This window comes from Lytechinus pictus, chromosome 18 (assembly GCF_037042905.1).
Source record: "Lytechinus pictus isolate F3 Inbred chromosome 18, Lp3.0, whole genome shotgun sequence".
In the NCBI taxonomy this organism is placed as follows: domain Eukaryota; kingdom Metazoa; phylum Echinodermata; class Echinoidea; order Temnopleuroida; family Toxopneustidae; genus Lytechinus; species Lytechinus pictus.
The window spans coordinates 5640741-5712829 of NC_087262.1; the positions used below are offsets into that span (position 1 = coordinate 5640741).

Consider the following 72089-nt stretch of genomic DNA (forward strand, 5'->3'; position numbering starts at 1 on the left):
ATATTTGTTACTTGTTTATAGACTAGAGGACTTTCGCTGGATTAGCACCACAAGCATCTTTTTACAGTGTTGTGGTCTCTATATAAATCCACACCATTGTCATTATTGTTCATTAATTAATGTTATTTCACCCTTCTAATTCAATACTCAATGAACCAAACCGTGCTATTGTCTTATAATCCAAACCTCACATCAGGAACATGTTCGATCGCAATTGTATGCAATTACAGAAACTTATTTTGTGAAAGTGGGACCCCGAGTGTTTTTTTCCCTCCCGGCCCAACACTTCTATTATCTGCATCCCCTCCGTAATATTGATCTCCATTGCTATTCATGGAATAGAAAATGGCAAGGGACATTGTAATGCTTACTGTTATTATCCCAAACTTGAATTTGTGCACATTCATTATGTTTGGGCAGGGGTGGGGGATGGGGGCGGGGTGGGGAGGTAGCTTAAGGGGGAGGGGCGGATAACTTGGATGAGATAACTCAATGTTGTTCAGTCTCATTTGTTATGATGATGATGGTTTGATATTCAGGGCACGACTTGATTGAGGTATCTTGTACACAAGTTCATTCTTTACATCGTGTGTAATCAAAGTGCCCCTTGTTCTGTGCCCCCCTCCTTTCGATAAATATTTAGTCTGCAGTAGAATTCAAAGGCACGCTTGCAACCGAGCAGGATGCAACGTTAGAATAGAAAATGAATACATGGGATGTGGGATGAATGTTTGATGGGTGAAGCCACTCCTGATCTTTGAAAAATTGCTATAAGGCATTTTTAATGATTCCTTGTTGTGTAATGTAAGTACCGATGAAAGCACTTGATATATATGTGAAAATTACTTCAGAATCAAAACAGCATAATCAAAAAAGAAAAGGAAGAAGGGGGTGAAGATGAATATGTGAGAGGAGCAGGAGGAGGAGGAAGAACAGAGGAGTAAAAATTTAAGAAGATTTGAAGACTTGAAAACTTGTGGAAGCGTCGTGGTGTAGTGGTTCTGACTCTCGACTCGTAATCAAAGAGTCGTGTGTTCGAATCCCACCGCGGCCTAGCGTCCTTTGGCAAGGCGTCCATCCACACTTTGCCACCCTCCACCCAAGTGTTGAATGGGTACCCGGTAGGATGCGAAAGCCTATGAAGTATGCCTAGCAATTGAGTCTTGTAACTCTTGTTGGAATGCTCCCCAGGGAGTGGAGAAAGTGAATACATTGTGTGTGGGCATGTCAGAATCCGATGACCAGGATTATAATATTCACGTAAAGCGCTTCTACCGTTTAGATGTATTACGTGACATATGAAAGCGGAATATGTTATTATTATTGTTATTATTAAAGATGAAGGAGAAGGTGGAAGTGAAGCAGGAAAAGGGAGAGTGAGGAAGGGGGAAGAAAGGGGAGAAGGGTGCAAGAGAAAGGGAATAAAAGTTAAAACCAAGCAGAGGACGATTGGACAAAAGTAGAACACTTTGTTGCTATGCTAGGAAAACATAATGCAATCTACTCTAATCACAGAGGGAAAATTTGTAACTGTTTCCAGATCTCTGTGAAACATGGCACATGATCCGTCTGAACACGGAAATCCAATTCCCGACTTGTAGCTCGATCCCCTATCTAATCCGGTCATCTCCCGACACGTCAGCACTTCGATTCAGGTGCATCAGTGCACATGATAGGGAAATACTATATCCTATCCTCATCTTCATTGAAATGATGTGGGTATATATAGCAACTACTCACATACAACTTGCCCTGAAATGACGTGGAAAAGAGGAGTTGTTGGTTGGCTTTGGAAACCTTGACTGCAAAAACACCGGTGTTAATTCAACACCAGCCTGGTATCTATATTGGAAAAACACCAGGGAAATGTTAAAACAACACCAGTTGAGAATCAAACCGATATTGGTTTAACACTTTTTAGTGTTGTTTAAATGCCTACCTGGTGTTAGTCTAACACCTCTCTTGTGTTTTCCGATATAGTTACCGAGCTGATGTTAATTAACACAGGTATTTCTGCAGTTTCGTAGCTCAAATTTTAACAATTTGGAGAACAGCTCAGAATATGCTAGTGAAGTCTTTACAGCTATGGTAGTGACCTCATTTTGTCTGAAAACAATCTCCTTATTCCTGTATGCAAAAGAATGTTTCCACTTCATGCTATAACTCTGATATAGAGCCGTTTCTGAGCCATCTTTAAAATTACAAAATTTTGAGATATGAGGATTTAACCACTGACTGAGTGTGCGTAAAGAGATTAAATGATTACTGGTTATGCTATTAGCTTCTCTGTAAATTTTGAATTTCTGTTAAAAAAAAAAATTTCCTGGGCAAACCAGCCAAAGTTCTAGACAAACTATACCTTTTAACAATGTATTTTCTTTCATTTTATTAGTTCTTCTTGTGTATTCAAGATCAGCAGACATTTTGATAACAAATAACATGTGTTTAACTTTTGTTTTCATAGAAATATATATATTTGGGGGGTTTTGAATGAGTACTGCATTTTAGTGCAAATGAAGTAATAAGCATGGTCACTTATTAAAGTAGTAAAAAGTGTATTTCATGTACATGTATAGGACCACATTGGCTCTTTGTACTGACTGATATTGAATGAGTAGTAGAGGCTGAAATATAATATTGTATGCCTCAAAATTGATTGTTTGACATAAATTTCATGGACATTAAATTGTATGTTATAATACATGACATTACTTTGGCGTATGCCCAAATAGAAAGTGCACCTATACCCGTAAATCTATCCCTCTCAGAACACACCAGTGATTAGGTTTCAGGTCTAAGCATGGCATGGACACACAAAAAATTAGAATTTGTCCCCGGTTTTCAATTTCATAAGAAAAGTAACGTACTGAGCCTTTGGTTACATGGAGAGTCAGATCCCAAGTAATTCTTTCCAAGCGGATAGTTTACCCCCCAAATAATTTGTGTGAGGTAATGGGTGTGGGTGCGCTACCCATGCGTCATGTTTTTCAATAGCAATGCAAACCTTGACTCGAACACAGTCAAAAGCAACAGGAATACATGGGATATCATAGGAATCATGCCATGCTCTATGTTTTTCTTTGTCTTGATTGATTAGTAAGTATAATTTTATTCATTTAATCATTTTATTTACCACTTGGTAAGTTTATTTTAAAGTATCAACTAAGTTCTATGTTCGGAAGTAAGCAAGTTATTCTTGCAACAAATATGGACCTTTTATTGCGAACCTATGCCCTGTCGAACAATCAAAGTGTTATAAATCTCTTGTACCTGTACGGTATACTTAGTTCCCCTTAGACTTATGATTGATATCGATCGTTAATCATAATGTTGATCGCATGTTTATGGTGATAGGACGACACTTGACTTGCGATTGCATGCAGCCTTCTTCAAGATGCTAATGCATTGACACTTCGGTGTGAATTCAGCATTCATGTTTTCACTGTTGCATGAAGTTTTCCAAGAGGCTACATTTTGTTGAATATTTGACCTCCATGTAGGCTCTTGAATGCTTCTAATCTCACAATATTTCTGAGTCTTTTATGATCTCACTGATTTCCTTAGATAGTGAACTATCAGAGTATCAAAACTTAATTCAATCACATACTTTTCAGACACAAAACAAAAATGTGTTTATTTGTTTAAAGATTTCTGTCGACTCTAACCCTCTTGAGGATTTTTAAAAATGGTGACAATATGATATAACCATAGCATTGACTGGAATAGAAATCCCTAACATTAAGAAGCAAATATCTTTCGTAATTTAATGCATATAGCGTGGGATGGAAAACTCTCCTGACGTACAAAAGTTCAAGTGGCGTCGGAGTCCATGCAACAAGAACAAATGCGTGTTAACCTACCAGTAAATTGTTAGAAGAAAGTATCAAATTCATGATTGATTTGAAGAGAGTTCACAGTTTCTTAGTATCAAGGATAAACCGTGCTTATAGAAAACACACATTCCGATTACTTGCTGTCAGTTCGTTTTCATGGGAGGTTATCGCTAATTTTCTTTTTGACAGTACAGTTGAAGTTTCTGTCAATATGTTCATATATAACAAACTGGGCCATAAATTTTGATATTTTGGGGCAAGGTCCCTTTTTGGTAGGGCACATTCTTTCTTTCAGCACTGACATAAAAAAGGGGCCTAGTAAACATCCATGGCCAATGGGGGGGTAAATTTAATGCCTGATATAGGGCCGATAGATTTGCTATGTTGACTAATACCCCTTTCATAAACCCAATAAAACCTATCCTCCAATTAGCCACCTAAGAGTAATGCGGATAATTCATTAAAAATTGCGTTCACAAACTCCGAAAATTATCCGCATTATTTTTACTAGCGCCCGTCCTGAAAAAGGCGGATAATCGTCATGACAACTGGACTCGCCCCCTCCGATGCGGTTGTGTTGGAAAAGGGTGACCTTGTGACCGCACCATGGCAATTATCCGCATTATTTGGAAATACGTTCATAAACTCAAAATCTTGTCTCGATGCCGCTATTATGCGGATAATAGCAGCATCAGAATAATGCGGATAACTCTTGTCCTCCTCTGATTTTACGACCAAATTATGCTGCTATTAGCCGCATAATTGGGTTTTATTGGGTTTATGAAAGGGGTATTGTTTATTGCCACTGACCTCAGACATTGGGACTGGCATTTTATAAGTTGATCTCTGCATTGTTTTTCAAATTTGCATCGATTATGTCATTCTATTTATAAGGGAGTCTGAATGAATGTAATGCTATGAAGTTGTTGTTGTTATTTTAAATAGGCTAACTCATCAGTTTTGACTATTGTTGCCTTGCTAATTTGCTTTCCCTTTTGACTATAATATATTTGTTGGTACAATGGGTCTATAAAGTTTTAGTAACAAAGTTTGAAGTTTCTCAGAAATCGTGCAAGACCACCTCTCCTGCCCTATTTTAAATCATTATCTTGACGAGCCTGCTCGGGGTGCATTTCAAGGGTGTCTTCGGAATACAAGTATTCCCTATGTCTCTCAAACATGAGCGGAGGCGCTGTATCCGATACCTCTTAGAACCTCATTAGAAATTACAAAAGTTAATATATATATAAAATCACATCAAATATAATTTTTTTTTCTTTATCCACTTATATTTTTCCATTTATAGTAGAGTAAATTACTGACAAACTTATGAATCTCAAAGAACTTCATTATATATTATAAGTTGATTTTTTTCTAATTCTGATGAGAAAGTACATATTTTCACCTCTTTATGAAGATGTTCACATTTTACTCCTTTCTGTGTTAGATTCCAAAGATTTTTTAAGTGTGTTACACTAAACCTCATTTTTTAATGATCTTAATGAAAGTTGATATTGGAGAAAAAAAAATCTTTCTTCGACAGGAAAGGACAATGGAGAAGTGTGTAGTGAACCTTCTTACTTTTTGTTAATGACTTTTCTTGGCCGTTTCCTTCCTTATTCGTAGTTCCTCTTCACGTTTGAAATTAATTGGTCTTCATTCTTCTATTAGTATAAACTTGTAGTTAATTAAATAGTTTGTGTGTGATCAATTTGTGGGTTTATTCCTTCCTCATGTTTATTATTAGGCCTAAAATGATTCTAAGGAATCGACATGCATTTTGAAATTCTTGCTGCATTTTTCAAGGAACTTGTATGTGATAAGTCATGTGTGAAGATGAGAGATGAAAGGACCTCTATATCAATATGGGAATTTTAGAAATATGGATAAGCAAATGTGGGGGGGGGGGGGGGGTTCTGTAAATTATATCTTAATTTTTTGCAAAGGCAGAGTGCCTTGACTTGCTTATTAGGTATATTGCTTTGATAGCAATCACTCATTTTCTACCTGAACTGTGTGGCACATGATATAAATAAATACATTGAATTGCTGATATTTTCATTTGAAAAAGTAAAAAAAGTGATTGCTTTCTCATTTGGAATCTACAATATTCATAGAACTATATAAGTTTAAGTACATAATAGACAGTACTTATACTAATAATAGGCACATTATATTCTTAATTTTTTAGTGGTCTAGCATTTTCCGTTCCATGCACGGGTGTGATATTGTGTGGGGAATGTTGTGGTTTTCAGCAATATATAATATCGTATTGATTTCTCATTGCTTGGTGTTTTTTATGTGTTATGAATATATTAAAAGTGTTTTCTTTTAATGCATTAGAAGAATTGATTCATTTCTAAAAATTGTTGAATGTGAATAAAGGAGAACAAATTTGTTGTTATCCAGTTTCCCTTCATCAATGATATTCTCTCGTAGAAAAAAAATACTTGTCGGATTGAAACTTGGATATAGTAATATTGTCACTCCATTCGGATGATTAAATGTTGGTAAACCACTCTGTTTTGTTGAATGACCATATAGTCTTTATTGGAGAATTTTATAATCATGATTTTGCAGTTAATAGTAAAGACTCTTTTTGTGTGTAAAGTTGTAGGGATTTCCCATGCCCTTTTCTGCTTGTGACCCTATTTCAGGTGCGGAGAATATCTTTATTTCCCATTTTTAGGAAGAAGAGGGGGAAACTTGACGTTCCAGAGATGGTATATGAAATTTGTCATTGGTGTTCTCCCCACGGTTTCCAGTATTTTTGTATTCATTTCCGTAGATTTCAAATAGACCTAGATGTAGACTAATTTATTTTTGCGTGGTGTCTTGACCTGTATGAGTGGAAGTTGCTTGCCTTGGATCATTTTTAGAGCATTTGCTGTGGATTTTCTTTTTTCAGTGATATGTTGGAGCTTATTCAACCAAAGAAAATTTGATCAAATTGACAAAGTACAAAAAATACAGGAGTTCAGCATCGTGAGTTCTGAAATACCTTTCCAAATATTACATAGGATTTCGTTAGGACCACTTGTTTTGATTATATTCTTCATTCCAATTAAAGGAGGAATAGATGTTATACTTCTTTGATTTAATCAAATAGCAAAAGCCTGGCACACGCTACATGACAATTTGAACAAAGAAAATACTGCTTTGAAATTTTAAAGCAAACATTATCCTTTATATCATGATATCTTAAACCTTTTTTTAAATAGTAGGCTAAATGTCAAGATTACCTAGTACCTGACTACAATGTTCTGTTAGGTATACAAGTGTATAGAAAGCTAGAGAAAAGAAAAGACAATTTGAAAAATGTATTTAATCTTTATGAAAGCCTGCATTGGCTGTACTACAGTACTCCTAAATTAGGCCTTAGATTGGTTATGCTGTACTAGTATAGAGACTAGATGATTATCTTCTTTGAAATATACATATGTGTACATGAACCTTGAATAGCTGTGTAATATTTTCAAGTATGTATGTATGAATGTATGGTGTATTTTACAAGTTGAATTGTCTCGATAGAGGGATATAGATCTCTGCATACGCGTCTTGTTATAAGATGGAAACTTGATACAAGGAAATATGAATTGAAACTACCAGCAGAGAGAGAGGGCCTCTTTTATACCAACAATCTAGAGTTTCAGATCTTAAAGGTATATTGCCATTCTGTTTACAGACTTCACTTTGTTATGATATCAACGATTTGATGAGATGATAAATCTAGATTACACATTACACAGTTTTAGTCTACATATTAGCCATCAAGGCACATGCAAAAGATTAGGATGAAGAAAATTTAAGGGAGTGCCTAAATTTTCGTTGAAATTGATGGTAATTTTTACATTAATATTTTAGGGTAATCTTCATAGTTATTGCATTAGAAATTAGATCTTTAATGGTTCTCTCACAACCGACCTAATGGTCAAGTGTTGGTAATGATGGTTAAGCAATATCTTGACCACTGAGGACCGTAATACTGATATACTGTTTGAAGGTTTGAAGGTTTTATTAGAATATCCACATATCGCAGCCATTTAGACTGAATTGCATTGGATTTACAAAATATAACAATAAAATGATAACATAATAGAAACCAGGTAGACCACAATATAGCTTTTAAGTTTTATAGATCAAACAAGAACTGTTTATTTATCTCAACTTGCATCTAACCAGCATTTTATTATGAGAGCTCCTTTTTTTTTTTTTATGAATGTTTTGTATTCACAAGGCCTGATGGCATTTTTTTTCTTAAACAAAATTCAATATCACTCACTTGTCCCTTAAAATCACTGTAGAAAATAACTGGGCAGACAGGCTGTAGACATATCACAAAACAGATACTTTAAAAACATATTTTCATATTGTAAGTGAATAAGAAAAACGAACACCACTTGTCTGTCATGATTATTATCCAAACAGATTTCCTTTCATAGCAATAGATGTTAATAAATGAGTAATGTCCAGGTACCAGTAAATGGATTCATATTGCAAACAAATTTATATTCACACACACACACACAGAGTAGGATTTATTTTTCATAGGATGATTATGTTTTTGATGTGTTTGAAACCGATTCTTATCTTGTGCTTGATGGGTTGAAGTGTTTTTTTTTTTGGAGAATGTTTCATGTGCTATCATGTTTCCAAGGTTTTTCAGTCATGTGATGTATTAGCTAAGAAGAGTGAGTGTTAGATTATGGTAAACATGAAATGCCTGATTCTTGTCTGAGAGGCTGATACAAGGCTGATACACTTAAATAGATTTTGTTGATGATATATGCAAAATTTATCTCGCAGTTCATGAAAAAGCGGATCTTTCCGATGCTGCGCCTTCAAGGATCACCTGCAAATAAAGACCCATTTTGTCTCTCCTCAAAGTATATTAATGACAGCCATTTTTTTTTAAAACTCTTGAATATGCATTATGCTAATTCAAGAGAGAATAGTGCATTGTGGGTTCACACCGTGACGCCATCTTCATTGCGACTTACGGAACGCACTTCTTGATAGTGTTATGATGCTTAAAAGCAATATATGCTACTATGCACTTACTAGGATTTGAAATGGGATCACCCCGTTCCAATATAGTACTTAAAAAATGGTACGTTATTGATACGTAACCAGTTATTGGGAGGAATACCTTACTAATATTAAATAACAAATTTTATACTAAGTCATGGCCGGGGCTGGCCATGGCGTAAAAATTATTTGTACAAATTTTCTGAAATACAAAATTCATGCATGCTCTAAATATAAATATGATAATTAAGTGGTATTAGGTTTATTTGTGATAGTGGAGTAAGACATTCTCATTTGTATATATGGCATCGGAAGGTGGCATTCTGTCTTTTTTACCTCCATGGTCATGGTTTTTATACGTCTGTTCTCCTTGGGTTTTTAAAGGTTAAGAGTTGTTTTTTTCTCTTCAAACAAATGCAATCATTTGCATCAGACATTGCTTCACACAAACTCAAAACTAAGAATCTTTATTTTTTGGGAGGGGGGATGTGCCCTGATTTCCCATCTCTATATTTTTTCACTGATAACTACTATAAGCCTTCTCCCCAATACATATTGCATATAAGTCATTATGTTCTATCAATTTACAGAAAAAAAACCTTTCTGAAATACACCTTCCTTCCTGAACTAATAGCTAGCATTTATACCCTAGGGCTCATACTTATTATAAAGCACCCTTAAAATCTTGACAGGTCACTATAAGCACTATACTGCTTATGTAATTATTTGACAAGTTTCTTGGTGAGGTTTTATGAATGTGGACCCCGCTATCAAGAAATTCAGTTTAATTGAGAATTGTCCAGAACAACGCACATTTTGTTGTAGTTCATTGCACATTCTAGTTCAAAATTCATAGCACATTTAAATATAACTGCACATTACATTTCATTTACATCACAAATTAAGTTTCTTTCTGCTAAATTTAGATTTTATTTAAAAGAAATGTCTTGTCTTTATTGAATCATTCTTGCATGTTGAATTTCATTCAAACCGTTGACCTGTTTGTTTAATGACAATCTTGCTTTTCTTGTTGTTTCCTTTTTTTTCTCTCTCTCTCTCGATACACGCCGTGTATCTGTGCTTTCGACGCGATATGATTTAAATTTTTTGATGCACGCTTCCTGACCCGTCTATAAATTTGTCGAATCTGAACGCGTATTAAATGTGAGTATGCATGGCCCGAGAAAACTCAAGCATTCTTGCACTCCGTTTGCCCCTTGTGTTTATTTTTTTTACAAAATGAAAGTGAATGCGCACACAGAAATGATGTATAAATGTGCACCATCTTTTGACGTGTTTCATTTTTTTTATTCATGTATGCTGTGTCGGTAAAGGCCGGGTTAATCATATGCACTGTATGTCTATGACTGCCGTGATCCTATAACTTCATCATTATGTGATACTTACGTTACAGTTACTCATTATAAAAAAGAAGACTCCCCCCCCCACATATATTTCTCTTTCCCCTTTTATATATATATATCCCTAAAGTCCATTATCCAAAACCTATTCAGTTATACCACACTCCCTATTATTAGAAATAGAAGTAAATGGTGAGAGTGAAAGATTATTTAAAAATATGCACACATACAGTACTCTAAACAAGAAACATGATAGAGGTATACTCACTGATGCATGCACTATTGAAAGTGAAAAATGCAAAGATGATGAAGGTTTTGGTTTCCTAGCAATATATTCTATTATTAGCAATACAATCTAATATTAGATTCATTTAAAAGGCGTACTTCATATTTTTTTAGTGTAATTGGGCATAACTGTATTAGTGTTACCGGTGAACTGGCATATTTTTATGAACAGCATATTTTGCTTCATGAGGTCTCTTCTTTACCCAAAATTTAAATCCTCATTATTGAAGGTTTGCTGATACAGAACTACGCTCAAGAATCAGCATTTGCATTTTTTTTTACTTGTCTCAGTCACTGGATTGCTCTAGACTGTAAAATTAGGAGTGAACTTGTTAGTTGATAATAAGTAACAAAAAAAAATCAGGTCTAAGACTTATCATCAAGAGATATGAATGACTGGAAAATTGAATGATCAAGACAATATTTAGTACTATACAATTTCCTTAATTACTTTTCTAGTTTTAAATAAGAGTAATGCAGATATATCCCAATGTATAATCAGTCTTGTAATTGTATTATGATTAATTGAAATTAATCGTATAAGACTAACGAAGGCTAACTTGTATCACAAACCGTTTAACACAATAAAACAATGTTCTCTATCATTCTGTATTTCTCTAACAATTTCAATCTGTCTCTCTGTGTGTCTCTCTCTCTCTCTGTCTGTCTCTCACTGAAACTCTTTCTTTTTCATCATACATGATTGCATAATTTCATCTTTTCATTCATTATCAATGCTTCTCTAAGCATGCTCATGAAATGTTATCAAAGAATGCATTCACTTTATTTTTATCATCTTCCTCATGTCAACGTAACATGATCTAACTTCAATTAACCTAATCAAATAAACTTAAGAGATGTGTCAAAAAATATACATATCCTCAGCTACTTCTTGGCCCTGTCTTGTTAAAGATACAATAACTCTTACAATCGTTTTTAACAAAATGGTAAAGTCAAACCACACACTGAAAATTGAAATCAGTTTCATTGCAAATTTTATAATGCTGTGGGACCCTGATCTAAATGCAACTTAAAATGATGATAATAAGAAAATCAAAATAAATTTGGTATAAAAACATATATTTATTTATTTATGTAAAAACATATAACACTCTTTTTATACCAAGTTCTCAATATAAGCTGCCTTTCTGGCAAAATGATATCTGTTTTTAGGTAAAAGGATGTTTACTACATCGTCTTGCAAACGCTCTTGTGAGAGAACACCCATTAAGCATTATACCTTAGAAGGACTCATTCCTCAAAACCAACTCTTATATAAAATATGTATAAAAAATAACACACCTTTCTGTAGGATGTCCATCAATTCGCCTGATGACAGTTTGTGAAACACATCCTAGAAACCTTGGGGATGGTTGTGTGCATAATAATAATAATAATAAATTTGTACTTATATAGCGCATAATCAATTAAAATTGCTCTATGCGCTTTATACAAATTGCTCTCGCAATGATTGCATGATTCGCCAAAGCTACTACCTTTATTGAAGATACATTTTAGGCCCTGTAGCACAGATCTTAGTTATCAATCACAACTCATCATATGACTGATTTTTGCAAGTGATTGTATTTGTCATAGTGTGTGCAATCAGTTGTGAAAATCAACTGTTAAGAGTGATCACCAAGCTTTGTGCAACAGTCTACCTCCAATCTCCTTTTCAATGACAATCACACATCTGCCTTGACATTCAACAAAAATATACAGAGGAGGTTTCACTAAAGTATCACATTTCATTGAATGAATATTACTAGTTTCTGAGTGGATCTTTCCCCCATTGGGACTTTGCAGAAGACTTGCAACTCAAAATCAAGCGCAAGTCCCTAATACACCATCTGATTGGTTGAAAATCAAGTTGCGATTGATTTCTTTTAGTTGCGATTGATCGCGTGTCTTCCTGCACCAGCCCCCTTATCTATTTTTTGTTACTAATCTGTGTGCATCCCTTAACATAGAGTGCCAATTGATCATGGGGTTGATTTTACGATTGATTGCATTGAGTGTTGTGTACGATAAATAAAAAAAATCAACCTCAGCAATCAGTTGCTAAGTTTTTTGTAACAGGGCCCTGACCAACCTTCACCTTCGCTTTTATTTTCAACATTGTGCATTCGAATTCTTTGAAATTCATACGCTTGCTTTGTATTTTTATTTAACCCCTTTGATCCTAAATTCCCAGTGATTCATCTAACCTAATATGCTTTTCTGATTTTGTCTTGCCCTCAATTTTCGACTAATCAATTCACTTCTAAACATCTAATTGTGCTATCATGTGAAGAGAAATTTGATTGTTTTGTGTGTGAAATTTAAGTGATATCATCTCTCTTTTGCTTCAAAGTCAGTGAATGATGAATGACTTAACATATTTGAAAAAAAAAATTCTTTTACTAATGCATCTTTTGATATAATTTCTCTATATGAACTATTTTGTATGTCAGTGAATTCGACAGAAAAGACTAAAAAATTGAACAGGCTTAAAAATATTATGAAATTGTCTTTCTCACTATGTGGGTTTAGAGAAAAAACAAGACGAACTGAAAACCATCCTGGCTAATGACAAATGCATGTGTTTTAACCTTCATAATTTATACCTCAAATTTGAACTGTAACATGAGTTTATATTTTTCATCCATAAACTTAAGTATAAAGCACACCATTAAATTCAATTATCAGGGAAAATATTAATTGTAAACATCTCAAGCACAATTTGAATACATTTGCTTCCAACTTTACGCGTGAACTGACCACTCTTTTCATAATCGTATGGATTTTTAATTTCTTCTAGAAATACAACAAAAAGGACCTCGACGATGTCCAGATTATCATGGATAACCACCCCGAGTCCCATCCTCGACACTTGTTGGCGCTCTCCGCCCACAACACCCCGACACATACCGTTAGCAGTGGTGACCGTAGTTCCATACATAGTAGTATGAGTAGTAGTTACTCAGACATTTATTCTGCAGCAGAAAACCAAGATTTGGATCTGAGTGGCCTTGTGGAAAGCACTGTGGATTCAGATGAAGAAGAATCTAGTGAATCAGGGGTAAACAAAAATGTTTAATAACTCATTTTCGTAATGATGATATTTAATGATAATTCTATGAATTTTAGGTGAAAATATTTTTTCAAAATTTTAAGTTATATGAAAGAAATCTATTGATTAATTGAATTCATATTCTTCATTTGCTTTGAACATGTCGATATGACCAGCTCAAGTTTGTAATTGATTGATGTTCATTATTGGGGTTCCTCAGTGTTGTGTGCTTGTACCTTAATTGTTTAGGGCCAGACAGTCAAGGGTTCCTGGTTCTAGGCATATGAATGCATGCTAAGTTGCCTTTTGAATTTAGGGTGTACACAAACACTGCACTCTGCAGAGTAACATAATTCCACACAAATAGATTATAAGTACATCAATGAAACATGCCAGATGTCGTATGTCTTGAACAGACATTTGAATTCTATTGACATCGCCAATTGCATGGTACACATAAATTGAGCATTTTGAATACTACAAACAACCAACGGTCATCTATCTGGATTAAATATTGCTCTTTAAAAGCCTCATGAAATCTATTTCAACGTACAAGAATAATCCTTAATCCCAATCTTTATCGATTTGAAATTTCCTTTCAGTCTCTTCTTGTCAGGGATCTTGTCCGAGATTGTTTGGAGAAAGACCCGATGCATCGGACGGAGGATGAAATAGGTAAGAATATTATTTCACCTGGCTCCCGTAAAAAGCTTAGCTGATTTAGATTTTTTTCTTCAGAATAGACAAGTTAAAAGAGTCTATTCAACAATGAAAAGGGAATTTCCTAGAAAGCCAGTGAACACTTTTTGCGAGAGTGATCACGAATTTCCTTGTTGACCATAGTAGATTGCGAGACAAATGAATACCCTCTAGCGATTATGAAAAGGGGAGTTGAATAGACTGCTTCAACTTGTTGCAATGAATGTAATATTCAAATGGTCGCACGATTGACAAAACATTGTTTTATTTCTTTTGATTTGTAGACAAAGTCCAATGTAGGCCATTCTTTAGCCTTTTATTTTGCTGAATTTATACCAGCGCCAGACTCGACTGCACGTGGTGTATGCAGTGCAATAATGCAGATACGTGCTTGCAGTTAGGCGCAGACCATGGTGCGCACGTTTGGTTTGCAATCTATTGCACTGCCGGCTCCCTTGCTCGTGCGTCAGTAATAGACTATTGCACGGGTGTCAAGTGTTAGCATGCTATAGCTGATTCCTCTGAATGTCATGTGACGCGCATTCATCCAATCAGCTGTCAAGGCTCTGTGTATGCATTGTATAAATAACAATATTTCTTATTTTATTGTTCAAAATTATCATAAGGAGGTTGGAAATATTACTTTTGAATGGTTTCATGGTTTCTAGATTGCTTTAATACCTTCTGAGAGCAATCAGAACATATCTTTCGAGGGAGTGTTTTCATGAAGCATCTTGGCAGTGATTTTTCACTGGCTAATTTGCCCTTAGCCAATCAGATTGAAGGATTTCAGTAGCTTCTAACAAAATCACTGACAATTTATTTTGTGAATACCCCCCTGATCAAGTCTGAGCAGGATGTGACTGTATTCTTCCAAGAACTTCTGGAGAACCTCTGGGAAACCGTTACGACTCTTATTCTCCAGATAAGATTTGCTTCCAACAAAGTCGGCTTTAAAGTAGTAATCGTAAAGGGTGTTGCAAGAAAATATTTGCAGTCAGTTACAAATGACTATTGGAATTTTAGAATGGATTTAATTAATTTTAGCTGTAGCGAATCAGTTTAATCATAGTACCAACATGCTTATATAGCGCATATCACTGCCAAATGCATCCCTATGTGCCATTTGAAGATGGAAAAAGTAAAGAAAAGGGAGAAATTGGCTGGCAATAGTGACACTAACTCATTCAAAGGCCTTTTTAAATAAGTATGTTTCAAAGTGGATTTAAACTTGGGTGGAGTTACATATGATGGGGTGGTATTCCAACAGTGAAGGGTCAGCATGGGCAAAGGATCACTCTCCATAAAACTTGGTCTGAACACTCGGACAATTTAAAAGATCCTTCTGAGCTGATCTGAGATTGCGGGATAGTACATACTTAAATAAACATTCAATAGGATATTTTGGAGCCATTGAATGGAGACACTGATAAGTTAAAAGCAGTATTTAAACATTACACACGACTGGACTGGGAGCCAATGTAGTAATTTTAAGACAGGTGTGATGTGGGAATGTTTTTTAGTACAGGTAAATACTAGTCGTGCTGCAGAGTTTACACCCCTCATTGCAAGAACCAGAGTAGCAATCTGTTAAACATTTGATATTGAGAGACATATGATTGATTTGGGATGTTTGAATAGATTTGCAATTGATCACAAGTTTCATGCAACTTCACATTAGACCATCATTTCAAATTGTTACATTGATGTTCTGCGCTAGGTAGCCAAAGACTGAATATTCAAAAGCTGGGTCCATTTTATGAAAGGAAACAAAGAAGCATGTCTTTTTGTTGAGGTCATTGTTTTAGGGGACTGTTTTGTGCAGTCTTGCAGTCAACTTTTTATTGCATTGCAGAAAATAAATGAAATTGAATTGAAGTAATTAAGCTATGAAATGCTCAGACTATGAAAAGTTCAAATTCTTCATTCTACACATATTCAAATGTTTATGTAATATTTATTTTTAGGTATCATTTGAAATATAAAGGCTTTAGTATCATTCCATGAGCATTGACAAAACATTAGTGATTCTGAAAGTTTTATTTTCCTCTTATGCTTACGATACTTCCATATAGATATTACCCATGCTCTAGACAACATGAATTTGCAGAAAAAAATGGGTTGTCAAATTGTGTTTGATTCCTATGCTGTTGCCAATTTGCTGTTAACAATTATTACGGAAGACAGGCTTCCTCTCGAGACGGTACCCCGAAGTAGAATATGTGTCAGTGAAACTGCGTACCCTTGGAGTATTGCGTGACTGCAATCGTCGTGAGAGATTAAAGCAATGCCTCATTAAACTGAAGTAATTGGAGTGGATTCTAGTCTAAACTAACCAGTGACGTGCCGTGTCTGAAGGCTGGTGGAAAGTAGAGCAGATAATGCGGTTTGAGATTTCAAAGGCCAATAACCGGCATCCCTTCTCTTTTTTCGCAAGAGGCTCTGTAACCAATATTGAAAACCCGAAGCTCGCAACCTGTAGAGAGAGGGTTCTTCTTCTTTTTTTCTTCAAATCGACTTGGCACTTTTGTAACAGTTTTATCTACATGAAAAATATGATTAGAAATGAAGGAGTGTGAAAAGATACTCGGTCCGATCTGCTTCAGTGACAATCAGTATAGAAGGTCCACTTGTCCATAATGACTACTATATAAACGTTTCCTTTAAATAATTTTCCCCGTAGAAATATGTTTACGAAGGAAATATGCCCATAAAGACACCTGCTCATAATAGCCTCTTTTCTTGTCTCCCTTTTTCTTTAAAAAAAAAAATCTACTCAGAAATTTTTTTAATTTTGCGTGAGACAACAATATTATAGAAATATGATAGAATAGGACTTGTATATAAAGGTTCTTTTTAAATAATTTTCCTCTTAGAAATATTTATAAAAGGAATATGTCAATAAAGACACCTGCTCATAACCTGCTCAACATGACAATGAGTGACAGATAACAGTTATAGAAATATGATGGAAATTACACTTTGGTATTTGAAACTGATTGTAATCATTTTTATTCAATTTACCTTTTGATTTTCAGAGTTGCTCTTAGACTTCATGCGCCACCTTCCTGCGTTTGCCAACATGACGATGTCGGTGCGGAGAGCGTTGTGCTCCGTCATGGTGTTTGCGGTTGTCAGTAAAGCTGGAACGGTAGTCATGAAAGACGGGGAAGAGGTAAGAATGCAGTTTATGCTTTCGCAGGTTGGGGGTGGGGGTACTTTCTACCATTATTTACAATTTTGTAAATTATTTATCATCAACGATAAATGTGGTTCATAGGTTCCCTGAAGAGATTCAGAGATCATATTGGTTGGTTAAATGAGAGATAACATGTCTACATGTACTTTAGAAAATCACGTACAGTGCACCACGAATTTGGCTTACTACTTGCCATAGGCTACTTTAGAAGGCCATTCACAGCAATTGCTTTAAAAAAAAAAAGCTAGATGGAGTCTTGCAAGGTTTTTTTTAACCCAATTTTCTTGATCATGCAATGAAGAAAGTTCGTCTTTTTATTTGAAAATTTGATCAAATTCGAATAACAAATAACAAAGTTATTGAATTTTAAAGATTTGCATTATTCTGTTGAAACAGTTCTAGTCATGTATTTATGAATATTCATTAGGTGGGCTGATGATGTCATATCCCCACTTGTTCTCTTGTTTTTTATTATATGACATTAGGTTTATTCACAATTTTTCTACCAAGAACTAAAACAATTGGATTGACAACTGATTAAGTGCATTAGTTATTTATTGCTGCAACTTATTTCACCATAACGGAGACACATCATTTACACATGTATGAAAAAATGAAACATTTATGATTTCATGTAATAACATAAGAAAAGTGGGGATGTGACATCATCAGCCCACCTAATGAATGTTCATGACGATGTGCATATAACTGTTTTCACTAAATATTGATAAACTTTATAACTTCGTTATCTGATTTTGATAAAATTTTCAGCATTTTGCTCTGTGAATTTTACTCTATTTATTTAGATACAAATATTTTCAGCCTGGACCATCCCTTTAAAGGGGAAGACCACCCTGATGTCTCAATTGTTTTTTATAAAAGCAAATAAATGAGAAAAAGAATCATAGTGATGGTCTGGTGATAGATAACCCATGTCAACCACCATCTTTAATTCTAGATTATATTTGATGGTACTTTCAATGGTCTGGCTAGGGTCGGGCAGTACATCCTGTGGTTTTATAATACATGTATATTTAACTGGTCGTCAATATCGAAGGGTTCTATTGAACTTATTGATATACCATGGGATACTGACCTAATTTGAAAAATGAACAGCTCGGCTGAAAAGAAAACGTTCATTTATGTGATATTATTTCAATCATTGAATAGGAAAGCTGCAAAAAAATGTTCAATTTCATAAATTGTTTCAAATATGTAAGAGGCAGGATGAATGAAAATGTTCAATTCAATTACAGGTCATTCATACTCACATCAGCATAATGTCAATGTTAAACAATGAATATATAATGTAAATATCATGTAAAAGGATGATTTGGAAATAAACAGGCAAGCCTGAATTTCACAATGGCAAGAGATTAGATTTTTCCAAGATTTGACCAAAGCATCAACAATATATACTTTTCAAATCTTTCTGCACTTTTTGCCCCATAATAAATATTTCTGGGGGGGGGGGGGTTCACAAAGAGTTAAGTGTGACTAAAGGTCATGATTAAGTGTCATCATGTACATTATATTTAATGTGTAATCTCATTGAATGAACCCCCCCCCCCCAAGCATGATGTGACCAATGCAGTGATGCATTCTAATTCAACCCCATCCACCTGGGAATTTAAGTGCAACTCTTATGGAGCGTTGCAAGAAACTTGCGATCAATTGCAAGTCTATTTTCGGTCCCTAAATCAATCAGTCTTACAATTAACTACAAAGTTTTTATTGATTGCTAATCTGCTCCTTAAAACAAGGAGGGTAATCTGATTTGCTACAGCTAAAATTGATCTATCAATTGTAAATTTGCAACAGAATATTTACAATTGATCCCCAAAGATTGTAATCAGGTACGTTGTCATACTTATCCATTTCATTATATAGTTGGATTCCTGGTCCGTTATACTGAATGGTCACGTAGAAGTTTCTAAACCAGATGGAAGTGTCGATGAACTGCACTTAGGAGATAGGTAAGTGGCCCTTTTGCCATCGTCCTTGGCATCATAACAACTTCTTTGTTGTTGTTGATAAAGTGTATCACTTTTGAATGGCCATTCAATGACTTCCTTCATTTTCCCCCATTTGGTTTGGATTATGACAGAATTGGATGAGGCATTTTTGTTGTTTCATTTCCCTCTTGTAGTTGGTTTTTGCTATTCTCTGGTGAGAGAAAATTTGTTTGTCTTTTTCTTTCTCTTTATATTTTCTCTCTTCCTTTCGTTCTTCCTCTTTCTATCTCTCTCTCTCTCTCTCTTTCTCTTTCTGCCCCTCTTGCCTTCTCTCTCTATCTCTTCCTTTTTTTTTCTTTTCAAGATTTTTTTATTTCTCAACTCATTCCATGAATAAGTATCACATGCACAGATACATCATAATTGAAAAAATAGCATACATTTCAAACAAATTCAAATAAATGGTTCATTATCTCTTTCTTTCCATCTGTTCCCTCCATCTTCTTATTTGGCTGGCTTCCTTTATCTTTTACATTATCTGTTACATAAAATTTACTGATTTTTTTCTCTTGCTTATAATTTGAAATTTTCCAGTCTTTCCAAGCAAAGAAAAATAGAAATTATATATTCTTCCGTCTGAATACACTGGTTGAAAATAGTGTGGCATTGCAATGAATCACTATGGCTGAATTGTTTCAATTTGGTGTTGGGTAGGGAGGAGGGGATGGGGGTACATGTATTTGTTTAGATGTAGTCATGATGGAGGTCCCCAAGTCTGCGCACCCAACGATTTGGGTTAAGATTAAATTAATTTCTTTTTATTTCACAAAATCTTTCAATTGATAATGTTCCTTATATTATTATGAGTAAGTGTGCCAAATATCTCATAAAAATAAGAAAGGAATATATGATTTTCTTGGAAAAACCCTCGGGCAGTCATTTTCAGATTTAAAAAAAAAAAATGGTACCCCATGTCTGCGCACCCATTCATTTTGCACGCGATTCAGGGATTTTGATGAGAAAGGCTGCATTTTGAGGCCGTCACATGAAATGTCAGAATTCATGATTTCTCCACCATTTTGAGTCGATTTATTAAATGAATATCTGTCTTTGCATTGCATGTGTAAAGTTTGTGGTCATTGCGTATCCTCCTTTATAAGAATCGCGCAGATATGCGTATGCGGAGACAAGGGGTACTGCACAGACTTGGGGTAACTTACCATACTGTATTCTACAATATGTCTTTTGATTCAGTTTTGGAGTAAAACCCACGGAGGAGAAACAGCATCATGCCGGTGTCATGAGAACAACGGTAGACGACTGTCAGTTTGTCTGTATAGAACAAGGTCAATATTTTAGGATCTTAACACAGGGTGAGTACATATTACACGATTACCTAATTATAGGTATTTATTATTTTTGTTGATTTTAGTTTGCAGGACTCTCCTTGATAATTTGGAGGCATTTTATCATCACTGACTTTCATCAAATGTCACAAGTTTCCGCATACAAGGCGATGCTGATTGAACATACCTGTAAATTTATCATTGATGCCTACAAATTTAAGAAAATCAAATTACAAACTAGAAAAATGAATTTGTTTTTGATCTTGCTACATATCCAGTTTAAATCAAGCCTCATGGCTAAAGGCAGGTTGAATCGCTCAGTTATCAAGGAGATATTAGATATACAGTAACAGAATGCATGTATTGAGTAGTTAATGAGTATGTTATCATTCAAGTGGGTCTACTTGTATATTAACAAGACTACACTGCTCAGTACATTGCATTATGGGTTATGAACGGGGCCAGATATGAGTAGTGAAAGACTTTGAGGTGGAACCATACATTTCTTCTGATTTGTATCGGCTTTAAAAGTTAGAGCAAGTGGGTCCCGGTTTCATAGAATTTGTTATGAATAACAAGTGTTTGAATTACATGATGGAATTTAGCTCTCAATCAATGAAACATCACAATTTCCAGCAGCTTATAAATGTAGCTAGTAACATACAAGTTCAATGAAATAAGTCATTATTACATAAACTTATTATCAGTTCAAAATGCTAGAAATACATGACGAAATTCAGCTATCAACTACTAAAAAGGATGAATTCAGTAGTTGATCACAAAACTTGTATCTCACGAGTTCAATGAACAGGGCCCATGTGCTTTCATTCTCTCCCCGTTGTTTTATTTTTTATTCAGGTGAAGAAAATATCAGGAGAATATCCGACGACGGGGAGCTGGTGATGGTTACAGAGCACAGAGTCTTGGATGAGAGACGATACGGACATGTTGTAATTAAGGTGAAGAAAACAATCTCGCAAAAGAAATCGCTTTCCTATCTTTGCTTTTCAAGTTCATCAAGAGCTTTTGTCTGCTTCTTAAGTATTCACACTCAATTTAAATACAAAGAAAAGAATAATGTTTTTCCCCAAATATCTTTGATACTCAGATTTTATGTAAATAAAATTCAGAAAAAATATACAGGGCATTTGAATATATGTACAAGAATGAAGAAATATATGAAAGAATACATCAGCAAGAGTAATTGATAGTGAATATAAACGTCATAAATGGCTTCTGAATCATACACAATTTCATAATATCAATATCAAAACAATTTGGGAAAAACTGAAATAGAAATGCACTAAATAGGGAAAAGATTCTCAAAATATATAACATTTTTTAAAATCAATTAATTAGTTATGCAGTAAGTGTTATATGAATATCACATATTGTTGTTGTTATTATTATTAATGTTATTATTATTATCATCATCATCAACATTATCATCATGATTATTTTTATTATTGCTATTATTATTGATTATTATTACTATTATTATCATTAATTATATTCAACATTATAATTAGTATTATATTAATATCATAATAATAATTATTATTATTATTATCATTATTATTATTATTACTATTATTATTATTAACCACATTGTATTTTTGTCTCCCCCCCTAACAGGCCACACCACATAAACTTGTGGGTCATTTAGTCGCCAACCATTCTCCCATTGACCCTACGTATGTAGAAGATTTCCTGATGACGTACAGGACGTACATGGACACCCCGCACCAGATATGCAGGTGTCTTCTTATCTGGTTCCAAGATGTAGCGATGAGGGATAAGGTATGCGAGTTTAACCTGTTGAAAGCAACTTGATGTTTTCCATATAATTCAGTTCGAGTAACCTCAAGCATTGTTAAGCCAGGGTTACAAAACCGAATTCTCCCGAATGAATTCGGACCGATTCTGCCAGAATATGGCCAGACTTGGATGGGTTCTGTGGATTCGGAATATATTTGCATATGATTCGGAGAGCTCCCCGAATCAGAGTACACGTATTCGGGAGGACTTAGGAGTATTCTGTTTTCCCTCCCCGAATGTGATAAAATGCAGGAGGGATTCGGGACCATTCGTGCAGGGATTCTTCTGGTTTTGAAATGTTCAAAACTGGCCGAACACCCTCCAAAATACTCCCAAATGTGGATATGACAAATTTCATTCAACCACTTTCGGGATGTATTGGAAAGGAACTCAGTTGGATTCTGGGATGCATTTGAGTTATTCTGGGTGGTCAATTCTTGGCGATTCTGCTCTGATTTGGGACCTATTCCGGACCTATTCGTCCTCCGATTGGGGGAGCTGATTCTGTTCCGGTGTAACCCTAGCTTTAAACACCAAACCTTGTCCCGGTAACTCCCCATAAAACTGGTCCAATTTTGGAACCTGTGGCACGGTGCTTGTTTGATGTGAACTGTCCCTTTGGAATAGCTAAGTGATCAGTTAATTTTCATTGTTTTTCAATACCCTTATTGTGTAGGTAGCGGATGTAGTCCATTTTGTCTACCTTCCATCACATCTCATCCCACATGGTCTAATCCTACTAGTCTACAACTTGGGCCTGTCTTACAAAGAGTTACGATTGATCCAATCATTCTCAACTGTATGGAAATCCATCCATACCATAATTTTTCCGACAGGAAATTTGCACAATCTCCTTAGTAAACAAAGAGAATCACACAGAAACTTCAAGAGAATGATGGATGTATGCATATACATCATATCTAGAAAATACTTTGAACAAACATGTATTTTCGATGTTGATGTGGCTGGCCGTCCATAGATGTGGTTGATTAGATCAATCGCAACTCTTTGTCAGATGGGACCCTGGTATATTTACTAAACCAATTGGTCTAATTGCCCATTTACCACTATATCTAACTTCCAGTAGGGCCATGCCCATTTAAGCTTATTTCCTCTTTGTCCAAAAGGACTTCGCCTATATGGTGATATTAGGTGTTTTATCAACCAAATTTTCATTTGACAAGTAGACGTAGTGTAAATCAGACATGCTTGGCAATAGAAGAAGTGAAAGTTAGATGTGATTGGCGAAATGAATATTAGACTAAGTGGTTATTAGACCAAGCGTCGCATGGACTAAATGGAAATTAGACCAGGGGCCCGTTTCATAAAGAGTTACAACTGTTATAACTTTGCCATTATGGCAACTACCATGGAAACAGGGCACAGCAGCCAATTGAAATCAAGGTTACCATGGTAGTTGCCATAATGGCAAAGTTACAACAGTTGCAACTCTTTATGAAACGGGCCCCCCGATGTTTTATAGCCCTTGTGTATTAGCATGTCTGAGAAGCAGACCGCTTGTTGACCCAGTGAATGTAACCTGTCTTTGACACAGAACCTGCCTGCCCCCGTTGTCAGATTTTAGAAGGAGTGACATTTTTGCACTTTCCCTTTATTTCTGTAGCTACGCCACTGATCTTATGTCAGAGATTGGTCAATTGAGATTTGTCAATTGGAGTCTAAATAATTTTTATGAAATTCATTTGGAACAGGTGACGCGCGTGGTGCTGCTTTGGGTCAACAATTACTACAATGATTTTGAGAGTAATATTGACATGATCGAGTTCCTGGAAGAGTTTGAGGACAACTTAGAAAAAGAGGTAAGAATATTTTTTTGTAACTCTTTTCCTACATTCTGTGAAAATTACAAAATATGTTTAAGGTGTAAGGTTCTTCTCATTCTATTCTTCTGTCTTGTCATTATTTACAAGAGGAGCATCAAACGGCATGTTTCTACAGAGAATTGTTAAACGGTATTACCCGCGTAAGTATCCAAAATTCCGGAAAACTTCCCTGTAGAAACAGACGCGATGCGGTGTATTGATAAACCGCATCACGCAAAATACGGTTTCTCATAGCCACCTCTTGGAGGTGTATTGGCGTGTTAATGCATTTATTTGCGACGCGGAATGTGAGTTAATCAGATTATTCGCTCTGTAGAAACAGGTTGGTTTAAGGGCGAAAGACAATACCTAGAACAGTTCTTCTGTGTCCTTAATTAGGTCTGAGGTTATTTTGAAAGTTAACTTTTATCGTCTTTTTATTTGCGTTTGCAGAATATGACAGGCCAACTCAGGTTATTACATATAGCAGGAGCAGCCAAGGCTAAACCAAGGACCGTTATTCTGGTGAGTTTGTTAAGAACATGTCTTATTTCAATTTGACACATATTGAATTATCTCTCTGCTTTTTAACAATCATTGATATGTTACATGATTAATCAAAACATTTATTAAGAATAAATGTAGCATAGCAGAAACTCTATATTGATTAGATGATAAAAAAATGACTGCAGGTGACTATGCCTAAGTTGAATCTACTGGAACCACAAAAATTACTTTAACTTGAGAGAAATTTGACTTAAAAGAGGTATATAGCATGTTTTGCATATTCTGGCGTAAATTTGCTTTGAATTGGAAGATTGTTCAACTTATGAATGGTTGACTTTGCAAGTTTACCTGTATTTTATCAATAATATTTATATATATTTTATCAATAATTATATAAACAAGAATAATTATTATAATTAATGTTTTTTAAATGTTTTTCATTGTGTTTGCAGGCCCGATCAGATAGGGAATCATCATTAGCATTCAGTATTGTAGGAGGTTGGGAGAAGAAGATGGGGATCTTCATCTCAAAGGTGGACAAAGGATCCAAGGCCCAGGAAGTGGGTCTACGCAAAGGAGATCAGGTGAGTCTATGGTGGTAATCCAATCCTATCCGATCCAATAGACATTTGATTTACGGCCTTTTCCTTTCAGTTATAAAGTGCTGCTTACACTACTCCATGTTTGGGCCACTAAAACAATAATTCAAAACCTCATAATGATCAGCTTAGTCCATGCAATTTATTGTCCTAGCAAAACAGATGGAATTTAATGGCATTCGTGAACTGGTCAACAGAGAAGGCCATCTTCACTGCAGCAGGTAGATGATTTCACAGGGGGAGGGGGGAGAGGAAGGGTTCAGGGAGGTAGATATGTAGATAGATAGGGAGATAAAGGGGAAGAGTAGAGGGAGAGAACAGTTGGAAAGAGATGGGTTAGCGGTTGATTGGTTGGGGAAAAGGAAAAGAGAAAGAAGGGATAACGTGAGAGAGAGAGAGGGTGGGGGTGAAGGATTGGAGAAAAATGAAGTAGGCGAAAGAGAGTAATAGGGGAAGAGTTAAAGGGAGAAATAGAGAGAGAGAGAGAGAGGAAGAGTACAGAGTAATTATAATGATGAGGAGGATGATGATGAGAATGAGGACAGGAAGGAGGAGGAAGGTGATGGTGATGATTATGATAAGGAGGAGGATGATTAGAATGAGGGTGATGATGAGAGTAATGATGAGGATGACTCTGATGATGCTGATGATGACAATGACAGTGACAACAATACACATCATGCTGGTGATAATATCGAGATAATCAACAAGCTAAGTTGCTTTGATGGGCAGCATATGCATATCCAATACCTCCTTCAATCCTTCTGCTAGTTATGCAACATTAAACAGTACTTAACTTAACAAATGCTTCTTCTTCATCTACTATCTGTAGATCCTCGAAGTTAACGGACACAACTTTGAGCATGTGACCAATGAGAAGGCAGAGAAGATCTTAAAAGGAACAACACATCTCAGTATCATAGTTAAATACAACACCCTAGGTGAGTTGCAAAGACATTTAGGCCCGTATTGTGAACTTGAGTTTAAATTAAACCCTGGTTTAAAGTTGTGGTTTAACTATGGAGAGCCAATTGGAACACAAATCCCTTACAGTACACATTCAATTTATTAACTCATCCAAATTGTTCATAATCGTCTGGGAGTGGTAACTGAAGTATTTTTCTTCGTTCTGAAATCAAAATGAAACAAAATAGTAAACATAAGAAATATACAATATAAGCAGAATTTTTGGCTCCCCATAATTTTAGCACAGAGTTAGACCCTGGTTTAAGTTAAACCTGACTTCAGAATATGGGCCTAAGTATTTTTCTCAACTAAGGTTCCACTTAAACCATCGTCTGATTACATGGATTGCCAGCTGTGGCCAAATTTTAGTCCACCTTTTTATGGAATGCTAGGTTTCTTGACAACATATTGGCACCCCATACTTCTGCCTTTATAAAGTCATGTGGGTAACTTACTAAACGGCTTTGTTAAGCAGCCCGAAGGAAAAATAACTCATCCTACCATTCACAAGATCCCTCTTTTTTTTTCAGCATTCTCAAAAGTTGAAGCATAGTCCTACTTTTTATTAAAAAAAAAAAAAAAAAAAAAAAAACTTTGACTTTAATAAAATTATGCATTACTTTAAAGAATACATGTATGAGACTTTCCCTAGTAAGAACAACTCATTCCACAATACCTGACTCAATGCACAGAAAGGTGAATTGAAATTTGGTTTTAGGCAGGGATTATTTAATTATATGCACTTGTCACTTGAAAAGCAGCTTGTGCTGAAGCTGGGTAGTAACCATAGCGCACATCGTGATAGCACATTTTGGTAGATGGCATTATATAAATGTGTATCATTCTTAAAGTGTTATTTTGATTTTACTACTAAAATTCACAAATGAAGTTTTCCTGGTAGATGCTGGTATATAAATGCATATCATTATTATTATTACTATTACAATCCACATATGTTCTTTTTCAGCATTCCGTGACCTGCTGGCTTCTCAGGACAGTCGTCCTGGTACGGGCCGCCGGGCCAGCCAAGAGATAGCCCTCCTCCAGAGCGACCCACTGGCCAGGCTAGCCCTGCCGGACATGGGCCTCTCGCTTGCCGGTGGACCTCCGGAAATCAAGGATAAGTCCAAGTTGGACAAGAAAACAGCATTCGGCAAGAACAAGACCAAGCTCATGAGAACAATGGCCAAATTGAACATATTACCCAACAAGCCAAATGCCAAGTAAGTCAATAATCTTACATGTCATAATTATAATGATATTGGATGTTTTCATAGTTCCATCCTGAGTAGTGTTGTGGCCCAGTGGATTAGTCTCCAGACTTTGAAACACTGGGTCGTGGATTCAAATCCCACCGATGGCATAATTTCCTTCAGAAAGAAATCAATCCACATTCTGCTGCACTCTACCCAAATAGGTACCCAATAGCAACCAATATGTTGAAATGCTTGTGCGTTGTAAAAGGGTGTGTTAAGTGTTAATCCAAATCACTGCACTTAATTGACCCAAATGGGGTTGTAAAAAGTTTATATTTATATTTCATTTGCTAACAATTCATTCCCAAGTAGACCCTGTATGTGTTGATTCAATGTCTAGTAAGGTTTATAGATCAACTAAACCTGTCATCCCATTCTGTTTTTTTCCATGACAGAGATGACAATGTAGCAGCTGGCTTGATGCGCAGCGGCCGTGCAAACAGCCTTGCCAGTAGCAACCCGTACCTGAGTAATAGTAACCCAGACCTGTCCTCATTGCCGAGTATTTCCTACTTCGATGGAGGAGGTGGGGGAGGGTACGGCTACAACGACTTCCCTGAACATGTGCTGAAGATTTACAAGGCGGACCAGTCTTGCAAATATTTCCTTGTTCATAAGGTAAGTGAAATTCTATTCTAAAACCTGTATTAACCACATTGCTTAACATTAAAAAGGTCTTCTTTTTTTAATCCAGAACTTTGATTTGTGTTCATGCAGACCCTTTCAAGATATCTGGGAATTAAAAATCACCATTTAATTCAACTTCTGGAAATGGGATGGTCGCTATAAAATACTTACCTGATTCTAGAGGAGTGTTACCATAGTAACCATGGTTACCATAGTAACAGTAAGACACCTTTGCCTTTCAGCCAAGTAGAATCAGGAAAAGTTGTCAGATCTGAAAACATGTTAGAATAGTACATTTTGATGAAATTATCCCCTCGAATTCAGTGATCAATAGGGAGACATGGAGACACTCTCTACATCGCATCGATTTCTTTGAAAATGCAATTAAAATCACAATGGACAGCTGAGAGGCTTTCAATTTGTCGAAAGTTGATGGACTGGGAGAGCAGATCATCCGAAGATTCGCACCAGACGAGCAATTGCAAATGTGTTGTTTTCCAGTGTCAAGAGATTCCGATGTTGTCCCGGTCCACCAACTTTCAATAAAAGCATCTCAGCTCTCCATTGTGATTTGAATTTCATTTTCAAAGGATTTGGTGAGTTGTAGAAAGTTTCTCTGTAGTAAATGCGACAAGTCCGAAATAATAATCACCGTTCACCATTGGGTTTCTCTGTTGTTTCTCTCGCAGGAGACCACAGCCAATGAGGTGACCATGCTCTCCATGCGCGAATTCAACGTGTCCGAACCGGCCTGTACGGGTAAATATTCCCTCTGTGAGGTGACCGTCGGTCAAGGTGGACTGGTCAAGCAGAAGAGACTTCCCGATCATCAAGCCAACATTGCATCCAAGCTCAGTCTCAACGGGAGACTCTTCCTCAAAAACAACATGGCTTCTGAGACGCTCATGCCCGATGAAGTGGCAGTGGTAAGTTACAAATTTCTGTCTGTTCTTAACATGGTCCCAGTTGAGTTATTAGGAAGTTAGAAAATAATCAGTTAGATTTCATGTAATCGTTTTTGCCTTACTAGGAGTTTTCGAATGCCAAAGAAAAACAGTTCTCTGCAGACGATCTTTGTTCATGTGCCCTGATGTTGGAATTATAACAAATATATCGAGTTAGATCTACTAGTATCTTTCATGTCAAATCTGTGTGTGGTCCCATGTACTTGTTTCTGTGTTTGCAGTGCAACTTTCATCAAACATTTTGATTAAATACATCGATTCAATAAATATGATCCACAAATCTTGCTACAAAGTCAGGTTATGTCTATATCCAATTGATATAACTTTCCCATTGCCATGAAACGATTTTGTGTTCATGAAAACTCCATGATCAAAACTCCACATTACCTGGTAGGGCAAGAGTCAACTCAAGCCATCGTATTTGTTATTGTTTTTTTTATACTTTTAGTCAATTCAAGCTATCGCATTCTCTATTTTTTGTCTTTACTGTAGGAACTGCTGAAAGAGAGTCAAGTGAATTTCCTGCAGCTCGACAGTGTGGAGGTCGCCGTCCAGTTCTCTTTGCGTGACTACGCCATTTTCCAAGCGATAGAGCCAACTGACTACATAGAGGATCTCTTCAATCTAGAACCCCAAGGCAAGAAGGAGGTGGACAGACTCAAAGCGTATGAAGAGGTTAGAGTCTACCTTACAATTCTGTTCTGAAACTTACCTACTTTCCTTTTCTTCAAATTTCAGATATTCTAATTTGCATTGTTTTCATTAACATTCATGTATTTTTTTTCATTTCCAACAGATTTGCACAGACATAATATATACAGAAAAGATTAATAACACCCATGATAGGTTGAGGACTTAGTTCTCTAATTCTCACTGTCATAATGTAGGGCCACGTGGCTCTGTAGGCAATGGATTAAAATGCAACATAACTTATTGTTGCAATAGGTTGGGTATCGGGTCCTGTCATTGGGATGGTCGTTCCATAACCAGGCTATTAAACTGGGACTCATATTGTAAAAGCTGTTTTGTAAAGATAGAATGGGTACCCGGTAGGAAGAAATTCCTCGAATGCTCGAGCGCCCGATCAAGGTAGCCGTGCTAAAGCCGGGGTATTAATAGCAGGGCCCGCTGGGAGAACAGTTTTCGGAACTGAAGTGGCTACCCTGGGTAAATGTGCCGCTATTATTATTAAAGTTACCCGTGACTTTGCGAATGGTGGGACTATATTTTTTTACCCAACAAGCTTCCCCAAATTATCAATGCTGTTCGAAGAAAATGGGACCGAATTATTTTGACAAGCTTTGCATTCTGCATGTTGTCCTCTCCCGTTTTCCAATTTTCTCCCGAATATAGACTTGGTTCCCCTTAGCGTCACCTAAATGTTGACGGATTAAAGCTATGGTTTTCGCGAGCTCCTCCCTTATGTATATTCTCCATATCCTAGCTTTTAGGTAGGTGTTGGGGCGTCTTTGCCTAGTGGTTACGACTCTCGTCTTTCAATCAGAGGGACGTGGGTTTCGAATCCCAGCCATGCCATGTTTTCCTTCAGCAAGAAGGCAGCTCGAGATAAAGCCGGGGTAATAATAATAATAACAATGCGCCTTGGAATAGATAATATCCAGATAGATGGCACAATATTAATGCCTATTATTATTATTATAATAATAATAATTACAATTACAAAAATAGTAGTAGTATTACAGACCTGGGCATATAGACTTCAATTTTATTTTGCCTTTGGCCAGCTCACATTAGATGCCTCACGATTGATTTTATTTTTTTCTTTGTATCTCTTTCTGAAGTTGGTAAACCTTGAGATGTTCTGGGTTGTTTCTGAGGTTGTGAGCGAGCCTAACGTCGTGAAGAGAGCCAAGATACTCAAACAGTTCATCAAGATAGCAAGTAAGTAGTAAATACCTATTCCTGGGTCCTGTAACACAAAGGTTAGCGAATAATCTTACGTTTGATTTTCATGATTGACTGTACATTGTAGTCAATGCAATCAATTGTAGAAAAATGATCTACGATTGATTGCTAAGCTTTGTGTTACGGGCCCCTAGTCATATTGCTTCTCTTTCTTATGCCTCTGCACTCTGTCTAATATTGGATTATTTATTTATTTAAGGTTTTATTAAAAATATTCACATATCGTAGCCAATAGGCTGAATTGCATTGGATTTACAAAGTATGACAATGAGAAAATGATATAGCAAATGATATAGCAATAGCAATTCAAACATTACAAAATGTACTATTTACAAATAAAATAAATAAAACGTGGGTAGCCTGGCGGATTAAGGAAAAGATGTCCAGTGTATAGAGAAGAGGGGAAAAGAAGATTCCACAGATAGGGGATGAGGTAGATGAGGAAGGGTGGGGAAGGTATGAAGAAGGACAGAAAAGAATGGCAGTAATACACAGCAGATAACATATTGATTTAAACCAAGGGGAAACTGAAGAGCGAGAAACATAGCTCATTAAATTAAGAAAGGTGTATAAAAATATAAACATACGGTGATGATGTGTAAATTAAATTTGCTATTTGTTTTTCTAAACTTAAGACAATTTATACAGGTCTAAAGTCTATAATGTAGACAAGAAATGACAGAGTATAAAAAGCAAAGCAGGTGGGTGTTTCATAAAGCTGTTCGTAAGATAAGAGCGACTTTAAGAACGACTGTTGATAATTTCTTTTGGTAAATGGTACACCATTGGCGATGGTTTAGTGCGTAAGAAAGGTTCACCAGTCGTTCTTAAAGTCGCTCTTAACTTACGAACAGCTTTATGAAACGGCCCCCAGGTGAGGTACAATATCTAGAAAGTAAATATGATGATATAAACATACTAGGAATCAAACGAAAAATGAGGTGATTTCCATGTGGTCTACACCCACTTCGTCTACTTTTCATTTGGTCTCATCCCATATGGTCAAATATGAGTTTTTCTACTAGCCATTTGGTGTAATTGCCATTTAGCCCATTTATCATTTTGTCTAATTTTCAGGTATGCTCTTCCCATTTTGTCTAATATCCACTTGGTTTAACACTAGATAACATTTATGAACCAAATTTCTTTTTAGACAGAATGATAAGAAGATGGAAGTGGAAATAGACTAATTGGGGATTAGAATAAATGAGTTTTATACTAACTGGGTATTAGACCAAGTGCATTGTTCCCCCTTCCATGAAAGTTCTAGATATGAATGGGGTATTGCAAGATAGATCTTTTTGAACTATAGGAAACAGATTTTAATCATTAATTACATATTTGCAATTATTGCGAGACTTGGGAGTAATTTGACGTATTTTGGAAGTGTACTTGGCTCTTTCAAGAAGAGACTTTCTTTGAGACGTCTTCTCTCCGCGAGGGCAAAGAAACAAAGAGGAAGTTTAACATGCGTGCAAGCATGATATAGGTGTAAGCGGAAGTGACATGGGTATGCCGGGAGATGGCGCTATCAAGCAAAGAGATCTGTATACATATATATTCGATGGCAGTCCGTGAAACATGAACTAGCAAAAGTAGATGGAAACATCCGATTATCTCGTAAATAAGAAAATCAGGTAAGTATTTTCATGACTTGGGAGTGATTGGGTACTACAAATTGACTTGCAATTAATTTGCAAGCTTCTTGCAATGCCCCATGAGAAGTTAAGAAAAACTTGAATCAAGAAAGTTTACAGAGGTGCACCAAAGTGACTTGTTTCATTCTGATGATCTCTCTCTCTCTCTCTCTCTTGCAGGGCACTTCAAGGACTGCCACAACTTCAACTCCCTGTTTGCCGTCATCAGCGGTCTGGGTCACGGGTCGGTCTCGAGACAGCGCCTGGCGTGGGACAAGGTCCCTAGCAAGTACATCAAGATGTTTGAAGATCTCCAGGCCTTGCTTGATCCCTCAAGGAACATGTCCAAGTATCGCAACCTCATCAATGCAGAGAATGTCCAGCCACCATTGGTGAGTGAATTATTCAAAAGATTTGTACTGTTTTTGCATTGATCATCTCTTTATTCAATATTTAAAATCAAACTAAAAATATACATGTAGGTATGTGTACATGAGAGAAGTAATAGCATCCAGATCATGAACTATTAATAAACGAAAGAAAGTAGTTGCAGCTTACAATTATTTCATAACAAAGTCTTCAAAATCAAGGTTTATTGGCACAATAATATCATAAATCTAGATCTTATACATTAAAATAAACTTATTTTTATGAAATCATGAAATCTTAGCTGAAAACTGATAATTATGATGATCACTAACACAAAAAGGCATTTATGGGACATTGTATAAATATTTTTTGGGAAAAATACCAGATTTTTTATGGAACTCCGTGCTTATTCTGCTAATTTCTCAGCAATTAGACATTTTTCCAGAGTCATTTGGAAATATGTTTTTTATTTATACATACAAACACTTGGGTGGTAATTTTATTGGATTCTGTTCGAACTCATTTTGAGATCGTTACCACAACTGGTATTTATCTTTAAAATGTTATGATACCCCGAAACGGGTCCTTCATCGTAGAGAACATTCCACTTTTCTTTCTTTGTAGATGCCGTTTTTCCCGATCGTGAAGAAAGATCTGACATTCATCCATCTTGGCAATGACTCGTACGTAGAGGGCCTCATCAACTTTGAGAAGCTGAGGATGGTCGCGAAGGAAGTCCGATATTTCCACAGCATGGGCAATGCGCAATATGTGAGTATAAGAGAAAAATAGCAGTATAGGAGGAGGAGAAAGAGAAAGAGGGGATAGATAAATGACAAAATATTCAAGGACATGGAAAGAGAGAGAGAGAGAGAATAGCAAAGAAGTGAAAGTTCAAAAAAGCATAAATGATTGCTTTAGAGGGTTTATTTCCCAGAGTCTGCCTTTTATAAAACAGACATATTGAACAATGTTTGTAGCAATTCATAAACACAAGGAAAAGTGCTGTATTGAAATTTTAGCATAGTTCTTGGGTGGATGATATCATATGAGAGCAGAGATGAGGGGGCGGTAAAAATTGTTATACAAAAGACAGGGGAAAGGAGGAGAAATCATCATCGTTTTTCAACACAAATTGGCACATTCTTTACTTCAAAGGATAGTCTCTATCAATCCCTTTTTTTTTAAAAAAATGTAGCAAGATATATATTAATATCACAACCTTGAATTTATTGATACTTCTTATACTTATTAAACACGATTAGGAAAATATAATAATGAAAGAAAATTAATGATTTTTACTTACGCATAATCATGAGTAGGTTAATTTATTTTCCATACTTATACTGAGTCAGTACACATAAACATGAGTAGAAAAATTCATCTCTTACACATGTTTATAAGGAGGAGAATTTATGTCTTACATATACATGAGTAAGAAATGGTAGTAGTTGAAGAAAAATATTGATGTTGCCAATTTGAAGAAGAAAAAAATAATAATATAAAAACTTCAAATAATTAATCATCCCTGTGCAGGATCCCAAGCATCTGCTGACCCCCGTCCAGCCCCAAGGCAACTCCTACAGCTTCAGCGTCGTCTCGGGAACGGCAACGTTACCAAGGAAACGGAACCAGAACCGACGCAACTCGGGGCTTCTTAACCCCAAGAAGATGTGGGAGGAGGTAATCATGGGGGTCTTTCATGAAGGAGTTTTATCAGTGATTTTTACTGACTGATTTGCTCTCAGCCAATCAGATGCAGGGATTTTCAGTAGCTTATAACATCTGTCGATGACAGTGACTGATGAAAATCTTCATGAAAGGCTCCTCTGTTCTAGACCCTTTGTGATCGTGTGGATTTATTTATTTCTCTGTTCCTGTTATGGTACATGTAACACCCATAGGAACTTGGCAGGACAGCTTTCTACTGGTAAAACGCGAAGGTGGTATAAAAAAATTATAGAAGAAACATTTTGCTTCCAAGTCAATCAGGCATAGTGGCTGACCGTATAGACGACAGATATTACCCTCCTGTCTTTTTATCAAAGTGGAGAAAAGGAAGAGCGGGGATTTGAACTCACAACCTCACGATCGTGAGCCAATTCTCCAACAACTAGACCATATATATCCCATATTAGTAACAATAATATACGGCAATAAGTATACTCTCCATAGTTCACTATATCACAATGTTTTAAAAACGATAATGATCAAATACATATATAAATGAGATAAAGAAAAAAGGCCTCCTATATGAAAGAGTAGGAAGTCTCATATACTTCCAACCTTTCAGTGTGCAGTATGGAGCTTATTATTTTTTATCTGAAATTATAAAAGCTCACGCACGACTTTCACACTTCCCAGATCCCAACCTTTCTTTTTACTGGAATATTTGTTTTTATTATCACATGAGAAAACATTCTTTTTTCACATTAATGAAATATTACCCATTTTGGTTAGCTTTTACTTGCGAGGTTACAAGCTTCACCAGGGGCCTCATTTCATAAAAAGTTGCTATGATAGCAACTCTTGCTAGAATATCATCTTTCATTGGAACAGCCAACCAGGAAGTAGAAGTTTCTTTGTTGTCAAGGTAGTTGACATTCCAGCAAGAGTTTCTATCATACCTGGGCCCATCTTACAAAGAGTTGCAATTGATCCAATCAATCGCAACTATGGAAAGCCAGCAAAGTCATCATAAAAAATGCATGTTTGGTCAAAAGATTTTGTAGATATGAATGTATATCCAAAAATTCATTGATTTCTTGACAATTTGGTGTGTTCTCTTTTGCTTACAAAGGACATTTTGCAAATTTCCTGTAGAAAAAATTATGACACTGATGGATTTCCATAGAGTTATGATTGATTGGATCAATCATAACTCTTTGTAAGATGTGGCCCAACTGTTCATGAAATGGGGCCCAGACCTTCTGAATTGATGTAGACGCAGGACTGCCAAGTCTCCCTGACTGCATATTTTCAACATCTCCCTGATTCATACAATGATTTCTTTCATTGGATTGTGTGTAAATCAAGAAAAATTTATCTCCTTCCCCAGTAAATTCTTTTTGAAAGGTGATTATTAAAATTGGCAGCACTGTAAGAGGGTGCGGTCAGTGATGCTGATCGACAAGGTACATGTATTCTCTATTCATACAGAGATTCCAGTCGGCATGAATATTGCATCAGCCACTGTGCAAGTGAACTCTTTCCAAAAACGGGTAGAATTTTATGATTATTCAAAAGAAAATTTTCCTATGTTTCTTTGTGGATGTTTTTACGCAGGCTCAGATGTGCCGTAGAGTGAAGATGTACATGTCCAATCTTACCGTGCTGCAAGATGAAGATAAACTCAGAGAGATGTCACTCAGGTGTGAACCGGTAGCAAGCACAGGTAGGCAAAGTGTACCATCTTCAACTTCGTCTTCTTCATGTCTCCATTATGATGAATTACATTTTGAATATGTACCCTGTGTGGGGTATTTTCTGAAATCAATTATCCTAATGATTGTTAAGGTGATTTAAATGAAAAATTGAAAGAAAGAGAGCTGTGATGAGGCTAATGTACAGGGGGAAATATTTTCAGTCGCCGTGATCCATTAATTAATGGGAATTTATAGCATATCCAGGCAGAATCTCACATTTGATTTCCAAAATCAAAACTTGAAATTCATAACACATTTACTCTTTTAATGATTTTCATCAAACTTTCACCAATGTTTTTTGTTTGTTCTCAAATTCATCTGCTTTCATTAAAGCCAACTTATTGTCGGGTGAACTCTCACAAATATGAGCACTCTTTATTGACCCACTGTTTTATTATTATTGTAATATTAAAGCATTTTTTATATTATCATTTAATTATTATATACAATCATTGCATTTTAAATCCTAATGTACTAAGTTTTAAGACAGTCTGGATTGAAAATTGAAGCATGAATTAGACTTGTACTCTCAAATATTAATTTATAGGATTGTGAAGTATAAGTGTAAATCTTTATCCCAGAAGTTAACTTTCAGTTGGACACCTCTCATTAATAACAGTTTTTTTTTCTGTTTGCTATGGTCATGGTTTGTTGTGGAATATTAAAGTAACCATTTCTATTAAATATTTTGGTGTGATTAATGAAAATTTTTTAATGTGAATGGATGATTGTAACAGACTCTGATTTTTCCTTGTTTGACCAAATTCATAAGAAGATAAAATTGAATGACCAAAATGGTGTTATCTTGGAAATTGATTTGTTCTCAAAATTCTATAACTCAGCATTGTGGAGGCATCTTCCCTTTAATATCTGATTTTGATATTTTGGATCTGTAGAGTTGTAACATCAACAAAAGAATATAAGATTTGATGTATAAACAAAATGGTGAAAAAAATTGAGGGTTTTTTTTTTCCATGGCAAAGATGCAAGGAATCCTACACCAACATGTTTGTGTGCGATAGAAAGGATAAACAGCATAGAAATTATATGCAGAGATGTATTTTTATATTTAAAAAAAGATTTTTGCCCACTGTTTTCATTTGACAAAATTGGTTTTTCAATTATTAATTTTAAAGCATGATGAGTATTTGGCTGCCTTTCTTTGTTCGACCTATTTCATCTTTCGTTGACATTGTTAACATCATGATCATTAACTTTCTACAAGAGTAACATTTTAATGCATTTCTCCACTTTGAGCTTACTGTCTTTGATTAATTTCAATGAATGTTGTTTATTCTTGAGTCAAACTTCCTTTTTATGAAGTCAACTGATTTGAAACTGTTTCCCCAATACCTTTCACCCAACTCGTCTGTTCTGGAAGTCTTTAATCTCTTTACTTCTAATCAAATGTCAACGTTTTGTTCATTTTGTAAAGTACAAGTTCCCCATGGATTTTTCAAATTGTCGTGTCCGACAAGCCCCGGTATTGATTTGATTTGATATATATATTTGTGTGTTCCTTCGTATGTTCATTTCTTGACCAACTTTCATGGCAACTTACATTATGCTGTGCATGTCTAGTGATTTGTGCATTGTGACATTGTACCTGCTTATTTTGATTTGAAGAGATCATTTTATCACTAGTTTTTTTATACTTTACTTTGAATCAGCTTTTCTTGTAATGTTCATGTCGAGCTTGCCCCCCTCTCTTCACTTTGATCCTTTCCTTCTTTTGGTATTCTCTTTTCTTCCGAGCTGCGCCAAGGTTATTTAAGATTTAGAGGGAAAATGCATTAGATTCTGCACATAATGTAGATAAAGTAGATAGAACTAAGGAATTAGCTGGCAGGTTAAGTGAGTGAGATAGAGAGAGAGAGAGAGAGAGAGAGAGCAGGGGGGAATATATGAGAGGATGAGGAATAAGAGGTAAAAAGATGTAGATTGTAGAATAATTAAATGTTGAAAGAGCAGAGGTTGGAGTAGTAAAAAGAGAAGAGGAAGTGAGAGGAGGAGGAGAAGGATGAGGAGAAGAGCAGAAAAGGAGAGTGGGAAGGAGAGGGAGAAGAGGAGGAAGAAGAGGAGGAGCAGAAAAGGAGAGAGAGGAGAGAAGTAGAGGAAGGAGATGAGGGGGTGCTGTGAATTTGTGAGGGAAGGAAAATATGACATTGTAAAATAAAGACAGATTGAGAAGAGATGGACTGAGAGAGAGAGAGGAAGTCGGATGAGACAATCATAGCATTAATGTTGACAATGAGGTAAGGCGCTCTATGAAGTTGGTATAGAAATGAACATCATCTGCTTTGCACACAAAATCAAATTAAAAGAAAAACTCTGCATCGTCTGAAAATAAGAAAAATCCTTATTAAATATTGAATACTAAGATTTCACCAGGGGAAAAATATATATATATATACATATATATATATATGTATAGTATCGATTGGGCTTCTGTTTGGATGGGGGCCTTCAGATATCTCAGATATTCTTGTGTTTAATCATATACTAGGTAATTTTAGTTCATCACCGATTCAGTCCCCTACCCCCTAAAAGATAATACCAACTCTTTGTAGATCAAACATGTAGTCTTATCTCTCTGAAACAAATATTTTGATTTATTGTGCTGTGTTGAAATTGTTTCATAATTCCGTTTTACAAACATTAACCTGATTTCACTATTTGAAAGATTGAATCTGTTGTCCTTTTTGTCTTTTAATACTAACTTCTGCCTCAGATAATTCAAATAATTTCTTCTTTTTTGTTAACCAAAAGACAAATTAAATTTCGAAAGATCTAGAAAAGTTTGATTGAAGGCATTATGATTTAAAAGACTGTCTACTGTCAAAGATTAAGTATTCTAAGTGATAAGTCAGATAACGGTCCTGAGCTCAACCTGTCTCCCTCTTGCCCCCCTCCCTCCCCCCTATATCTTCTCAGGCGGAAGCAGTGGTAACAGCAGCGGCTACGCCACCCTCCCTCGCCGAACCCATCACAACTCCGCTTCCAATGTCTCTCAATCTTCGCTGGATCCCAGCGATACCGCCTCCATCACCTCCTCTTCCTCCCTCATGCCCCCTCCCCAGACGGCCACCTCCGGCCGTCAGCCCCACCCCAACAAGTCGTCCTCACCGACGCACGGGCGCGACCCGAGGGAGGAGAAGCTAAAACAGATTATCTATAAGGACGCGCCCAAGACTTCTTTTGGTTAGTATGGATGGTGTTCCCTTTAATAACCTCTCTGCTTCTTGAGACTTTTCTATCCATCATGTTGCTATTTAACATGATTTTCCATGTTTTATTTTATTAAAATAAAGATCAATCAAAAGCAAATGACTTTCTTTAAAAGATTAAAAGAATCATCTGTCAAATAGAAAAATAGCTCTTTTCAGAATATTCGCTGTCATGTTAGAAATCAACATGATTAGGCAATGTTAATGCAAATTACAAACCAACATAAGGTTGCTATAAAAAAAATCTTTTAACAAGAAGTGCCAAGGATAAAGCACATATGATTGCTTAGTCAAACTATTTCTAAAATTTTCTATTTTGAGCTCTCACATTTTTATTCTTGCAAAGAAAAAATTTGTTTATGGAATCATTGAATGACCAAGTCATACATTAATCTCAAAATTTCAAAAATTTTGCTCTTATAACTACATGTATAGACATCAAGAAGGTGAAATACATTTTATAATCGTGGTATATATCCTCTGCTTTTTAAACAAAGATAAAGCTGTTTTAACAAGCAATAAAGTTCATTGGTCTACCATAAACAACACTCCAGAAATTGTTTTATTCCTATTCTGTAAAAAAAAACAGTCTAGTTTCAATATCGTTTGGTTTCCAAAAGAGGAGATTATTTACCTTTTGAAGTGTGTTAAAGGTATTTTTGAGTCGACAGGACATTTCTTCACAAATTTGATTTGATTCTTATTGTCCTATTTTTGACAACCAGTACTCACTATTTGTGAGATATGAGATGTTATCAAGTAAACACGTGCATGGCATGCACAAAAAAATTCTTGGGTGGTTCTATATCTGGATATTCATCTTGTTGTTACTCATTTCAACTAAAAGTACTGAAGGAAAAAAAAATGTATTTAAAGTCATTAACTTTTAACATTATAAACTATACAGAGGGTATCATAAAACATCTCAATAACAAATTTTAAAAAGATATATACACTTATGTTGATATTCATAAGGATATATTGGTACATTTAATCTACTACCTCTTTAACACTAAAAATCTAGATAACCAAGGACTTGATGGGAAATATTGTGGACCCCTGTAACCAATCCCTTTCAATGTTTGTTTTTGTATATATCCCCATATTTTATGTATTCCACCTTCTCAATGTTTATATCATGAAAAAAAAAACAACCTGAATCTTTCTACATACATATTTCATGCATGTTCCTTTCTTTCGTGTCAGCTACGATGTTTCTTGATTCAAAATATATCTCTCTGTCTTGTCTAATATTCAGCATGGATTATTTTTTCACCTTATGATTTCTCTCTCAAATGCAGTGCTCACAGTTGCTTGATTTTGTTGGATGGTTTTCACATGCTTAATTCAAATCGATTCATGCACATTTTACCATGATGAAGAAAGAAAATATAATAGGGATTTAGGTGAAGGCTGAGGGTCGAATACATATACTGTTTATGGGATAATGTGGTATTTAGTTTTAGTTATGTTTTCAAAGCATGACGGTAAGAGAGAGTTATGTTGAAATATATGTTTTGGACAGGTTATAGTGTTTAGTTTTTAGTTTGATTTTTTATCTTGGGATGATCATCATGTGATTGACAAGAGATGAAGTCACAATGTTTAATGCTTCTCTTTTACCATTTAAACGCCAACCATTGTAGATGGCTTGACAATTTAAATTTGTTCATTCAGTTTGAATTGTAAGCAGTATGTCCAAAGATAGATCAGGTTAGTGTCTTGTGTTCCAAAGAAGTTCCAAGGTCACATGGGCAAGTGTATATTGGTTACTTGCTCATGTAGTTTGGAGGTAATTATAATCTCATTATAAATCCTGTGTCCTCCCATCCCCTCTTCAAATTGGCAACCCCCTAATCACCCCTGAAACTTTGCACATCAAACTATTACCACAACGTAGGTGCCACGTCTCCGAAAAATCTCAAGAAACTGCTCTCGTTATCGGAAGAGGGAGACAAACACATAAAGACCCTGCGCATGGAGCGATCATCGAAGAGCGACGATTCCGCGTCCATCGACTCCTCCAGGGCCTCGATGATGAGCTCCCCGCCGACCTCGCCGGGGGCGAAGTCGCAGAAGAGATTTCGGAAGCTTGGTATCGTCAACAAGATGAACAATATGTCGACGGGATCGTTAGAGCCGAGACAGAGACGGCCGCTGAGCCCTCAGAGGAGCGATAGCGGATACGGAGGAAGCGAAGCAGGATCTCAAAGTGGTCGGGTCGAACAACACGATCCTCGTAGGAGACATACCGTTGGTGAATATTTTTAATCAATCCCTCAATAAGAATGATATCTCCCCCTACCCCTTCATCTACAACAAAAATATATTATTGCTTGTACCTTTAGCTTTGTCTTTGGGGGCATTAACTCTGCTCATTTCTTTAAAGAAATGTAGGTCTAAGATTGAAAAGGTATTTGAGATCAATTCTATCGCTCTAACCACCTCCATTCTCCATTATAATCTCTTTATATCTTTCTCACTTCCTGACTCTTTCATGAATGAAACTATAATCAATGCAGGTGGTTTACTTGCATTAATAATAGAAGACAAGTAAATACCATATCTTGAATTAAACATTTAAATGATACTTAATTGATGCATCATCACATTAAAAGTGTCAAGTGTCACTCTCTGTCCAGCCCACTGTAATGACCATGCACTGATGCATTCGTGCATTCTTTGTGGAAGTGTGGTAGTAGAAATTGCATATATGGAACGTTTCAGGAGGTGCCGAGTGTTCCTTAAGGCGCAGTATGCTCCCCAAGCCTGTAATAAGGGGTAGGAGAATGTAATAGCTAATACACACTGTCATCTTCTTTCTCTCACACTCATCATCTGCATGAAAACTGGTAGAGGGTTAATAATATTAAAAAGGGTGTATTCCCACTGCCCTGATTTCAGTGTTGTGTATGTGTGTTTGCAGTATTTATACTTTGAATTGCTGCATACACACATAGACCTTGGTTGTGCTGTGTGTGTTAGCCTATGCATGATAAGGCCTGTTCAGGTATGCCAGAAATTTCTGCAGTTATGCAAAATTGCCATTAATAGTAGAAATGCATGATATTCTGTATCTTGCAAGCAAGAACACAGTTCATATGAAAATAATTCATCACTTGGCTGGCATACATTTCACACAGTTGAAAACTTTGGCAGTGCTTTGACAATCGTCCATTCCGTCATGTCTGAACGGGCCTTTGTGAGGCGGCTACATCCTCTGACTTACCTCACGATGCAGCATAAAACACCATGGCAGTGGGAACGCATCAAAGTTAAAGCATGTCCATTGGGCTTGTATCATTCATTATTGGCTGACTGCAAGAAGGCAACAAGATCTGCTTACTGTCACCAGTAACATCCTTTTTGCAGGAAGCCAACAATATATATATTTCAAGGTGTATACTGTAGGGTTCTCTATCCATTCTTACATATCCACTGATTCATATTATAATTAGCAGGTAAGTAAAAAAAAAAAAAAAGATATATATATGTGTTAGAAACCAGTTACAGTGCCTTAATGTTCTGCATTTTTATCAAACAGTTGAGAAATAGTTTTGTCTCCACTGGGTAACTGATTTTTTTTTTTCAATCTTAACTTACAAAACAATTATTAGAACTTATTTACATCCAAGAGGATTTACTCAATAAATTTTTTTAATTCATGCTTTTCACCCCCCCCCCCCCCCCCGAATCAAAAAAGGAAGAGATACCTATATACTACCTGATATTAGTATAGATAACAACATTCCTTTTTAATTGATGTTGTTTAATGTCGGAGATTGGAAATTTTGCAAAGCTTTGACACAGTAAAATCAGTTTGTGAATTTGCATTTTTTAACGCTTTGGAGCAACAGTGCAGAAAATGTTAAGCAAATTGTAGACTAATTCAACAGATGATGTAGAGTACTGATGTATCTATAATTTTTCTTTTTTAAATTGATATGTTTGAGCAATGATTATTAAAATGAGATATGTTTGATTCCTACCCATAAAGCATCTGGTCCACCTGCCTCTGCTTTCATTGGTGGGGGTATAGGTGCTTACGACAGCTCCGACTCAGGGGGCGGGCTTTCTTACGATACGCAGAGCAACTCATCCTTCGGTTCGTCGTCGCCACCGACGCGTGATAACCGATTCGTCCGAGATGGTAAGAGATGGCTTTTTATGCACGTATTTTTTGTCTTATTTTGTGTTTAATTGCCATAATACAGGAATGATGTGACATTTTATGTAATCTACATCGGAATATGTTAACAATTGACTCGTTTAGAATTTAGGCCTTTTGCAAAGTGAATTAAAAGAAGGATTACTAGTAGGAAGACAACAAATTTAAAAGGATCTCTTGGAGCTTTGATAAGTGCTGTTTTCTGAAGAATAAAGATTTGAATAAAAACCCAAAGATGGGCGTGTCCATGTCATTTAAGTCATCTCACCAAATATCACTTTCAATTTGCCGTGAAAATGCACATATTAATCTGAATATACTGATACATCAACCATTGTCGGAGATCATTGTGGTGTATTGATGATTTTGCTCATTGCAAAGTTTTAATCACTAAGATAAGATGTGAGTTAGTTCCGGCTAAATGTTGCCACCGCCCTTATTGAAGGCTTGAATTGATTTCTAAATTATTGCCGTGCTTTATTTTCTAATTTTCTTCCCAACTTAAACATGAATCACTGTATTTTTGGCAAAGAGCAAAAGCTTATCGCATTCATGATTATCTTTATATGTCTTAAAAATGATTTCTTTTGACTTAGATATTTGTTTGTAAATATATTATTTCAAAATATTTTAAATGATGATTTTAATGTTTCTTTTCATTTAAGTTGCCTGCAACCTCCCATGCATGTTACCTACAGTCATCTAAAATAAACTAGTTTTAATAATTTATTATTTAATAAATATGATTTGATGGAAACCTTTTTTATATATATTTTAGCTTTGGGGTATTACATGTATATAATTTTTGGAGCAAGCATTATTATTATTTTTTTTTTTTAGTTTGAACCATTTCATGCATGTTGTAACATAATCAGTAAACATAAACTGTACTTATAAAATCTGTTATATCATCTGTCGTTTTGACATATTCATTGATACATCCAATATAGGATTAATACACAGTTATGTTAACATTTCAGATTACATAGTAGAAAACAAGAATGTAATAAAATATCAGATTTAATCTTGTAATGGTACAATGGCATCGATTAAGGCTATAGTCTCGTATATATAATTATTGTCTCACCTGCATAGCAGAGTGAGACTATAGGCGCCGCTTTTCCGACGGCGACGGCGGCGGCGACGGCGGCGGCGGCGGCGGCGTCAACACCAAATCTTAACCTGAGGTTAAGTTTTTGAAATGACAGCATAACTTAGAAAGTATATGGACCTAGTTCATGAAACTTGGCCATAAGGTTAATCAAGTATTACTGAACATCCTGCCTGAGTTTCATGTCACATGACCAAGGTCAAAGGTCATTTAGGGTCAATGAACTTAGACCATGTTGGGGGAATCAACATCAAAATCTTAACCTAAGGTTAAGTTTTTGAAATGTCATCATAACTTAGAAAATATATGGACCTAGTTCATGAAACTTATACATAAGGTTAATCAAGTATCACTGAACATCCTGCATGAGTTTCACGTCACATGACCAAGGTCAAAGGTCATTTAGGGTCAATGAACTTTGGCCGAATTGGGGGTATCTGTTGAATTACCATCATAACTTTGAAAGTTTATGGATCTGATTCATGAAACTTGGACATAATAGTAATCAAGTATTACTGAACATCCTGTGCAAGTTTCAGGTCACATGATCAAGGTCAAAGGTCATGTAAGGTCAAAGAACTGGCCACGTTGGGGGGTATTTGTTGAATTGCCATCATATCTCTATAAGTGTATTGGTCTAGTTCATAAAACGTGGAAATAAGAGTAACCAAGTATCACTGAACATCTTGTGCGAGTTATAGTAGTTTTCAAAATCAGCACTGCTGCTATATTGAATCGCGTGATGCAGGTGAGACGGCCAGAGGCATTCCACTTGTTAATATTTTTTTAATCATTTAGGAGTATAGGAATTATCAGTAATTTTCATTAAATCATGAGTGAGAAGTCATTCATTCTTAACATCAGTTATTATAAGTTATAGATGATGAGACTGAGCTTGAGTCCATTTAATCGTTTATATCAAGAATCTATCAATCTCCATTGGATTTTTACAAGGGCTACATGTTGCGATCAATACAGATAAATTGTAACTATTATCTTTGAAGAGCTTTGTTCTCGGTCATGTGAATTCTAGAGGATAAATAATGACCCGATCGGCTTTCCGTACTTAGAATTGAGTTTCATAAATTGCACTCTCTATAGACTTGGCCTTTATTTTTACAAGTATATTAAAATAAAGCGAAGCGGATTATTCATTCACATTTATACCTGCACAGAACGTCTACTGATCACTTTTTCAAATAAATGGGCATTCATTGCAAGTGGGACACTTACATTGCACACTTATATATATCATTCTGACCACAATTGTACAAAACGTGTTTTCATAAACAATGAAATATATACCTGTGTAATGAACAAACAGCGTACTATTGTACATGCCTCTTTACATATGAAATATGACACACAATTTCTCGCATAGATTTTGGGGAAAATGATCAATAAGCTTCCTATGAATATGATTATGTTACGAAGTGATAGAAGAAAAAATGAATTATAACTTTTTGTTAGGAAGAAAGATATCAATTTTACAGTAGCTTTTATGGTTTTTTGATTATTTTTAGGTATGTTTAAGTAGGTAGAAATAACATCTCTATGAATTATTGACAAAACATTTTAGATTATGTTTTGAAGTAGGAAAAGGAAATTACTAGTACACTACAAGTCACAATGCTTTGACTCACTATTACCTGTTAAAACCAGAGAACAATTGATTCAGTGGACCGAACATATTGTTCTCCGGTTTTAACAGGTAGTAGTGATTCAAATAATTGTGACTGGTAGTGTATCTATAAATTCTCCTTAGTTTTGATGATTCAGACTATATTTGGAAAAAGAAAAAAGGGTATCTTGGTTTTTGCAAGATCAATTTTGTAATTTTTCCCATCATGATCTCTATTTATCGATGTAAAATATTTTTACTTTTTGTAAAGGGGGAGAAGAAAATTCCATATTGATAATAATTTTCATGTTTTGCTGCTATGGGAAACAAAAGTCTTGTTTGTTTTTGATGGATCATTTATACAATTTGTGATTCCTAGAAATTGTAAAATAATTCATATATGATTTTCTAAATATTTTGGTGAATATGTTTTTGCTAGTAACTTTCTCGATAAGACTTACGTTTTGAAATTAAAAGAGGAATTTTTTGGATTTTAAAAATAAAGTCAATATTATGATTCATCCTTTCCTGACTGCTGGGAATGATTTATAATCATGATTTTTATTATGTTATGGCAATGGAAGCAAAAATCTGTAATCATGATTTTTATCATGTTTTGGCAGGGGAAGCAAAAATGTTTAAGTTTTTGTCGGATCAATATAACGAATTGTCCTATCCTGATTATCAGGAAGGGATTTATAACCATGATTTTTATTGTGTTTCGGCACGGGGAAACAACAAAAATATTATGATTTGTCCTATCGTGGTCGGCAGGAATGCATACGTACAACAAGGCGCAGGCCTTACCCGTCGGTCAGATGGGATATGGATCCTACCCAAGGCCCCGCCCCCCACCTGACTATCACACAGTCAGAAAGAGTATATCTCCTAATAAAGGTACACGCCCCCCCCCCCTCCCCCCACTCTCTGATTCACCCTGTTGTTTCATTCCAAGTTTACACACAAATAATACACGAGTTATGCAACATGAGTGACATGTATGTAGCAACCTCTTATCTGAAACGAAATCCAGCTTTGATTGCATTCACCGCGAAACATTTCAAAACATAGTAAGTTATGGTTTGGTGTTTGGAAACTTGACAGTTAAAAAAGACTTGGTGTATTCATTATTTGGAAAGATGTTATTCCTTCTAGATTTTTATTTGACATGTACGAGTGATAGTGATAGACTTTTTTTTTTACATTTTACCAGAAATTTTGACGTTTGTTCTACATCTATTCCTGAAAGTAGTTTCTCAACTGATTTATTTTACCTTAGGTCATAAACTATCGGAATATGAATGGTAACGAAAATTATTTCTTTGAATTAATCAAGCTTAAGCAAAAAATATATAACAGATAAGAGGTTGCTAACATGTCGGAACATGTGCACTGTTTTGTGTTTTAACACTGAATTGTAGAGCACATATACACTTCACTCTAAAACAATATTTCTATATCAATAGCTTTGTGCGGTAATTAGTATAGTCATCACCATATACATTTAAAAGAAAAGAAGAAGTTGTGCCATTCCAGTTTGATCTCCCCAGCCCCCCCCCCCCCCCCCCCGTTTCGCACATCTCTGATAAACTTTGATAATCAATTTTCCTCAATATTATCCACAATTGTAGCCAAATATTGTGCTGCAGGGACTTTTTTTTTATAGAAATAATGAGGCTTATCAAGCAGTTTAGATAATAAAATGAGAGAATTCAACATCAAAACCTGAATTGCACAACTTCTAAAGGTGTTTATGTGAAGAATAGTGATTAACACACTAACACGTAGCTGCTAATATATACTAAACCTGTTTGGGATGTTGGTTATCGTTAATATGCTATGCGCACTTGTGACAGCATATATATATGTATATCTTCACTTTGTGTTCATTTAATCCATAAACAATGCACCGGCTTTACTTGTTCAGTATTATCAAAGAAAAACAAATTGTTCTGAATTAATTCAGTTTGCAATTTGCACTCAAATATCATGTATTTTTTTCAAAAATATTAATCTATATACACATAGGATACCTTAGTTACCATGCCAATATCATTTAAACCGGGAAAGTAATTGTGAGATTGGAATGTTTTTATGGTCAATTTGTGATTTTGAAGCAAAGTTTTTAGATTATGTTTCCTTGGTGGCACTGAAACTGGACTACCTCATGATATGCGGTGTAATCAGCTTATCATGCACTTTGCAGGTTAATGAGTAAGGGTTTCTGTATCTCTATCAAAGATGAAAGTTTTGAGAGGTTATATTTTGGTTTTGGAGAAATTGAGGCATGTCAGCAGATTTTTATTATCAGTCACATACCCTGTAAAAAATTATTTACTTTTGTAATGGAAGATTTGAGCAAGAGTAATAATCTGACATAAATCCAATACATTGTATTTATACTGTACCAGTAGTTAATAAATAGTCATCTCCCTTTATAAAGGGGTACTCCGGGCTGAAAATATTTATATCTAAATAAATAGAGTAAAATTCACAGTGCTGAAAATTTCATCAAAATCGGATAACAAATAAAGAAGTTATTGAATGAGTTTATCAATATTTTGTGAAAACAGTTATATGCACATTGTGATGAATATGCATTAGGTGGGCTGATGATGTCACATCCCCACTTTCCTTTTTCTTATGTTATTACATGAAATCATAAATGTTTCATTTTTTCATACATGTGTAAATGATGTGTCTCCATTATGATGAAATAAGTTGCGGAAATAAATAACTAATGCACTTAATCATTTGTCAATCCAATTGTTTAAATTCTTGGTAGAAATTTTTTGAATAAACCTAATTTCATATAATAAAATACAAAAGAATAAGTGGGGATATGACATCATCAGCCCACCTAATGAATATTCATAAAGACAAGCCTCGAACTGATTCACTGGAATAATGCAAATCTTTAAAATTCAATAACTTTGTTATTTGTTATCCGATTTTGATCAAATTTTCAGCATTTTGCTCTGTGAATTTTACTCTATTTATTGAGATATAAATATTTCCAGCCTGGACCATCCCTTTAAGTTCAACAGATAAATGTTTCATCAGTAAGATGTATGTTACATTTATTTAAGGAAGCGAAGCAATTTACTAGCATTGTAAAGGTATTTTGTAGGCTATTGGGGAAAAATAGAAAAAAGCTGTATCTTAAGAGCTAACATGGGCTTGAAAAGGTGAAGTCTCATTTGGTCTATTTCCAGTTTGTCTAATGCCTATTTGGTCCAATGACTAGCCAAAATCTTCATCAGTTTTTCTGCACAACTCTAGAACCTCTTTTTTTTAAGACTTGAGGCATATAATGCATGTTTATTTGCATAATTGAGTAATTATGCAAATAATATCTGAACAGCAATTTTAAACAACGTTGCTTAGCTTTGTCACATATCTGAATAAGGCTTGTTTGATTGATCAAATTGCCTCGCAACTCATCCTCCATTTCTTCTAATTTTCATTGAGGCGACGCCAATTTTTCCTTTGTATACAGACTTTTGTTTCTACTCCTTTTAATCTGTCTCATTAGACAGAATTCGACAAAATAATAGACCAAGTGGAACTTAAACCCTTTTGCTCAAAACATAACATGGCAATAGACCTTATGCAGTGACGTCATCGCGCCGCCATCTTAGAGGCTGAAGTCACTGCCTTGCATGTGTTGGTGATCTGGAGCTGGCGCTTCTCTAACAACTCCATTTGAACATATTCCTATATCCTCTGAGGGAGGGCGCTATGAGAGTATGACATATGCATAAGGTCTATTAGCCCTAGGGGATCATTGGACCAAATGAGAAATAGACCAAAGGTACATGTAGACCAGATGGGTCCTGCCATGGGGGTGATACAGAATCAGAGATTAGACCAACAGGGATTAGACGAAATGGCTATAAAGCTAGAAAAGTAGACATATTGCATGCTAATATATTCATACCCTGCATGTTTAATTGCATGTCATATATATCCATCATTCCCTTTCCTTCCCCCAAATTATATCTCAAAAATAAAAGTATCCATTCCTCTCATATCGAAAATTTGTTAGACTTGCAAATTTAAAGACTACTCTCTAGATTACAATTGACAGTGATTCATTTTTCTGAGTAGGGTCATGATTTGCAGAGAATAGAAGTCATAAAAATACCTAAATGTACACATCATAGTATCTCATATTTTGATGATATATGTCTTAAGAATCCATCTGAATAGTGATTTTTTTTCTTAAGTTGAGTAAAAATAAATATGTAGGAAAAATATATAGGAGAAATATACCTGTTTGATACTGTATTTGCTATTTTGTAATTGTATTTGCATTCAGCAATTATCTCTCTTTTGATCTCCATGAAAATATAGGTCAAGTTATGTTATTATATCAAAGTTTTGTAAGATTACGGATTTGTGGAAATAAAACCGAAAATGAAATGAAATACAGCTAACTCTGTGAGTCAAACCCTTTTTGTACATTTTTAAAGCAGAAAATTGAAATACTGGGTCAATTTGTCAATAATCTGAATACATCCCATTTTGGATAAGTCATTGTTTAATGAAAGATGCAAAACTTTTATATGCTATAATCTTAGACTCAACACACAGTATGATAAACGATAATAATGTAGTTTACTACAATCTTGCTTCATAGAGGAATGAAATGTAGAGCGTTGTGGCCCAGTGGATTAGTCTTCTGACTTTCAAACAGAGGGTAGTGGGTTCGAATCCCAGCCATGGCGTAATTTCCTTCAGCAAGAAATTTATCCACATTGTGCTGCACTCAACCCAGGTGAGGTAAATGGGTACCCGGCAGCATTAATTCCTTGAAAGCATGAGCGCTGATAGGCAGCTCGGGCTAAAGCCGGGGTAATAATAATAACATCGTGCCTCGGAATAGAATATTTCTAGATAGATGGCGCTATATAAATGCCTATTATTATTATTATTATTATCAAATGAATTCGCCCAACCTCTTAACAAGTCATGTGCATGTTTCACAAATCCCTTTGCTACCTACCCCCTTTGCTGATCCTTCATGATTCATCAAAAACCCCACATTGCTCAATATCCCTAGCCATTTATTTCACTTTTGTGTTGTCATTCTCTTCTTTTATATTATTTCAATTTTTCCTGATTTTTTTTTGTTTGGTTTGTTTGTTTCTCGGTTCATTTTTATTGATTTTAACATTTTGTGAAAATCATTGGACGTGCTCAAGGAAAGTGAAAAATGTTAAGGCATATAGCAATGTAACATTTTCAAAATTATAAAAATAGAAGTGTATAACGATATGCCTGTTAATATAATTAATGATGATGTGTAATCATTTTGCCTACATTATATATTTTTTTAATCGAGTTCCATGAAAAAGTACAATGTGTATGTGATCTTACTTTTCCTTCCATGAATATTCACACCCACCTCTGATTGGTAAACGACTCAATGAATATTCATTTTCTCTGTGTAGTCCCTCCTCCCAAGCTCTACTCTCCGCCCCCTCAGGAGATGCAGGAACGGAAACCACCCGATTATGAGATCGCAGCTGCCAGAGCACGTAAGTGTCTACGCATAAAAACTTCATTGTTTTCATAACGCGATGGCTCTGCTTGCCGCATCTTGGTTAGAACTATACGAAAGCAAATGGAAGCAGGATGTCCTTTTGGGGGGGGGTCCAGGTTATTTTAATAGGGGTGGGGCAAGATGAAATATTTTTTCTCTCTCAATTTAATTATACACAGATAATATAGAGTTGCACGACCTAAAGCCATTCTTTTATGCTCTTCTTTTTTTCTTCTGTTTAAAAAAAAAATAATAATGGGGGGGGGGGGTAGCCCCCTGTAGCATCTCCCCAGTCCCAGTTGTTTTTATAATTTTATGATAATGATACTATTGGTGATGATAATGAGCATGTGTTTATTGTTGTTAATAAAAAGAAATATCTTATTTCAAGGCCTACAATGAAATGCTTGTTTGTATAGTTATAACCAAGATTGCTCATGGTGGTGCCTCTCAGTGTATTATGCAACTTTTCTGTGTATTTCAAATTCAACGGAGAAGCGACATTAGTGCATTAAATGTGAATATGAACTATATCCGTACCGAAATGGCAATACAAAAAGTGGACGAGGGCTCTTTCTCTAAAACCTGATAGTGATAACAAACTTCGAAGCCATTGTTGTAAGCTACTGAAATACTGCCATATGATTGGCTGAGAGCAACTTTGCCATAATATTCTGATAAGTATATAACACGTTTTATGTAATAGGGTCCGATATGAAGTATGTAAAATTATCTAAAGAAATTGCTTGGTTTTTATAGGTATCCTCTACCCCCCCCCCCCATGACCTGTGCAGGAAAGTTCACTTGAGAAAGAACATGCACATTAGAACATTCTCTCTACGGTTGAATTTGAATATGAGACTCCTGATTTCTACCTGCATATTGTGAGAATACATTTATAAAGGGGATGGAATCACAAGATCATGCTCTAGACTTCAATTCAATTCAGCTGTTTTTTATTTTCCACTTTCAATTTTTCATATTTACAATTATTATACAGTTGGCATATTAACATAATCACATTTTGAAGTATATACATGTATATAATATTACAATAGACAATTATTATCAAAACAAAATATGAATTGAAAGGTAGGGGGGGGCAACTGAAAAGCAGAGATAATAATGTAGCCCCCCCCCCTTCCCAAATTCCCAAAATTGAATATGATATTGAATATTATAGAAGTTCTGTACTTTTCCTTTGTGAAGATACATGTAACTTTGTCATGGAAAATATAAACTGAATGAAAATGGATTATGTAATTTTCCTAAATGAATAACCTTCAAACCCACAGGATTAGATTTGTGATTCGCAATGGCAAAATATATATCTATTATTGGGCAGGGTTGAACATTCCTAAATAATGTGTAGCAATAGCACTACAAGATAAATTATGTGTCAAATATTAATGTAGGAATGAAATCTTTGTAAGGTATGCAAACTTTTATCACTGGATATAACACGGTTTGGACTGCCTCAAGATTTCTAATTGGAATGGAAATGCGAATGTTGGAAATTTTGCTTCAAGATTTGGGGGATCTATATTTAAAATTATCTTTAAACGGTGTTGAAGAATGGTCACTGAAATCCTAATCCATGTGTAATGTGTTTCGTTTTAGCCAAAGCATGGATCATTTAACCCTGGATTTAAGAGACAACAGGTGATAAAATATAAATCTAAGAAGTTTTGAGAGACTGGGAAAAAAAAGCAATATACAGGTTTTGGTTGTGTGAATATAGCAACTACTTGTTTTGTGTATGTGGAACAGTGTCGTGGGTTTTGCATCATTTTGTCATTAACCATGTCTGTTTATGCAATAGACACCCAGGGGGCGTTGTAGTTTGGTGTTGTATTGCAAGGAGCCTTGCGTTTTGAATTTGTCGTGCAAAGCATGGTATTTTGAATATGCAACACTTATATCTAACGGAGATGAGGCATATAAAATGTAAATGATTTGAACTATTCATTGGCAATGTTCCATTCTAGTATTAGTATGCTAGAACAAGAATTTCAATTTTTTTTGTATGAAAATTAATATATTGGTGTTTTCGATCATGAAAAACTTAACAAAATACATGAAAAAATGCTTTGTAGCATTGAGTTTTTCAAGTTTGAATCCTTTCTGTGCACCTTAATTCACCGTTGCTGCTCTCCGCCAAGGTGTTAAAACAGGAAATCTATTTCTTCCTCTAAGCTCCAAAATCGGTAGCCAATATGGAGAGGAACCTGGCTAATATATTACATTTCTTGGATACACTCTTAAAATATACCATAAATTACCATTATTATCAAATTCATTTACATTTCACTATGCCTCATTCTCCCCCCCCCCCTCCTTGAGTGCTCACTGATGTACTATTTCTCACTCATTTCAATTTTTTTCCATTTGTTGTTTGCCTGTTTGCCTTGCCTGATGCTGATTGTTCAAACCTTTCACATTTTCATAGGGGACTTGCCACGTAGTAGTGAATCATGCGATTTCTACGATTCAGGTACGTTTGGAAACGGGGGAAATCCCTTATTTCAGCTCCCTTATTTTTACTCATTCAAATAGTAAAGGGGGCTGATTGAGTTCGTTTTATTAAAGAAATTCCTTTCATTTTTCAATATTCTCTGTCATTTTACATAATGATACATATCTCACCCAATTTGACAAACACTTTTTTCCCCTATGAGTAAACAAGAATCACTCTTTTTCATCATTTTCATTTTACATCAAAGTGTAAAGAAAAACGGGGTATTTTCAAATTGTCCATGTGAAGCAACAATATGATTTAGTACCAATGAAAGAGGGATCGGAAGTTGCCCTCTCAACCCATCAGCTTCTGGACCAGAATAACCAGTGTATTAAGCACATGGGAATAAGAAAATTATAATTCAGTGTTTGTTTTCTGTACCCTTGCACGGTTTGCAGTGGGAGCCTAAATGTCACATTGAATTGGGGTCCTTTTTCAATAGAAAAGTTATTGCATTGTTGAAGTTTGGGACTTGTTTGATGTTTAACCAATTTTGGCATAGTATGAAAGTGTCCTTTGGCAATTTATTGCATACTGAGTGCTAGTCTTTTATATTCATTTCATTTTTAGCGATTTACTTTCTTATCGTACATATGTCTTTTTTTTTACACTTGGTGTCAGTATTATTTAGTTTCACGTGAAATAAATATTTGGCACACAGAATAGCTTTACAAATCTACCCCTGATATATGAATATATATGTTTAATCATGCACATATAGATGTTATATGATATTTTTTTAAAGAACCTTGATTGTTTATAGAATAGTAGGAAATACTTCAATTGGAAAATATGTTAGTAGGACTTGATTGTAAGAGGTGTTGACAATTTTGAAAGTGAATATGGGATTCTTTGCCATGCTAAAAGAAACAATTTCTATTTCTGATAGAAATGAATAAGATGAAATAGTAGGAAATACTTCAATTGAAAAAAATATCATGAGTACAAAAAGCATTCAAAATTTGACCACTTTTGAGGCTATTGGATTTTCTGTAAATTATCCTTTAGGGCTCTTTTTGTGAGTTATGTTATAAGATGTTTTGAAGGCATTGAACCTCATAGACTTGCAACAAAATGTCCCTGTGAACACAATTACCAGATAGTTTTTTATTCCGAACTTTTCGTATCGGTATTTACTACAGGGAAACTCTCTAAAACGCACCAATTCCTTTGAAAATGCAAGTCCAATCACAATGGAGAGCTGAGGGTCTTTTGTTGTCGAAAGTTGGTGGACCGGGACAGCATCGAATCTCTTGACTCTGATCAACGACATATTTGCCATTGTTTGTCCGGTGCAAATCTTCAGATGATCTGCTGTCCCAGTCCACCAACTTTCGACAAAAGCCTCGCAGCTCTCCATTGTGATTTTAATTGCATTTTCAAAGGAATCGGTGCGCTGTAGAGAGTTTCCCCCGTAGTTTTTGCGAAAACTACCTATTGAGTTTCTGCCTTGAGGACATTGTGGCAAATCGCTTCAAGGTCCTTGAGGAAAATTTTTCATCTTTCTGGGGGTGTTTCACAATGAGTTAAGTCTGAATAAAAAGTCATGCTTAAGTGCCAATGATGGGCATCGTGGTCTAGTGGTCACGAGTCTTGTCTTTCAATCTGAGGGACGTGGGTTCAAATCCCAGCCATGGCGTGTTTTCCCACATTGTGCTGCACTCAGCCCAGGTGAGGTGAATAGGTACCCGGCAGGATTAATTCCCTGCATGCACCAAGTGCCTGTAGCAGCTTGAGCTACAGCCGGGGTAATATATATATATTGCGCCATTGAATAGGCAACTAGATAATCGGCGCCTCATTAATGCTATATATTATGATATGTAACTTGCATTCTCAAGATTGATACGCAGTAGAGCGCATCCCTTGAGCATGATCTGACCAATGAGGGGATGTGTTGATCTAGTCACTCTGAAATCTTTGTGAAACAGCCCCCTGATAAGCTTTTGTGAGTGATATGATGATTTTGATGTCATCTGCTTGACTCGCAATCAAGTTCCCCAGTGAACCCGATTGTGAGACATTGGCGTTATTTAACATCTTTCTTCTTTTTTTTCTTTCACATCTTGTCAACAGATAATGAGCAAGTGTCTGTTGTATGATGTCATCCGTAGAGTCCGTTTCATTATGGCACCACAATCATTGGTAGATGACCTTATGACCTCCGAGCAGTTTGTCCTGTTCCAGATGTATCAATAGACCTTTTACTTTGTACTGTATATTACACAGAGGAAGCACAAAACTTGTAGTCGTAAAGTCAATTTAAGTGCAAGGAATTTGTCAGTGATTAATGACTTTGGAGCTGGCTGCAAGGCATACCATAAGTGATCACCTATCAGAGATACTATGAGAGAATTGAGAAGGATCCATCTTCAACCGGCTATATTTATTTCCATGCTCATTTTAATTTGAACTGACATTATGATGTCATGAATCCATTGAACTCTTCATGAGCTTTGGTAGAAGAAAGTACAGGATTGGATACTTCTGTGAATAAAACAGTGGCCAAATGAGATCCCTGCTGAACTCCATGCTTCATTCTGCATAGTTTTGTATACCATGTGGACACCCACACCCTATGTAAACTCCTTATGCAAACTCCTGTAAAAGGGCATCCTTGTTGAAGGGTGTCTTCTGCAGTCCTAAGCTGGAAGGAACTTGTGCAAAAGTCTGTAGCAATCTTGTCTGTGTCTATTTGGCGTCGAGTTATGTAACATGCATGTTTGGCCATGTTTCATGAAACTTCTCACCAATGGCAGCTTAGAAGTTCCTGATATCCTGCCATTTGATTAGCAAACTGCAAATTCATCTTCGATTTCTATCATTTAATATGATAGAATATAATAAGTTTTGTGAGAATAGGGCCCAGATTGTAGTTCTGAAGGAACTAGTTCAGCCCATAGCAGTTTAGAAGGGTTTCTTTTACTCCATGACTTTTTTTTTGGGGGGGGGGTGGGTTGTATTTGGTTGGAATGAGCCAGAATTTCAAATAGAATTGACAGTGATTGATTATTTTTTTACACTTTTTCATAGTAAAGAAAAACAGAGATAAGTGTTTGTGATATGAATGTTTACATAATAGGAAGGAATAGAAGTTGGGTTTTAAAAAAATTGTACATTTTATGCAGAAATTGATCTCAAAGCTTGCCATTTTAATATACAAACTTCAATCTATATTTTACAGTTGATCCAGTAATCTTTGTGAATATTGAAAAATGTTCTTAGAAAAATAAAATTGATAGAATGATTTTTTTTTTTGGTTACATTCTGGTCATTAAAATCTTTTGGAGCACCCAAACTTTTAAAAATGCAACCGAACCCCCCCCTAAAAAAATGTGACTCTTAACTGCTATGGTCGCAATGCACTTTACATAGAGACAGATGAATGCTATCTCCTAATGTGCATTTCTTTTATGTAGATATTATTTCCTCTGTTACCCTTTTAAACAGTGTTTGTGTTTGACAATGTGTGTGCAATTTCTATACAGAGTTTTAGTTGTAAATGGTGAGAGATATATTGATTCCAAATCAATTATGTTAGGAAAAAAAAAACTCCCTCCATTGTATATGTGAACAGTATTTTGTTTATATTGTAAACTATTCTGTAACTCTGTACAGATCTTATCGATATGCAAAGAAAAGATTGAAAATGAGGGAGTGAGAAAAATTGCCACTATTTGCCATTTTATTTAATCTCTCCTCAAGCGACTGTAGTAGAAGTATAGTCTTAGGGTCAATTTCTTGGAACAGGAGGCTTCATGCCACAGTAATTAAGTCAACTTTTTCTGTCCCTGGCGTTCCCCTGGTTGATATTTCTTATTTTGTATTGTTTACATTGAAATGTATTTTTGAATATTATTTGCCGAATAAATAATAATGATAATAATTTCCATTATATTATTTGAGCGATGCATGCTAATATTTCCATGATCATAGTGTATGGATTAAATGCTTTTCATGTACATGTAATTTGTATTGTTCACAAAGTGAGTTGTCAAAAAGTATTGAGGTTCTGCTGCAACTTCTGTCACAAGATTGTTTTATTTCCACAAATCACTTTGTTTCAATCATTTCGAATCACTTTTATACAAACTGAAGTAAAACAACACTATTACATTTATTTGCATTTAATAATGACAATTTAATCCCTAGAATTTTGTTTTCTATTTAATTAGAGCACAGTGCATTCATGAATTGGCCTTGCGTGAAGTATCACAATAGTATTGAACTTTTCTATTCATCAGATATTACTACCTGCATTTAGTTATTATTATATGATATTGATACTAGCTCTCAGGTAATGTAACAATTTCAAACCGTATGCACATCATTTACTGATAAATCCTAGATTTCTAGGTTCTCCTTGTACAGGGTGTCCAAGAAAACAGACTATCATCTCCAGTTGCTTGTGATTTATTCTCTTTATCAGCAAAATGTTTAAGGTAAATAAAGTAGTTGCAGCAAACAATTATTTCATGAGATAGTCTTTAAAATCAAGGTTAATTGTCACCATATTATTATTATTGATCTAGATTTGTTACATTAAAATAAACTTCTCTTTGTGAAATCATGAAATCTTAGCTGAAAACCAATAATTCTGATGATCACTAACACAAAAAGGCATATGCGGGACAGTGTATTAATATTGCTTGGAAAAATACCTGACATTTTATGGAATTCCTTGCTTATTTTGCTCATTTCTCAGCAATTTCACAGTTTTCCTACAGCCATTTGGCACATTTTTTTTTTAACAAACAAACAAATACCTGGGTGGTCGTTTTATTGGATTTTGTTCGAACTCATTTTAAGATCATTACCACAACTGGTATTTATCTTTAATATCATAAAATAAATCACAATTTTTTCATGCATGGAAAGAGATGTTTGAGGGGGAGCTTGGGTTGTAAAATTGGAATACAGGTTTGACTAGTGTGAGCACAAATATGATTGATTTTTTTTTTCAAATTTGGTTCATTCTGTTTACATATCCATTATAGACTGGAAAATGTAGCTACATGTACATGCATCTGTTGCCAGTTTAGAGCTCATATTATAGAGCAGTTGTCTCGCTTCACAAACTCTTAATAAAGACCTTGTCAATGCGTTAGTGTAGTATATAAAGACATTCATTCCCATTACAAGGTGCCTCAGAATGGACCTCAAAGCCACATGTCATCTTGTTATTCCCAAACAGACACTTGTTCTTTCAGTGAGTAAAACCAACCAGCCAACAAACTAAGATTGTCTGTTTTTATGGACCACCCTGTACAGTGAAATTAGAGCATTTATAGGATTAAGTACAGAGGCTGAAGAATTTTTATTTGGTAAGAAATAGATTTAATGGATGATTTAAAATATATTTGGGGTGCAAGATTTATATCAAGTGCTCAAATCACATGATATCCCTCAAATTGGCAGCAAATTTCTCCATCTCATTGTATAATCGAAAAATAGTTACACACAGTGTTGATGATAAAAAGATTGATCGTGAATGTCACCAGTGTTGCCAAGTTAACAGTGAACTTCAGAGCTTGGGTTTTCAAAGATTTTTCTTTAGAATTCCCATCAAATGTGAGATATTTATGATAAAATAATCGACACTTAATGCACAGGCTTTTCCCCATTTCTATTCATGCATTGTGCAAAGAAGTTCTGAATTATTAGAAATAGAAATGATGCTCATGATAGAGGTTGATGATTATCCTGAAAGGGTAAAATTTTGAAGGGTAGGTGGTGGCTTATTCATCAGTTTTTCCTCTTTTTTAAAGATAAATGCTTTTGTTGAATTAAGTATGTAGGGGGCCCCATGTCTGCGCACCTAAAAATTTAAGTTAAGATTGAACATGAATTTCTTTTTTATTTCAAAAAAAAATCAGTTGATTATGTTCCTCATATTCTTATGAGTACATGTAAGTGTGCCAAAAAATCTCATTAAAAAAATTGAAAGAAATATATGATATTCTTGGATAAACCTCGGCCAGTTATTTTCAGATTGAATGAAATTAAAATGGTGCCCCATGTTTGCGCACCCATTCACTTTAATCACGATTGAGGGATTTTGATGAGAAAGGCTGCATTTTGAGGCCGTCGCATGAAACGCCCGAAATTCATTGTTTTCCCACCATTTTGAGTCGATTTTTTTAATGAATATCTTTCTATGTATTGCATCTGTAAAGTTTGTGGTCGTTGCGTATCTTCTTTTACTAGAATCGCGCAGATATGCGTGTGTGCAGACAAGGGGGACTGCGCAGACTTGGGGGACCTTACCGTAGCGTGATGTATGTTTGCTAAATTATGTATAATCCTCTTTTCATTATCTTTATATGTAAATAGATTGATTAATAGCTGCATAAGTAATCAAGTCCAAAGAATCCTGTTTTTATATATTTTGGTCGTGAATGAACTTATCATCCCGAAATAATGCAATGGTTTGACCTATGAGAAGTAGGATGTGTGTTAGCTTATATACTACATGTGTGTTGTCTTATTCTTTCTATTCCTGATGTATCATGTACGTAGATTACATTGACATTCTTGAACTATACAAATTTGTACTGCACTTTTTCCAGCTCGCTTTTCCAAACCTTATTTATTTCATAATGAAGCTGCAAAACTGTAGACGTTTATGTGAAGCAAGTGTTAATTGTAGCTTATTCTTTCAATGAGTGTGAAATAGCGAAATGCTCAGATATGCAGTCTTGTTGGGAAAAAAAATTGCCCGTACATGCTGGAGACTGTGAAAATCCAACATGCAATACTTTGTTAAAAATGGTACTTCTGTTGACCCCATTTCATAAATTAAAGAAGTTGCTATGATAGCAACTCTTGCTGGAATGTCGACTGTCATTGGAAGAGCCAATCAGGAAGTAGAATTTTCACTGTTGTCATGGTAGTTGACATTCCAGCAGGAGTTGCTATCGTATCAACTTTTTGTGAAATGGGGCCCTGGGCTTTGTAACATAAAGGGATACAATCAATAGATACAACTGATTGTAATTTTTCGTACATGGTTTGACATAGACTTAAAGCTACGATTAATTATATGATTGATTGATTGTATTTGTATGTCACAGGGTCCAGCTTTCGAAGAGTCACTCTGTTGTACTATGGCAAAAGGACGCAAGAGCCATCTTGACAATTTTGATGCAAAGATGTTTGATTGTCAGTGTAATACCATTATGCCTTGCCCAACATCGCTTAGTTGGGAGATGTTACAAGAGATGACTAATATTTGTAATTAATTATAACTGTCCATACATGGTTAGCTATTGACTTGCAGCTACGCTCAATTGTGCAATTGTATCTGTTAATTGGGCAAGTGGGTGTTTTTGTATGAATTTTGGCCCACATGATAAGCTTATGTGGCAAGAAATTGTCAAAAACTCAAAATTTGTTGACAAGTCACATACAGTATACACCCTTTTGATATTGTAAGGGATAAAACTTTGGCCCAGATTGCGAGAAAATATCCAAAATTCAAACTTGGTTGATGAGACACTTGCGTCCTTTTGGCATTGTAATGGAACATTGCCATAGCAGCAATTCAAGTTTAATAAAACAGTGATCAATATCCTTCCATTAATATCCCTATGACTACGTTTAGACATTAAGTGGCACTTATCTCGGCTGATTATCTCCAACAAAGGATAATTAAAACTAGATGAATTTTCTGTGTAATTATGACTTGGTTTTAGAATGAGGATCTTGTATATGAACTATGTAAACTATTTTGTGAATATAAGGAATGAAAGTGATTTTTTTTTTTGCTCCATGTATTTCGTGCAATCTTCTTTAAGGATTTCTCTGTTTGTAGAGAAGAGAATTTTATTGTATGATTATATCACTGATATAAACCAGTGAGGCCGTAGAGTTGGTACACAATCAACGGCTCCGTATCGTCATTGGTTCCGCGGTGTGTAATTAGGAATGTAGCTTGTATAAAATCTGCACCAAAATTGTCAGCGGTATTAGACTGTTATCACCTTGCGATAATGAACAATTTATGATTTTTGTCGTGCACATTTGTTTTAAAGATGTCATTAACAGATATTTATCCTAGAATTAAGTTGATAATCACCTCGTACAATATAGTAACTTGTATCTAGTGATGAATACATGTAGAATGTATGGACATGGCTTTTAGATGAGCAAGCAGAGTCGTGCAACACAAAGGTTAACGATTAATCGTACACTTGATTTTCACAATTAACTCTACATTGTAGTCAATGCAATCAATCCTAATAAAATGTTCTACAATGATTGCCAAGCTTTGTGTACGGGCCCATGGTCTCCTCAGCTGCTTTACTCTTGTGAACCGAATGCGAGAATAACTCTTATTTTGTGATATATATTCTGACATGCCTCAGCTTGGTGAATTCCTGAATTTGTTTTCTCCTATCCACATCTTAGCCCAGAAGCACAAATCTTATAGAATGATGATACAATTGATTTGTACGATTAATTCCACATGATGATCATGCAGTCACTTATTCATTAAAATTAATTTCTAAGCTTTGTGTTACTGCCCCCACCCCTCCCCAAAATGTCTCAATATCTGAATAAACTTGAAACGAACTTGTTGATTTTTTTTTTTCATTTTTTCTCAGGCTTATGTGATAGAATGTAAATTGCTGGTAGATGAATGAATGGTACATGTAATGCTAGAAAAACGCACTCAGAAAATATATTTAGACTGCACAGCAATGATTCTCTCTTTATCAGGGGCCGTGGAACAGTTTTGAAAGTAAGGTGGCCGAGCCGAAAGTGGGGGGGGGGGCTGACCATGCAAATAATCAGAATCAGATGGTCATTTTTACGTTTTTGAATACGGTTCTGGAAGCCCCCGCAGCCCCCCTCCAATTTGGCGGCCCTTGTTTATGACTCGCGTCGACCCAACGATTGACAATTTGATTTGAAGTTCGATGTTGAATGCAGGTGTGGATTTTAAGGCAAAATAAATTTCCATTCCACTCAATTAAACACAAGGCTGGTGTTTTAAGGAATAATTATTATATGATGTTAAGCTTTCGATAATGAAAACGATATCTTTCTCTTAACTCAGAGTCTTCTTTTTTTTTAAACAAAGGTCTGTAGCCTAATTTCCACTTGCAGCACCATACATGAAATAATCCCTTTTGATTTTCACTAATAAACTGCTGTTATCAGCTACTGAAATCCTTGTATTTGATTGGCTAAAAGCAAGTTGCTAGTGAAAATCACTGACACAGCACCTCAAGGAAAGCTCCCCTACAATACCCTGTCCCTGTGTTAGGCTTTTCAGAATTAGGCACTTCAGTAGTAAATTTAATTTTAAAAATGTGGCCTTTTGAACAATGAAGTTTTGAATTATTATATTTTTCTTGTTTGATGTAAACATGGATAAAGATATGGGCCCGTATTCTGAACTTCTGAAGTCAGGTTTAACTTAGACCATGGTCTAACTCTGCTAAAATTATGAGGAGCCAAAAGTTCAAAAATTCTGTTTATATTGTGTATTTCTCATGTTAACTATTAGGTTTCCTTTTTGCTTTCATAATGAATAAAAATACTTCAGTTGTCATTCCCAGACAATTTGGAACAATTTGGATGTCATATATGAGTTAATAGATTGAATATGTACTGTTAGGGGTTTGTGCTCCAATTGGCTCTCCATACTTAAACCACAACTTTAAACCAGGGTTTAATTTAAACCCGAGTTCTGAATACGGGCCATGGGGTCTTGTAGCTAACTGAGTGAAGGAGGTGAATGACCTTTCGCTAATTCAAAGTGATTATCTAGAACCAGGATATACATGTAGAAACCTCATCTTGTAAGCTAACACCAAAATTTGCATCAATAAACAGAAACTGTGATTGGTTGATGCTGAAAGTTGCAGGCTTCTAACATGAATCATGATTGGTTGCTGCTCAGCCTTTTGAATAGTGTATCCCATAATGAAGCTGATTGGCTTGTTAATGTTTATCAAGTGATTGCAAATGTTTGATATGTTGAAATTTATTTATAAGTGAATGATAGCGGGTTCTTAATATCTAACCAATGAAATTGATTTAAATTTGTTTAATGCAGAAATAGAATTTTAAATTATTGTTGATGATAATGTATTTATCAAAATATTAAACATGGGTTCATAAATGATAGATTTAAAAAAAGATATAGTTTGGATATAAATTCAGTTAAAATCTGTGCAGGTGTAGACTTTGTGTCTATTGGATTTTAAATTAATATTTAAGTAAGGTCTGTGTCAGGAATCCATGATAAAGATGTCAGTGTTGGTGTAACTGTTGATTTATCTTTTTCAGATTTGCTATCAAAGTGTATCATTATGACTTATCAATGGCATCTAATTTAAAAACAACAAACTTGTATTATGCCAGAGAAACAGTCTTTTGTCATTCTTCCTTTCAAAAACAAATATTCTAATTTTCCTTTTTACAAAATATTAAAATGAACACTCCATGTAATTTTCCTGTCAAAATTAAATGTTTTCTATCCTTTCAAAACAATAATCAAACGTCCCCTTCCAAGATATGATTATTCTATAACTTCCATAGAACTATTGAAAACAACTTATTTGAAATATTAGCATTTCATATTACAAATAAGAGATGAAGTATAATTCAACAATATGTTTCCATTTGCATTCTGATATCAACGGACAGTTGATTAATTAATTAATGAACTTTTTTTTTTAACACCTGTGTACAAAATGTAGTGGCTGGGAGCTATTTCCTTTGTGTGTCTTGTGTATAAAGCTGTGATTGACTATCGAGTATATAAAGCTCTTCGGCTCTCAATGTTTTAATGTCATAAATACTTTTTTTGTATATAAAACAACTGTGATCTACTATTCATTGTATAGATTGGTTATGGTATATTGTAGTGTAAGATATACTGTATGATATATCCAGCATGTATTACGCAACAGATGATTGTTATCAAATGTCATAATGTGAATGGCCTGGGACCATTGTATCATATTTTGGGCCTTGTATTTATTTAATAAAAAAAAGAAGAGTATTATTGCTTTGTAGACCATGATGAGGAGACTCTGATATGTACATTGTATGGAATCATCTACATGAATGCTTTGATCTTCCGATGAAGAAAGGACATTAAAAAATGCATAGAAAGGGAAAAAGAAGTTTGTGTGGTTGCATTGTCCATTTATTTGAGTCGTTTATGTTTATAAATATTGGACGGTTTTCTCAGAATTTAAAGGTCAAGTCCACCTCAGAAAAATGTTGATTTGAATAAATAGAGAAAAATCAGACAATCCCAATAGTCAAAATTTCATCAAAATTGGATGTAAAATAAGAAAGTTATGACATTTGAAAGTTTTGCTTATTTTTCACAAAATAGTTATATGCACAATTTAGTCTCATGTAAATGAGAGAATCAATGATGTCCCTCACTATTTTTTTCCTTTGTTATTGTTGGAATTATACAATATTTCAATTTTTACAGATTTGACAATAAAGACCAACTTGACTGAACCATGAAATGTTAAACATTGGTATTTCCACCTGTTCATGGAGAAATAAAACTCACAAGACAATGAGAAAATTAAGAATATTTCAAATAATAAAATGCAAAAGAAATAGTGAGTGAATGACGTCATCAGTCCTCATTTGCATACCGACCAGGATGTGCATAAAACTATTTTGTGAAATTAAGCAAAACTTTAAAATGTCATAACTTTCTTATTTTACTTGATGAAATTTTCAGTGTTATGCTTGTTGAATTTTTCTCTATTTTTTATTCAAATCAATTTTTTGTTGGAGTGGACTTGTCCTTTAACCTTGGTGTCATGCCACAGTCACACAGAGGCACAGAACAAGAATCTATTCCAATGGCATACCATTAGTCATAATGCATTTGATTCCATTGGTATGACTGGACCTTAACTCCAGGGCCCCCGTCTTACAAAGAGTTTGGATTGATCCAATCAACCACAGCTATGGATGGCCAGCAACATCTAAAATATTTTCTAGATATGATGTATATTCATACATTCATCGTTCTCTTGAAGATTCAGTGTGATTCTTTTTGTCTACAAGGGAGATTATGGTAAAAATTATGGTATGGATGGATTTCCATGCAGATGAGATTGATTGGATCAATCGTAACTCTTTGTAAGATGGGGGCCCAGACTAAACAAAAATTTTAAGGTCCAAACTTCTTTGAAATGCCAGATTTCGTCTTTATCCATGACAAAGATAATGCATCAAAGAACTTGTTGAAATCAATTTTATCAGAAGTATCTTTTTGTTTTGATTTCATTGTAAGTCTATTTTGTCTACATTTTCCATTGTAAAGTTATTTAATCTCTACTTAGTGAATACATTGACAGCAGGCACTCAATAAACAGATCTGTAGGCTTACCCTTTTATTCAGTTGAGGACAAGATAATGTCACATTTACTTATGTCATTTTGCACACCCCCCCCCATACCCTTGCGCTGCCCCTGACCAACGTTGAATACATGGGTAGTGCCAAGGTATTTTTTAGAGGTTTTGAGTGAGCACTGACAGCTCCCGAGCAAAAAATAGGACAAAAATAATGAAGAGACTGACAAATTATAAATTCATTGGTATTTATACACTTCGGATATCAGGTAAAGACAAAATTCTTTTTCAAAATGGAAATTTAATTTCTTGATAGCATGTGACATAATATTTTAAAGTAATATTATATTTTCATCATTTCCCTTTCCTTTTTATTCTTTTTTTCTTGGCCTTGAAAATTTGTGTGGTAAGTGCCCCCCTGTTTATTGACTTTTTATAAATAAAGGTCTGTATTATTGAGGCAAGACAATGCAAATTCTCCAAGGACCACTAGCCTGTCTATGATTTTCATGAATAGGTAAGATCATTTATGACCGTTGTGAAAACAATTTTTTGTATCTGATTTTTGTTAATACAAAAAGTGCCCTTATAATTCTTCTGTTGAAGATGGGCATCGTGAGGTGTTGATAAAACTTGAGAAAAAAAAGGTGGGCACAAAATGGTGGACTCAAAAAATACAAAAATTCGTGGAGATGCAGCATGTGTATAGGGATGTCTTATCTGTTTCTTCTTGACCGAAGTAGCATTTATAGAATTCTTTCTTCTGAAGATGGACTGGTGCGAAGTGTACATGAAACACATAGTGGTGCCCCCAAAAAAGCTTTTTCGCAACCCCCCCCCCCACCCCCATTGTTAAAGAGGTGTAGATGATCTGCACTAATAATGGCATTACTGGTTAAGAAGAAAGAAAAGGAATAAAGAAAGAAGCTGTTTGTGCTCTGGTCTGGATGAAGCGCTTTTATAACGTCCTGTTGTTAATCGGTCTATGATATTGTCTGCCTTTCACAGTGTGAAAAGGGAACAATTGATCACCCTTTGTGATGCGATAATCTGCCAATTATGACAGAGCTTTATACAAGCAACAAGGGCTTTTGACATCTTGTTAATGGTTCTTTTCACACCGGTGAGTACCAACATATAAGAAGACACTTCACGCCCACTTCTTACAACTCTTGCACGCGAATGAACCCTCTTTTATACTCAGTGCCCTATAACATAAAGCTTAGCGAATGATTATGAAGCCTTGAGTTTTACGATTGATTTTACACATTAATCAACGCAATTATTCGTAGAAACCAGCCATATCAATCGTTGAAGGCCATCAAGTCCACCCCAAAAAAGCTTGATGTGAATAAATAGAGAAAAATCAAACTAGCATTATGCTCAAAATTTCATCACAATTGGATGTAAGATAAGAAAGTTAAGACAATTTAAAGTTTCGCTTATTTTTTCACAAAACGGTCATTATGCACAACCCAGTGATATGCACGAGACAGTCGATGATGTCCCTAATCACTCCCTATTTCTTTTGTTTTTTTACAAAGAGTGTTTGAATTATACGATATTTCATTTTTTTACAGATATGACAATAAATGTCAACTTGACTGAACCATAAATGTAGTAAAATATTGCTAAATACACATGTTCAAGGAGGAATTAATCTTTGTTTCACATGAGGAGAAATTTTTGAATATTTCATACAAGAACAAAATACAAAATAAATAGTGAGTGGATGATGTCATCAGCCTCCTCATTCTCACCCCGACCAGGATGTGCATAACTGTTTTGTGGAATTAAACAAAACTTTAACATCTCATAACTTTCTTTTACATTGGATTGATGAAATTTGCAGTGATATCCTGACCTTGATGGATTTCTCTCTTTTTTATTAAAATCAAGTTTTCGTTGGGGTGGGGTCCAGATTCGTACTGTAGAGGTGTGGAGGGGTCACAAAAGAGACGAAATTTAACGACTTAAAGATAACTATTAAGGTGGTCATAAGAAGTATAGTTCAAAATTTTTGTTTGAAGCCTCAGCATATTGTTTGCGGTTTAAGAAAAGAAAAAGAAAAAGAAATTCATTTAATATTGAATTATGCATTATATTCTATTTACAAATGTCACAAGATAACATTAGTTACATTGAAAAAGATTAAGTTTTATGATTTGAAAATTATGTTCATATATGTTCTGGAAAATAGATATGATAATGAGAGAGGTAGACTTAATGAAAATGTGTATATGAATATTAGCAAATGGAATTTAATACTGAATAACTTGTAAAACTTTTGTTTGTGTACATATATATGTGTGTATATTTTTATTCAAATAAAGAAGACCAGTACTGGTTTTAAAGAAAAATGTGAATAAATTTGAAATGTGTTTATCACCTAATTGCCCTGGAATGAAAGTTCTCCGCACAAAGCAAAATTGTAAATTACAGAAATCAGAACAACATTTGCCATAAAAACTCACAATAGAAATATTCAGGGACATCGATGTTATTTGTCATAATTTTTCATCTCATATATTTTTATCATCATTTTGAGGTTGCACTAATGAAGGAAAGATTCTTGGGAATTGCTGAAGTGATTAATGTTCATTGACTTTCATGGACTTATTTGTTCTGAGTCCATGACGTATGATTGTAAAAGTTACTTGTTTGAAATGCTCCCAGCCAAGACCTTGGACATTCACGAAGGGATGTCGACGACGAATAGTAATTTTACTAATAGATCATCATCCTTCCCATTTACTAGAATTAAAAATCTCTTTAATTTGCGAGACTTTGACTAATTGGGTATAGAAAAGGACAAAGAAAATTATTTATTCCTATAAGATATTCCATATTTTTGACCAAAAAAAAGAAGAATTAATATGGTATTTTTCTTCTCCCGCCAGAGATTGGCCGTCATATTGAGCAACTACCATGGCAACGGGGCTCAGCAGCCAATCAAAATCAAGGTTACCATGGTAGTTGCCATAATGCCAAAGTTGCAACTGTTGTAACTCTTTATGAAAGGGGGCCCCAGGGACCCAATGCAGAAAGAGTTGCAATCAATCGCAACTCTAAAAATCATGCGTAACGTGATTTTCAACCAATCAACCGCGCGCATTTGGGACTTGCGATTGATTTTTTGACTTGCGTTTAGACGCAACTCTTTCTGCAACGGACCCTAGATGTATCTTTTGAGTTTAGAGATTATGCCTAAAAATTGAAATAATTACTCGTTGATAAATCATCAGGCATGTATAGAATATTATAGGATCTTGACTCATAAGTCACAGGATCCACAGAACGGTTTTGAAAGAGGATTGACCATGCCCCCTCCCCCCCAAAAAAAAAACACAATCAGATGGCAATTTTTATATATATACGCATTCGCTCCCTCCCCCCCCCCCCCATTTCTCACCCCTGATTAATCAGTATATTCAAAGAGCAATTACAAAATTGTCAAAGTTTGTCTAAAGCTAAAGATCTTTATTTTTGTGGTAGGGCTATTTGGTAGAATAGAGTCTAGACTAAGAGCATATATCAACATAAAAAATAACAATCTTCATATTTGGAACACAATTTTCACCGATTGAAAAAAATTAATATATATATATATATATACTTACTATTTTTAAATACTCGTTGTGGGCTTATGTAAAATGTAGTGTTTATAAAGGATTTTAGTAAGACAAAAATATTACATAGTGCTCTCTCTGCTACCCCCCCTTTCTCTCCCCCTCCCTTTCCCTCTCTCCCTCTCTCTCTCCTCCTTCCTCTCGACCTTTATTTTTCTGTTTATTTACCTTTCTATTGGTGATGTATTCCCCCCTCCCCCTCTCTTCTTTCTCTCTCACACACACACACACACACTACATGCCTTATCCCAGCTCTCATGCACCTTAAAAAAATTGTTTTTTATCAACTTGAAATTTGTTTATCATGCAGATGCGTCCATCTAAGTCTCCCCTTCACCACAAGGAGCGGTGACGTAATAGGTGACGTAATTAGTTACGTCACGTTTTACCTATAATCAAACCATACTGTCAATTTAGTAATGGTCTATTGGGAAATGCCTATGTAAGCATCCAATTAAATTTGTTCGTAAAAAACATCACCATGCCTCGATACTGTAAATCTTGAATAAATGAGGGTCTGCGATCTGATATAAGAAAGGAATTTGTCGTATATATATGCCTATTTGATATTATGCTTCAAACATGGAAAATAGTACAATTTTCTAAATACACAGTAATACCACAGCTTCGTTTCGTAGTTATTGAAAAACCTCATCGATCTCGTAATATTCGCCAATCTCGCATTCACCTTGACGTTAAATCAATACTAATTAGTACATCTGTATACATAAGTTTTCAATTTCTATATTGATTCATCTCGTATTATCTTATTTTTACGAAGGAAGCTAAACATATGCCATCTTCTTTGATACGTAGCGCCTAGTTTTATGTGTTTTAGAATTAATACAATTTGAAAGACCACGACATTTGTTAAAAATGATGTAGGACCGCGCCATCCCTTGTTAAAAATAAATCCCTGTCGTGGTCCGTTTCATAAAACTTGTTACAGTAACAAATTAACCCACAAATTAACATTAGCAGTTATAAACTACTGAAATCCTTCAATCTGATTGGCTGATATTAAATTTGTTATTTAAATCTTGCATTTGTTATTATAACGAGTCTTTATGATATTGAAACCTAGGTGATATAGGAGTGATGAAATGAATCTGAATCCAGCCCCCCCCCCCCTCCCCCAGGCAAGAAACATTAATTTGTTCCCTTCTGTATGATAAACCCCTTTTATCTGCTCAGAAAATCCGGTAAAAATAGCTTAGTATTTTCATTTTTTCTATATTCTTAGTGA

General features: G+C 35.2%; 1 protein-coding gene across 8 annotated transcripts; it reads left to right on the forward strand.

Moving 5' to 3' along the window:
- Nucleotides 1–13219: 13219 nt before the first annotated feature.
- LOC129282282 (rap guanine nucleotide exchange factor 2-like) lies at nucleotides 13220–59617 on the forward strand. Of its 8 annotated transcripts, XM_064113619.1 has the most exons (27): nucleotides 13220–13568; nucleotides 14162–14234; nucleotides 17297–17433; nucleotides 19348–19433; nucleotides 20667–20785; nucleotides 21617–21717; nucleotides 22394–22558; nucleotides 24289–24396; nucleotides 24853–24924; nucleotides 25359–25490; nucleotides 26338–26446; nucleotides 27439–27694; nucleotides 28123–28345; nucleotides 29044–29280; nucleotides 29812–29994; nucleotides 31122–31221; nucleotides 33063–33274; nucleotides 33876–34022; nucleotides 34788–34934; nucleotides 36537–36645; nucleotides 39611–39877; nucleotides 41804–42160; nucleotides 43901–44053; nucleotides 47578–47700; nucleotides 52260–52346; nucleotides 54801–54845; nucleotides 56946–59617. In XM_064113619.1, exons 1-27 carry the CDS (start codon nucleotides 13347–13349, stop codon nucleotides 56969–56971), a joined length of 3996 nt encoding a protein of 1331 aa, XP_063969689.1. In that variant the 5' UTR covers nucleotides 13220–13346; the 3' UTR covers nucleotides 56972–59617. The 8 variants fall into 8 exon arrangements, with proteins under 8 accessions (XP_063969689.1, XP_063969691.1, XP_063969694.1 ...); XM_064113621.1 differs by lacking the exon at nucleotides 47578–47700; XM_064113624.1 differs by lacking the exon at nucleotides 41804–42160.
- Nucleotides 59618–72089: the final 12472 nt, after the last annotated feature.

Coding starts and splice junctions, on each gene's coding strand:
- LOC129282282 (XM_064113619.1), top strand. CDS start 13,347: ATGGATAACCACCCCGAGTCCCATCCTCGACACTTGTTGGCGCTCTCC. Junction 29,995..31,121: donor GACTCAAAGCGTATGAAGAG/GTTAGAGTCTAC, acceptor CTCTTTCTGAAG/TTGGTAAACCTTGAGATGTT. Junction 31,222..33,062: donor ACAGTTCATCAAGATAGCAA/GTAAGTAGTAAA, acceptor TCTCTCTTGCAG/GGCACTTCAAGGACTGCCAC.